A 72089-nucleotide genomic window follows, 5' to 3' on the forward strand; every position below is an offset into this window, starting at 1 on the left:
CGTCAAGGCCGCAGCGGATCGGCTTCGCTCATCCAATCTTGCCGCATATGGCAAGCAATTGCAATAATGACGAAGCCTTATTTCCAAAAATCAGTAAATGACATGCTTTATCCATTCCCACTTCAGTATGACATGTTCCCTAGTCAGCAAATGACAATGGGGCCGGGGGTACCCCAGGCCTCCCACAAGTATCAGATTGTTCACAGTCCCGTGGATTGTTGTAGCGAAGCCAGCAGTTTTTCTCAAAGAAACAAGTTCAGGTGCCGCCAACGAAGCTGTTCGTGCAAAAAGGTGTTCGTGCGCAATTTTTCAGCGGGCGGGCAACTTTAAAAAATTGCCAGTGGGCGGGGATAAAAAATCGACATTTACTGTGGGCGGGGAAAAAAATTCGTGTTTTTCAGTGGGCGGGGAGAAGATTTTTGACAGTGGGTACCGGAAAATACGTAGTGGGAGGGGAATGCTGTGGTTGATAAAACCTGAGGGGAGATTAAGCGCCTTACTTAGAGGGGAGCAATGTTCCGAAGGTAGAAATGATAATTTTTTGCTAGAACAGTCTTGTGTCGATCTTGGTTGCCACATCTGATCGAAAGATAGCGCTGCGTCTTGTGTTTGGACAGCGGTACTCGGACACCTGATAGCTCATGCAATCACGCCCTCAACGGCACAATTATGGAACTGAGGTTTTGCTGGGCTGAGAGAAGTCGCATCGGCAGTGGGACTCCTCTGTCTCTGTCTCTACAACCACTCAGTATATCTTTAGGCGATGTGATGCGAAGAATGTTGGTAAGTAGCTTTTAAAAAAATGTTCAAAATATTTGTCCTAATTACTAATGGAAAGCATTTGTCAGTTAAATCGTCACACAAGTGCATAATAGTAGACCAAGTTGTGGACCAGCCCTAGGAACCGGCGAGAGTATCAGGATTCCGTTTCTACCTCCACGGGCTACTACGCCGCCTCCAAACTGGCGTATGTAGCCAAAGCCGGATATTCTAGTTGTACTCGTAGTCGTAGGGCTTTTTACAAATAGAACATAGTTTCTTTTTCTCAGTCGTTTTCATAGGTCTGCGCAGACGTGCAGTATATCAGATAAGGAGCGTTGAATACATCGCGTATATAATAAGTTTTACCATTGTTTTTAATTTAAAATTTGGTGAAAAGTTCTACCATGGCTTTCAGATATCTGCCTTGTGACGGGCATGTCTGAGAAGGCTGTCAGGGACAAAGTTGTAAATTACAATTTAAACACTCAAATTTCTAATCAGACTGACTAAACACTGTGAAGGATCCAATCACCATTGTGAGAGACGGTTTACTAACGGCGCGAAGTCCAGTGTAGTGAAGTGTCTCTGTTGAAGCCTGAAATGTCTCTCCAGTCCAAGTTCAGAATGTCTTTGAAAATGATTTTTTATTTGAAAATGTGAGGTTCCCCGGGAAAGTTCGTTAAAAGCCGTTGGGCGGGAAAAATCTACGAGTCATGCGAAGGGCACATGATTGATTAAACTCATTGTCGTAGCAGATATAATCTCTGTTTGGTTAAATCACGTAACCGTGGTAAAATAAACATTGATAGGAAGCGGTGCCTTACAGCTGAAATCTTACAAGGAATGTTATCTCAGTGTCCAGTGGCAAAATACACTAACAGTGCCGAGTGAGTGACAAGAAAATTTTCCAATCAGTATTGAGCTACAATTGGGTACAAACTGCAGCAGAAATATTTTGAATTGTTTTAAACACTGACATGGCGGGGAAATGCTTTCGGCGAGAGAGTGAAATCATTCATTTTCCACCACATTTTAAACACGCTCTTCTCAAACTCTATAGCTGATGCATTGTGATGAATGTTTTGATTTGACTACAAAATTAACACCAGACATATTTTGTCCTTTTTGACAAATGTATGTAAACTAGTCAACAAAAACAGGCGATCGACGCAAAGGATGTATTTTTCCCATCGTGAAAGTTATATTAAAAGTTTTTAAATCTACCCTCCAACTTTGTATCAGTTGCATAATAGTGTACATGTATTTTGCTTTCTTGTTTGTACATGTTACGTAAGCCTGTGATGGTGAACAGACAGGTTCTTTGTGTTTCAAGCGGCCTTTCTTCTAAGCTTGTAGTACAGGTATTGGCCACAAGGATTATTCTGCTTATAGTACCATGATATGATAACACAATGTGACATTAATCTGTATTTATGTGTTACATATTCGATGTCTGTTTATACTGTTTCAAATTTCTTTTTAATTTGTTTCAGAATTCAAGTGCATGTGGACATAATCTTATGCAAAAGTTAGGTATACATATATTTGGCTCTGCAGAATTTCCTTGAATTATTACAGCGCTTGTCTTTTTAGTGTGGAGTTTCAGGGTTTGGCACACACGGATTTTTTGTTTGGCACAGCCAAGGTTTACAGTTCGACACAAAGAAATACCAGACGGAAATGCAACATTTTATCCAAGACAGACGACACGTTTTCATTTCTGTCTTCATCTGAGAATGCCGCACAGTGCAGTGTTGTTGCATGCAAATTTAAGCGAGTTGTTTTAACGGACACAACTGTCGGTCTGAACTGAAAAGGGCCCACGTTTGATCGTCGTATCTTCGTATAGCTATCGCCTTGGAGTAATCTATCGAAATAATGCAAAATACACGGGGAAGAACCTACACCCGTGGAAAGGCAACCAGCAGTGATCTCCGGCAATAAGTAGTTCACGAAATAGAGGAGATAGGTGGTGATCAGGCGACTGGTTTTGTACCTCGTGGATCATATGTACAAACAGCGAAGAAATTGCGATTGGCAGCAACGACAGTATTAAAAGAAGATTTGGGTACATTTTTGCAAGACCGGTTCAGTGAATCCCCTAGAAACTATCGCCGTGGTCGACAAAGAGTGTTACTGGACGTAGAAGTTGAGTTCATAGAAGCCATCAAATCTGAGAAGCCCTCCGTTAGGGACCGTTCAGTTTTTACGGCCTTGGGGACCGGCAAAATCTTGTCGCCGGTGTTCAAAAAATATAGACCCCTGCATTTTTCGTGAAAAAAGATGACCCCCCCCTTTGTCAGACGAAAAAATTTGATGACCCCCCCCCCCCCCCCCCCCCGATGAAATAACCAAAACACATATGTTAAATTTACCCGCACGGTTTGGATTTGAACTCCGGTACACGGCGCACTTTATTCGTGTAGCAGAGATGCCAGTGCACAAACTTCTCAGCCACATCCATGCAAACGTCTGTTAATTAGGACTCGTGGTACGAGTCCAAAGGGTTGTGTAAAATTGTCTGCGTTTTCCCCTGTATTGGACTTGGACTTGGTACTGGACTCATGCTTGTTTATTGCAATGAGTTCAATCTGTGCCTGCCTATCTGCGCCGCTGCTCTCAGAGAGCAAAGTTGGCGGAAACAAGTTTTCATGTGCAAGTTTTGATGAACACTGAATACACAGGTGGTTTCCGTTATGGAAGTCAAACCTTCCAGGCTACACTGGGTAAGTGTTACCCTTCAGGGTACAATACAAATAAATTTTTAGTCAATTTCATAACAAATAGTTTCAATTTTTGCATTTATTTTAATATTCCCGGTAAAAATCACGCCCTTTAGTGCAAATCACATCCCTTGATGTTAAATGGAATAGTCTTCCGGTGTGTTTGACCGAGACTGCGAAGGTTTGAACCAATCATACGCCTGTATCGGGAAAGATTACTGTCACTCTTAGGTAAAAGTTCTGCTACAGTGTTATAGCTCCATAACATTCTGCATGATAAGAGAACGTGCGGCAATCGACGCATCCTTTGATGTTATGTGTCGGCGTACAACAACTTGTACGTTACAGTCAAGAAACCCGTGTGTGCCAAACCCTGAAACTCCACACTAAAAAGACAAGCGCTTTAACTCCTTCTCCGTCAGTGCATTTTGACCATGCAAAGTATTCCCAGCAGAAATATCACAACATGAACATAAAAAGTATGTGTAATTCATACAATCATTTAAACATACATAATAAGTATCAATTATTTTTCTTTGTTAAAGGATGCTAATTGAATATATCATATATACTCACTAGAAACTGTAGAATATTGCTGATCAGACACTTATCATGAGACCATCAATGTAGCAAAGACGTTAGTTAAAAATTTGTAATTACGTAAAGAAGTAATTTTCAGCTGGTGTTCAGGACGATCATTAGACCCATTATAACATTAGTATTTTGTATTAAAAAGATAAGCCTATGCATCGGACACTAAAATCTTACAGATAGCTACATTAGCATTCACTTGTAGAATGAAAAATATTAAATGATCAAATTATTGTTTCACATACGCTTGGCCACTAAATTACATGAATGATATGGAACATTGTACCTTCAAGATGCAAGACTACTTTAAGTTTAAAGTGTCGGACACAGCGATCAACCCGATTCAAAACACTAAAGGGGATTCTGATACATGTGGCAACATATTCAAGCTGTATTTTATATGTCACATGTTCAATGTTTGTTTCAACTGTTTCACATTTTTCCCTGTTTCAGAATCCAAGTGCGTACATACGGATATAATGGAATCTTCACTAAAGCATTGCTCTGCACAACTACAACTGATTCTCTGTCAGGGTCAATAGTTTGTTGGCATTGCAAAGCTTTCCCACTCCACTGAGCAAAATTATAACTAGCTTCTGTATCCTTAAATATGCCTGGCAGTATCTTTTGTTTTGGAAAAAGGGGTTGGGGCTGATAAAATATATCAGACGTACTTTATTTATTTCCAACAATGGCCACATGGATCATGCAGTTGACAGCGGCTTGTCTTATATACAGTCACAGTTTACAACTTGTTCAGCATTCCATCTGAGTGTATTTAATATAAAATTTCCTGGTTGATCAGATAAAGATAATGCATCTTATCGTTCCCAGGATTTAGACATATAATTTAGTATAAATTCCTGGTTGATCAGATAAAGATAATGCATCTTATCGATCCCAGGATTTAGAAATATAATTTAGTATAGATTCCTGGTTGATTAGATAAAGATAATGCATCTTATCGAGCCCTGGATTTAGAAATATAATTTAGTATAAATTCCTGGTTGATCAGATAAAGATAATGCATCTTATCGATCCCAAGATTTAGAAATATGATTAAGTATAAAATTTCCTGGTTGATTAGATAAAGATAATCCATCTTATCGATCCCAGGATTTAGAAATATAATTTAGTATAAATTCCTGGTTGATCAGATAAAGATAATGCATCTTATCGATCCCAGGATTTAGAAATATAATTTAGTATAAAATTTCCTGGTTGATTAGATAAAGATAATCAATCTTATCGATCCCACGATTTAGAAATATAATTTAGTATAAATTCCTGGTTTCAGATAAAGATAATACATCTTATCGATCCCAGGTTTTCGAAATATAATTTAGTATAAATTCCTGGTTGATAAGATAAAGATAATGCATCTTATCGATCCTAGGATTTAGAAATATAATTTAGTATAAAATTTACTGGTTGATCAGATAAAGATAATCCATCTTATCGATCCCAGGATTTAGAAATATAATTTAGTATAAAATTTCCTGGTTGATTAGATAAAGATAATCCATCTTATCGATCCCGGGATTTAGAAATATAATTTGGTATAAATTCCTGGTTGATCAGATAAAGATAATGCATCTTATCGATCCAAGGATTTAGAAATATAATTTAGTATAAAATTTCCTGGTTGATTAGATAAAGATAATGCATCTTATCGATCCCAGGATTTAGAAATATAATTTAGTATAAATTCCTGGTTGATCAGATAAAGATAATGCATCTTATCGATCCCAGGATTTAGAAATATAATTTAGTATAAAATTTCCTGGTTGATTAGATAAAGATAATGCATCTTATCGATCCCAGGATTTAGAAATATAATTTAGTATAAATTCCTGGTTGATCAGATAAAGATAATGCATCTTATCGATCCCAGGATTTAGAAATATAATTTAGTATAAATTCCTGGTTGATCAGATAAAGATAATGCATCTTATCGATCCCAGGATTTAGAAATATAATTTAGTATAAATTCCTGGTTGATTAGATAAAGATAATGCATCTTATCGATCCCAGGATTTAGAAATATAATTTAGTATAAATTCCTGGTTGATTAGATAAAGATAATGCATCTTATCGATCCCAGGATTTAGAAATATAATTTAGTATAAATTCCTGTTGCATAATGTACTCAGTAAAACGTTGTCAGGTACATGTAACATGAAAAGTGACTGAGGTCGAATCTATTTTTTACATCCATGGTCGAAGTGACTAAGGCACCAGGATTGATTTGACCACAAACAACAAAAAGAGGGTGTGAATTACTTGGGTCGAAACGGACAGGGGTCGAGGTGACCGCGGCCCCGGCCCCCAGCTGCAGGCCTCGCGGCCTGGCTATGTTTACATAAGGCGTCCACATTTTAGAAAATCGCTAAAAGTAGGCAGAAAGAAAGCCCCCATTACGTGAAAACGCTAGGGGTCGATAGGGGTCAGATGACAGTTTGACACATTTCGTCGAATGATACTACATTGACTGTGTTGACCATATGACTTTCATCAAAAAACGTCTGGGGAAAAGTGAATACATTGGATGTTTGACCAAACTTTACAAAGCATCAATTTTTCGATCAAAAAATTGATGGGTAGAACTAATGAAAATTCGTAAAAAAATACCACTGCCTTGTACATCAGGCAATAAAATGTCGTAGGCGTGAAAATGAGTTCACTAGAAAATACATTGTGGCTCTTAAAATTAGTTTGGAAATTAGTGTCTTTACCGCGGTATCGCTAGATGGCCCTCATTTTTGAAGCGAAGATGAAGTGGTGGATTCTGGGATATCTTCCAGGGCAGTGTGAACTGTATGGCAGTTGTGGCTACTGATTTATAGGCATAGAAGTAAATTTGAGGTCAAAGGTCACCGAGGTCACATGACATTTTGTCAGAAATCTTTGCTCCCATGGATATGCCTGTGTACCAAAAATCAGGCCAGCTCAATTGGCTAGCCTAGAATTAGATATGTGCATAAGTAATGAGGTATGTGACGTAACATCATAAGGTCTACCATCCTACCAAATATGGACTCTATGACCATTGCGACTATTGATTTATAGGCATATAAGTATATTTGAGGTCAAAGGTCATCAAGGTCATGTGACATTTTGTCATAAATCTTTGTTCCCATAGTTATTCCTATGTACCAGAAATCAGACCTCTGTATTGCTCTGTTGGCTCAGCCAGAATTAGATATGTGCATAATTAATGAGGTATAAGATGTGCTGGTCATGTGACATTTTGTTAAAAAACCTCAACACTGATACACATGGAAGACCGGTCACGACATGCGACATGCGACCTGCGACTTCAAAACTGCGACCTGCGTCCCGCGAGTTTGAAACATGCGACCTGCGACTTCGGCATTTAGACCTAGGTGTAACCTGCGACTTCACAACAGCGACCTGCGTGTTTGTCAAACTGCGACCTGCGACTTCACAACTGCGACATGCGACAACAACACGTAACATTTCATGGTGTTTTCCTCAGTATTAGATTGGAGGCGTCTTGCGTGAACTTTAATCCTTTGAGCGCCAAAGTCTATTTTTGTCCCCTTTATATAATAAACCCCTGTCAATTTTTCCTCCAATTTTTGCAAAAAAATTGGGAAAAACCTGTAGCCAATGAAATGTGATGTCGATTTGGTCCAAAATCATCAAAAAATTACAGAAAATTCATACAATGGTAAATTTTGCTCTAAAATTTTGGTTGGAGAAAATACAGCGCTCAAAGGGTAAAACGTGGAAAGGAGATTTAACGTTCAACATCGATCAATTAATAAGCCATTGCTTTCGCTTTGGTAAATCGTTCACCAAGTCTGGCAAAACTCAATTCATGTACACACCAGTTCACTCATTTTCATCTGGAGAGATAATTTTATGACGGAAATGTTGACAGTACGTGTTAATGCATGGAAAATAATATGCTACGTGATCTGGGCATTTATATGTTTATATTATAATTTCAAATTATTTTCGATATTCTTCGTCTGCCTTACCTCGTTTCTTTCCTTATGTTATCGACAAACTTTTTGATTTTTAGAAATCTCTGGTATTTATCCTCATTTCACTGTGGTATACCATCTAGCTGTCTGTTTAATTCATCAGTTGTCCCCCCCCCCCCCCCCCTGTATCATAACTGCGTCAGTGTCATTGCAAACATTCGAATTTTCAGTTATTGTCGTTCATTTTCTAACATTTCCAGTTTTGTTCCAATTCTCCAGTGATTGATCATCGGATGTTGCCATCTTTTCGTCTAATTTCATTTTTACTTTTCGTCAAAAAATCGAATTGATCCAACTTTTGTTCAGTCGGAAAAATAAAAATATTCTTACTGGTTAACTTCGGACTACATTTGTCTACACAAATAACATATGCAAAGTAAAGCAGTTAAAATAATACTGATATTGACAGAAGTGCAAACATATTTGCTAACCATGAATAGCCAGAGACCGACTCAAGTTCTTTATAGATAACGCGAGTTAAAACTGTAAAACAGGACATAATTAAACCCTCCTACAATCCTATTTTCAGTCTTTAAGCCTAATATGTACATACTATAATATGTACATATTATTTTTTTTGTGTATATAATATTTTAAATCATGTAGGCAGAAAAGTTCCAGAAACTATTAAACACTGATGTAGACGTTTAAAACCCTATTGCTATTGCATTATTTCAGATCGGTTTGCCTTTCGTAAGAAGGAAAATAAATTTGTGCTCTTCGTTTGTGGAATTCTCTACCATCACAGCTTCATGCACTTCTATCGCTGGTTGAATTCTTTCGCTGGCCGATTTTTGCGTAGGCCAGCGGTGCGAAAATAATGCTCTGGTCGCGAGAATGCGGTAAACCGGCTGTTTTAATATAGTGCAATGGTGTCCCTCGTGTTTTTCAGGCTCGTGTTCAGAGCAATGGTGCGAACAAATCAAGACTGATATCGCAGTTTGACAAACACGCAGGACGCAGGTCGCTGTTGTGAAGTCGCAGGTTAGGCCTACACCTTGGTCTAAATGCCGAAGTCGCAGGTCGCATGTTTCAAACTCGCAGGACGCAGGTCGCAGTTTTGAAGTCGCAGGTCGCATGTCGCATGTCGTGACCGGTCTTCCATAGCTACATGTCCCTGTGTACCAACAATCAGATGTCTTGGTCTTGTTTGAAGGCCAGAATTAAATATGTGCATACTCAATGAGTATAGAAACATGCCAGGGTCAAAGGTCAAGTTCACCCTCAAAATTTTGATGTGCAACTTGGTCCCCTGATTGTCATATGCATTGTTCAGTAGTCACTAGCGCTCTTGGACTCTTACATAGACCCGAATAAGCCATTGCCATGGCTTAGCTGCACAGGTATAGGAGAGGTGAAAGGTCATTGAAAAATCACAAAAATATTACTTTAAAAATCTTCTTCTCAAAAACGGCATGGTCAATAACCTTCAAATTTGGTATGTAGCATCTAGGTAGTATGGTCTGAAAGTTTCTTAACAGATTTTCGATTTTTCAATTTTTATGCAAATTAGGTGTAATTAAATTTTTTAATAATTAATAAAAGCCAGTTCATGTATCCAATCAAAATATGAAGGGTCAGGTGCACCAGTACTCAGTATGCATAATATGCCCTGCAAATTTGAAAAGGCTGTGCGCAATAGTTTTGGAGATCTAGCTTTGCAAAGAATTTACGGAAGAAGAAGAGGAAAAAGAAGTGATCCTGAGTAAATACAATAGGGGCCAAGCCCCATAGGGCTTTGTCCCCTAACAAATACACTTTTCTGTAACCTGGTTCCAGAAAATGATAATTAATTTCATCATGTAACCCAGTACTTGTACAGTAACAAAAATAATGGATAACAGTTTTGTTTTTGTTCTGACCCGCACAGTTGTCAGCATGACAATGACAACTTTCACCCAATCCATGCTCATCAAAATAATTATGAAGCATACTGACTACATAATTAGCACCATGGCACTTCCTGTTATCAATGTCAATCATTGGTCTGAGAATCATCAAACAAATAATTCATTTGAGACTGAAGACTATCATTACATACACCAAAGCAATTAACACAATAACACAAAGTGGATTAAGAAAATAAAGTGGACTAACTTGACAAGACTGATGAGGTAACAGAAAACTCTGTGCAAAATCAAATGTATAATGAACATTGTGAGCAAGGACTACATGGAGGTTGAACTGTATTAAATGTCTGTAACTTCATTCTGTGCCCTTTTAATGCATGAATTCAGAAATTCTCTTTCCTTTTGTGCCTTCAAAATGTGTCCTGAAAAAGCAATACTAGAGTTGAGTTTGTCTTCTTCTGTTGCGGCAAACTGAATTTCATTTCGAAAGTGTTCACATTTGGTGCATACATCTGTGCGTGGTTCCATTGGCTGGATGTGGGGTACCTACATACACACAACTTCCAGATATTTCTGAAAGTTGTCTCCCCTACAGACTGCTTTGCTGGCTGACAAACCTTGCAGGCATTCACATACTTCTTGTACACATCAGCCTTGGTGTCACAAGGGCTGCGTTCGATTATGATCCTCGGGGAGCCCTAAGTGACGTCATGACGTTACGATGGGGCTCCCCGGGGAAGTGGGAAAATCGAACGTTACCGGGGGAACAAAATGTCAGACGACAACAACAATACAGCCAGAAATCAAATATTTCGCCACAGATTAGCTATTTTTTGCCTGTTTATTTTCAACAGCTTCACAATGTCACGTCAATTGCTTTGATTAACTGTACCAACCAATAGGGCGATTTTTCTCCATGAGCAGTAGTGTTGTCTATTTGTCGTCCGCCATATTTGTATACAGTGCCCAACACTTCCCCGACTCGACGAGCAGGGGTGGTGAAATCTTCCCCGAGGTGCCCGACAATGACGTCACACGATAATCGAACAGAAACTTGGTTGCCCCGGGCCGCCCAAGGGCGCCTCGAGGAAGATAATCGAACGCACCCAAGATGGCAGATAAACTGGAGGCCATCCATCTCTACTATGAGGAGCAGCTGGCATTGGTAGACCATCGTCATCTGCATACCTCAACAGAAATTTAACAGCATGTTGCACTACCTATATGGGAAAAAACAAAACATGGTTTAGTCATTAAAATGAATTAAAATGACCACACGTTAAGCTACCCTTAAGCTACCCGAATCAATAAATGCGTTTTTCACCAAGCTGAAAGGTGGAAAGATTAATTATTTTGTAGCACGTCAGTAGTTTGATATGACTAACGCCTTTCACAATAATACTGGCTATTCCATTGAGCATCGTGCTACAGGTCAAAATCGTATTCCTCAGGTTGATATACAGATGTAGAGATTTTTATAGAAAGTATTCCATAGCTATTTACATTTCTTTATCACTTTTTGCGGTTTTGCGGTTTCCTGTTTTTTGTTAGCCGATTTGCCGGCACACGCCAAAACGACTAGTCTTTGCGGTTTTCTATAATTTTGAGTTGGCACGCGCCAAAACGATTAGTGATGGACCATTAGACCTTGGGAGGGGGGGTGGTCACAATGAAATTGTGAAAAATTTTTGTTTACTATATTTCTGAAATTTTTTTTTTCCAATTGAGATTAGCTGTGCAAATTTTTTTTTTTCAGAGTAAATTTTCAGATTTATAATTTTTTTTTCGTTCGTCGCTGTCTGAAGATAAAGAGGGCAAACATGTGGTGCCAAGCACCACAAGCGGCCACGCAAGCGGTCACTGGGAAGAGGTCAGGAGAGGGGTGTCCCCCTGCTGCTGTTGGAGCTTTTGAAAAATAGAGATTAAAATGGTGTTATTTGGTGGCACTTGGGGAGTATTTTTGCGGGGGGAGGTCAGGAGGGGTGTCCCCCTCCTGCCGTTGGAGCTTTTGAAAAATAGAGATAAAAATGGTGTTATTTGGTGGCACTTGGGGAGTATTTTGGGGGGGGTGGTCAGGAGGGGGGTGTCCCCCTCCTGCCGTTGGAGCTTTTGAAAATAGAGATTAAAATGGTGTTATTTGTGGCACTTGGGGAGTATTTTTGCGGGGGGTGGTCACGAGGGGGTGTCCCCCCTCCTGCCATTGGAGCTTTTGAAAAATAGAGATTAAAATGGTGTTATTTGGTGGCACTTGGGGAGTATTTTTGCGGGGGAGGTCAGGAGGGGGTGTCCCCCTCCTGCTGTTGGAGCTTTTGAAAAATAGAGATAAAAATGGTGTTATTTGGTGGCACTTTGGGAGCATTTTTTTCGGATTACACATCTTCCTCTGAACATGGTCTTCTTGCTGCTCAATAGCTTCGTATAGTTTTGAAAATTGACTATTTTGGTTTCCTGGCTTCCCTTTCTACTGCGTGGTGAAATGCCTACATTCACCCCACCAAACATCATGCATATCTCATGATTTACAATTGATTTTGACAAGCTGAGAAGCTAAAATAAGCTAAATAATATAGTGAAATTTGCATATTTGTGTTTTTAGAGCAATTGTTGCCCTTTTTTGATCAAAACATCTATTTCTCTGTAGCAGCATGTCCAAATTGATTGGATGTGTATAGATGTTTCAATATTTGTTTTTTGGGCCATTCATGGTCAAAAAATATGTATTCTCTGAAAGGGCTTGTCCAATTTCTTTGAAATTTGCAACACAAAAACGATTAACCATGCAGATTTATTCAGTATTTGCTTTCGAGAAACTTTCAAAGTTCAACCCTTTTATGTGTTTTTGTGTTGGGATTTGTTGGATAGATGGCATTCTACGTAATGTTTGGTTGAATGTTAAAACATGTGTTGCTGTTGTTATTTGAGGCTGTTTTTTGAGAAAAAAGAATTGAAAATGCCTTTTTAAAAGCAAAATAATACATAATGACTTGATATGTTGTTTTATCATTATTGACGTGTTTCTACTTGTTCACCCATTCTTGCATTCATCATTGTAATAAAATGCTGTGAAAAAAATGAAACTGATGTGGCCTGCATCTGTTTACCTTGATCTTAAAAGGCAAATACAATTTTCTGTCTTGACAACCATACCATAGTTTCAATGTTTTACCTAGTGTACCTGCTTGGTTTGTACGCAGGAAACAAGTAGAAAACAGGCTCTATAATTTCATAATTTTCAAGTGATCAGAATACAAAAGTCCTGAAAAGATAAGATAATCACAACTTCCAGTATAAGGGATACAGTCACTCTAAATGTATAAATTAAAATTAAAAATGTGCCGGGAGGATGTATTAAAAATACAGAAAGTTGCTTACTGTCGGTAAAATCTAAAAAAAATTCAAAATTTTAAAGACTTTTGCAGATTTTTTTTACGCCTTTGTCTTCTTATTTATTTTTTTTTTATTTTGCAAACTAGTTTGAAGATTTTTTTTTTCCTAACTTTCTGCTCTGAAAATTTTTTTTTCTGTTTTTGACAACCCCCCCTCCCAAGATCTAATGGTCCGTCCCTTAACGTGATATCTTGTAATATTTCCCCCTTGTCTTGGCCTGCTGGGTTTTTAAAAAGTGTTTAAAGGTATACAGGCACCATGTTCAAATTAAGCCGTTGCTACCATGGAAAGGGATCTAGCTAGTCATAGAGTCTATGGGGTCACGCCAGGTCACACTAAAATAATGCACCACTACATGGTCATAATTTTACTATAGTTAAACAATCAGAAATAATTTGTCTTCATTATTCTTCCTGGAATGAGACAAAGAAATCATTAATTGTCAATCCATAAAATAAATAAGTACCAGTGAATCTTGGGTGCTAAGGGGAATTGGGTTCACAAAATTAATTTGAGATACTAGTAGAATTAATTTTATCACATAAAATGAATTTGAAGGCATAAATTTAATTCGATGAATGCGAAGTTAGTAATATACTACATAACACTTATTTGAGATGACTGCATGAAACAAATTTAAAAATGCTTGAAAAAATATTTCTGGTCTATATAAAATTAATTCTAACACACTAAAATTAACGGAAAACATAATTTTGACCAGAATGGCCCCAATATACATTATCTTTATTATTATACACCTGCGTCTGCAATCTTTGGAGTTTTCTTCGTACAGTAAATTTCGGTATCAGAGGACGCAGAGTCCAATAACTTTGCCGCGGAGTACAATAACTTTTGGTGATATTGGACGCTATTTGACCTTTGACCTCAAAACACCATTACGTCAATGCGGGGAAATACTTCTAAACATTGGGTACTTCACAATGTTAGTAGTGGTGAATCAAAATCCTGTGAATTCGGGTGAAATTATGCTGCCGGCCTACAATTTCTCACACGTACACTGCGCTGCGCGGGTTTGAAATTTCGTTCTGTGCACTTAGCGGATGCGCTTAACGCGTTCTCAGTTTGCTCGCGATCGCTCAGTGCAGTGCGGGACGGTCATCCCCCAAAAAGCTTAAATTTTGATTTTTTCGAGGTAAAATTGGATTAAAAAAGGTGTATAATAATGAGGTCATTCCCAAAATACCGGGATTTATGTCCGAGTACATTTTTAATAGAAATACGGGAAAAGGAACATTTTCAATGCCAAAATAGTTACCATGGCAACTTGAAACATTAAAATAAGTCTGGTTTTTGTGTTCTCTGACCCGAATTCCCCCACCAGATAATTTTCATATCAATCAAAGTAACTTTTCATGGGATATTAGAAAAATTGATATTTTCAACCCCTAAAATGGTTACCATGGAAACATGGGGCAGTGAAATCGATATCATATTCGATCTTTTCGACCCAAAATACCCTAATTGTGAAATTTTCACGGAAATTGAACCTATTATTATTCGCGTTATTATTTCTATATAATACTTATATTAATTATTATTATTATGACAGTAGTGATAATGACAAACTAACTGCATTAGTGAGAGTGACATAGAATGTAGTAATACCATTACTAACAAGAGTGACATAGGTGCTAAAATGATCATGTTAACAATGCAGATGTTACAGATAAGTTTTAATTACACGGTCAGGTGTAGTTTGCACAACATGGAAATTAATGCGGTCCGTATTGAACAGTAAGTATGATCTTATACAGCACTTATACGGCTTTATGATAATTACATGCTATTTGTCAGTCACTTGGCAATGGTATATATATGTGTATGGTAATCATACATATGTCTAACCAAACAGTGGCAGGGAGGATCAAGTTTCAGAACATTTGACAGAAGTGTGGGTAGGAGTAGGATAGGGGTCACAAGTGACCTGAAATTGCCGGTCCACGCACGATGTTGTTATAACCGAAGGCTTCCTAACAACAGTACGTGGCAGAGGGCATCTATTAAAGGTTTGTTAGTGAGAAGATGCTCTGTTATCGGACAAGAAAATATCACAAAAACAGTAAATTTTGTACCACTTCTTTTCAGAATTTGATCAAATTTGACAGGTCATCATGCAAATTTTCAATCAACTTATTACATCAAAACAATGCAGGTAAACTCGTAAAGACAACGTTAAAAACAGCTAGCGTAGATATGTTGATATTTTAATCTCGTCGCGCTTTGCTAATGCGGCTAAAAAAACCAAAAAACTAGTAAAGTTCCAATTACATTCTAGGTTTGTCGAAATATGTTTTGATATTGTACATTTTTTGCCTTTGGATTTTCGTCTTGCAGTTGTTCAAAACAGCAGACGCAAAGAGCTTGCGATTCCCCCACCATCATATGTTCGTCCATGGTTCGACAGACTACACCAAGGAGACAGAAAAACACAAAGGACTGTACAGTCTATGCCTGCCCGAACATCCCTAATAATTAAAATATTCTGCTATATGATAGTTTTTTGGGGAGACTTGAAAAATTTTGATCATACACATACACACACGTGGCGGGATTGAGTTATTTTATGGTACTGAGGGGGTCTGAAAACGAAATTCAATCGCGATTCCCCACTCCCCTTCCCCAACATTATTTGTGAACGCAGCTACCTTATGGGGCAATTCCAGGACACCATGAAAAAGGAAGAAATATTTACAAAACCATTGCTACGACCAAGACACCCAAGGTTGTTAGTATAAATCTTTATTAGGAATATGATAGTCAAAATTATTTGACACAAATTCCATATAAGGAATAACATCGAGAAACTCGTGCTGGGACCGAGACAACCGCCCCTCACCAAACTCAGGGCGCGGACCTGTTTGCCACAAAAAAGAATATCGTGACTTCGACGCTCGTGGCGCACTTCATGCAAGATTGAGACATTAGCGCCATTATTATTGTCCAAGTCACCATGGATGTAGATTCATGGATCCATGAAGTCACCACCACCGTTGTATGACGCTGAACTATATTCCGCGGTTTTCCGAATACTTGTGCCGTGTACTTTCTGGACATTACTGCTTTGTAATTTCTGACTTGCATATACCCCTAAATAAAGCAATTTTGTGATGTGGATGGATACTACACGCCTTTTGTCCGGCGCTACCAACCTGTAGAAGATCCGACAACAATCATCTATGCCCGGGGAGCTTTGATCTCTACAGCCTACAGGATTCCTTCAGGAAGTGTCTCGGTAAGTTTTGTACCCAACTTTCAGTTTTGATAACACCGTACACCTGTGTTTCCGGCGTTATACAGCCTTCCGTAACGCCAGGAACACAGCATCGTACGCATCCCAATAGCTTCTATTAACTGTACCGGTAGTCTATAGTAGCTAAAAATATCCATTCACTCGCAAACTATCGGCGAGTACGATCACAGGCGCTCCTTAGCTGGGTCGTCTGCTAAGTAGATCGATTTTCGGATCGATTTATCGATCCCGTAGTCGATATGCCCGCCACTACAGCCGCGACGGCAGCTAACTTGAAACCGCCGCCATTTTGACATCTCCGTACAGCTTACAAGGGAGAGTGCCTTTGTCCAATACACAGGCGCTTGGCACATTGCTGGGATAATAATCGTATTTAATATGTAGATTATGTCTATATTAAACCTGATTATTCAATAAAAGAATCACCCTACGCGATATTAGTGTAGGCCTATAGGCCTACATGTTGACTGGCATTGTACCTAAGCTTATGGCTGCCTGGCTCGGGCCCGGCAAACGCACTGCATAATCATCAATGTGTAGAATGTCTACATGACTTGATTATTTATTAAAGAATAACGGTGCGTGATATTACTGTACATGTCAGCTAGCTTAACCGAGGGGCTGTAGAGCTCTGCATGGCTTGGGCCCGTGTACTCTCGCTTACCCTAACAATTGACGGTGCCCCCGCGCGAGAAATTATAATAAAGGCAAATATAAACAAACACAATCGCATTTAATGAGGTACATTTTGGTAAGTTTCTTGCGGATTATTCTGACATTCACCTGATTTAATTTGTTTGCTTAAATTATCTCCGTGTTTGCGATTAATAATTATAATATTCCGTCTCCGGTGGGGGGCTTGCGACCGACTTTTTGTTTGTAAGTGCGCCCGACCGCTATACGTGACCCCGTCGCTTACCCTATGTTCTAACGGAACAAATTCAGCACAAACGAAAACCGCTAATTTCAAGTATCTCTACGCGTATAATGTCCCGAAATATGTTAATTTACTCCAGCCATACCTTCATTTACTCGTCCCGTCTTTAAAATTGTGAATGGGTTTGATTTAATGTGAATTAGCGACATCAAACGAACACTCCGGACAAGCCGCGGATTAGCACCCCCCGACCATGTTTTGCCTGTGCAAACAAACATGAACCTGTGACCGAAACGGTATACCCTCGTAAAAGAGGCGTAGATTTAGACCAATAGATAGGAATATTATAGGAGCCATGGAGCTTTTAAAAATTATAACATTCAAACAACATGAACTATTCAAAACTTCCAATTTTTAAAAGATATTTCGATTTCGCGCGCGTCGCCCAGTCGGTCGCCCAGACGTACGATGAAAACATATATATGTGCATATCGCGCAAAGTGAGGAGTTTGTGAAAGGATGTTTGGATAATAATGTCAGAAAGATAAAGTTTTACAATGAGTAGGGATGTAGTGTTTTTCTTTTCAAGTATTGCTGTCAAATTGCCGTGATTAAACACATCCAGTCCGGCCGGGGCTGACACCGGGATGGAGTGGCGGAGGTCGATCATCACACGAAAGGACGTGGAAATGTTCTGATGCGACGTAGTCCGTCCCTTGGTTTATTCTCAGTGCATGGAGCCTAAGCTTATTATTTACGCGATTGGAAATTTGTGATTTACAAAATATCCGCAAAAAGTAATGCGAGATAGTAGTAAGAAAACTTTACATGGTATGATCTATCACGCCAACGCCGGTCCCTGGGTAAATATTGTCGAGGCCGGGTGATCGTACTCAAACATCCCCGGCCCCGGGCTCTCGCTTTGTTCAAAGTTGCGACTTGGCGTCAATGAATGACTTTCCTTCAGGATGTCTATAAAATAAATCCAAACTATCATTGGATGATATTTTAAAAATAAAGCCCTCCCATATCCGTCGGGTTGATCGTCTTCTCTAAAACTTGCGCAATGATTGGTCCTTTCCGAATATTGTCTCAATTTTATACCACATGGGGGGAAGTTCATCAACAACAAGGTCTGTGAGTGGTTCACAAATTGCAACTTTCATCTCACAAAATTGTCAATCAAACAGTGTGGCGTCCCACAACGTTTTGTCTCCACACTCCAGGGTGAAAAAGAATCACTTTGCGAGCAGACAACGAACATTTTAATGAATTGATCATTTTTCAACATTAAAAGTTATATAAATGACAACTTAAACTCACAAAAAATAACATGATGATGAGACAAAAATTGAATGAGGGAAAGTCCTGACACATTTCCATGAAATCCAGGATAACTATTTGTACTGTTGTTTGTTGATAGTTATAATTTTCAACACGTCTGTATCTTTTCAGGTCATAAATACAACACTTTACTCGTTCCTTTAGCAATGACTCATACTTTAACATCTGCATAATTTATTCTTCAACACGCAAGTCACTTTTCTTTGGCTATGGTATCTCCACTCTCTCTCGAAAGAAATTATGACATCTTCAATATCATGAAAACAGTGTAGCACATAGGGTTGTTTATTTCAAATACTACATGAATATGCAGGCAAACATCAGTAGATGAAATTTTGTTCAATGCTATACATGTATATCATTGATATAGAAAATATACCAGTGTATCCAGAAATACCAAGTGTACAAATATAGCGTGAAATAAATTTGGCATCTACTTGAATTTTTAGGGTTGCCCAGAAATAAATATTAAATAAACATTATTTATTGCTTGGTATGCTTTTCACAAAACTGATGCAGAATGAATGAATGAGAGTCAAGGTGACATTTTAGTATGATTACGTGTAGCTGTGAATACCATGTTATAGGCTACAGTTTGAAAAAAGATAACCAAGGTGAAAATCAGCAAGCTGTAGATCTATTATTGACCCTATTTGAAACTGTCCCTCAGCTACAACATCATGAATTCACCTGGAGATTCAAGAATCTCACCCACCTAAATCTAACGGTACCCTTCTAAACACAAGTTGCCTGAGCTCCACCAATGACCGAAGAGACACAATGAACACAAGATGCTGGAGAATCATAATTTTATTTATTTGATCATTTCTTCCCGACCTTCCTTATTTTCATATTTCGGACAAATGATACTATAATATGGAAGGGATTGAAATATATCAATCCCCAACTCTTTCTGTATATAACAAAATAACTAATAACTGAAAAAAACAAGGAGAGGCTTAATCACGTCATGGTCTCCAAACCTATTCTGTAAAATAGTTTACCCTAATTGCCTTTTTGGGAATGTGCAACTTTGTAATCAACTTGCTGTGTGTATTTCAGGTGAGATAAACACTTGCGAGTGTAAAATTGGCGTCATCCTCATACTCACTTCAGCTTCACAGGGCAGGTAATGGATTTTGAGTGTGAGATGCCGCGGTGTCATTTTTTTCACTAGACTGACGACGGTCAGATCGGACTATTCCCGACAGTACAAGCATCATATCATGCATTTCCAGTTATCTCTTTCACAAACATTCATTCAGTAGGGTTTTGCGAAGCATCTTGTGAGCATAGACAAATATTTCCTTATAGTATAAGATTGCTGATTGGCTAAGACCGGAAGATTCCATTTAGTTAGGAGGGATAACTTTCGATTGATCATGCATAACTGAGTTCGCTGTGAGAGTTCCGTGTACCCTGTAGAAAAACTTTGTTGTGCAGCAGCAAATTGCGTCTATATTAACACCTTCGAAGTTCAAATCCTTTGAAATTGCATTACAGTAGACTTTGCGGAGTTCCCCAGCATGCCGGTAGCAGAACAGGACTGCATTAGCAATGATTTTTTGGATACACGTGTTCGATCAGATCAGTACTTTGACAAACTCCGCTTCAAAAAAAAAAGGTGTGAAACGATTTCCATTTGCCATGACTAAGTGTCACCGTCAAGATTACGAAGTGTGAATGACCTACCATTTGTATTGTACATTTTAATCACAGCAAGTACGCAAGTTGCTCGCTAACAATCGCCAACTGCGAGCTTCGTTTCCATAAAAAACAAAGGGGCGGCGTTTCCAATTGCAGGGGCGGCACATTAGCTAGAGGGGCGGTCACCAAAAACAGAGGGGCGGGCCGCCCCTCAAACACACACACCCCCCCCCCCCCCCCCCCCCCCCCCCCGTGGAGAACCCTGATCAGTACCCACAGAAATGGGTCATTCATTGAACATTCCACAAATAACATTAGTTTACAAATCATAAGCCTCATGCAATTTGTATCAAGGTCATTCCACAGCAACCAAGACACCAAAGATTATAACCAAGCAGACAAGCGGGGACTGTGTCATCAACGATGACTTGTTATGTACATAAAATTTTGTATGATGTGATCTCCACTCTTATGACTCTGGTAATTTGCTGTTAATGCAGTGAGTTTGTTTGTAATGGTATGGAAACAGTTGTACTGATAATCACATGGAAGGCACCTGCAAATATATGGAGCCTCTTTGCAATGACAAAGTTTTTGTGTCAAAGTTGGTGTGAAGACATGAACCTATGTTCAACCTTTGCAAATAGGTTGGTTTGTCAGGACAACCCTGTGGTTTAAAAGTGGCCATTTTTTATCAATATTTTCATGCCAAGAGCTGTAACTAAGAGATTTCTATACAGAGCTCATAATTCAAAGCTGCTATGGGACTATGACATCACATGTGTGTACACGATCTTACATGACTGATGATTGGCCATTTGGTTACAATTTTTCATTCCACTATATGGATGTGTTTAAACCAATGCATTTCAAATTTTGTACTATTAAGTATTGTTCTATCATTATTTAGATTGGATACTACATTTGATACATGTAATGATGTGGCTGGAAAGTTAAAGCAATTTTAATTTCTATTTTTACTCTTCAAGTCATTATGCAAACTCTCTTGAATTAATCCCATTCAAAGTTGGTGTAGAGACTCTATGATAACTTACATCTGCATTTACTTTTTGTCAGTTCAATCACGTACAGCTGCTGCATGGCATCTTTGTTAGTCCCCACGGACACCGTCCGGGGGGACTTATAGGTTTGGTCATGTCCGTGCGTGCGTGCGTGCGTGCGTGTGTGCGTCCGTCCGTCCGTTCACGCAGATATCTCAGAGATGCAAGAAGCGATTTCATTCAAACTTGGTACAAGGATTACTACATATGTCATACAGATGCACGTCGATTCGTTTTGTGATACAATCCAATATGGCCGCCAGGCGGCCATTTTATTACGATTTTTTCATGTACAGAGCCATAACTCAGACATGTTTCAACCGATTTTATTCAACGTTGGTACAAGGACATTGACCAATGTCATAGATATGCACGTCAATTTGTTTTGTGATACGATCCAATATGGCCTCCAGGCGGCCATTTTATTACGATTTTTTCATGTATAGAGCCATAACTCAGACATGTTTCAACCGATTTTATTCAAAGTTGGTACAAGGACATTGACTAATGTCATAGATATGCACGTCAATTTGTTTTGTGATACAATCCAATATGGCCGCCAGGCGGCCATTTTATTATGATTTTTTCATGTACAGAGCCATAACTCAGACATGTTTCAACCGATTTTATTCAAACTTGCTACAAGGACATTGACCAATGTCATAGATATGCACGTCAATTTGTTTTGTGATACGATCCAATATGGCCTCCAGGCGGCCATTTTATTACGATTTTTTCATGTACAGAGCCATAACTCAGACATGTTTCAGCCGATTTTATTCAAAGTTGGTACAAGGACAATGACCAATGTCATAGATATGCACGTCAATTTGTTTTGTGATACGATCCAATATGGCCGCCAGACGGCCATTTTATTACAATTTTTTCATATGCAGAGCCATAATTCAGACATGTTTTAACCGATTTTATTCAAAGTTGGTACAAGGACATTGACCAATGTCATAGATATGCACGACAATTTGTTTTGTGATACGATCCAATATGGCTGCTGTGTGGCCATTTTATTACAATTTGTTCATATACAGAGCCATAACTCAGACATGTTTCAACCGATTTTATTCAAAGTTGGTACAAGGACATTGACTAATGTCATAGATATGCACGTCAATTTGTTTTGTGATACAATCCAATATGGCCGCCAGGCGGCCATTTTATTATGATTTTTTCATGTACAGAGCCATAACTCAGACATGTTTCAACCGATTTTATTCAACTTGGTACAAGGACATTGACCAATGTCATAGATATGCACGTCAATTTGTTTTGTGATACGATCCAATATGGCCTCCAGGCGGCCATTTTATTACGATTTTTTCATGTACAGAGCCATAACTCAGACATGTTTCAGCCGATTTTATTCAAAGTTGGTACAAGGACAATGACCAATGTCATAGATATGCACGTCAATTTGTTTTGTGATACGATCCAATATGGCCGCCAGACGGCCATTTTATTACAATTTTTTCATATACAGAGCCATAATTCAGACATGTTTCAACCGATTTTATTCAAAGTTGGTACAAGGACATTGACCAATGTCATAGATATGCACGACAATTTGTTTTGTGATACGATCCAATATGGCTGCTGTGTGGCCATTTTATTACAATTTGTTCATAACAGAGCCATAGCTCAGACATGTTTCAACCGATTTTATTCAAAGTTGGTACAAGGACATGACCTATGTCATAGATATATACGTCAATTTGTTATGTGATACGATCCAATATGGCCGCTAGGCAGCCATTTTATTACGATGTTTTCATGTACAGAGCCATAACTCAGATATGTTCCAACCGATTTATTCAAAGTTGGTACAAGGAGATTGACTAATGTCATACATATGTATGTCAATTTGTTATGTGATACGATCCAATATGGCTGCCTTGCGGCCATTTGTTACGATTTTTCATGAACAGAGCCATAATACTCTCAGGCATATGTCAACCGATTTTATTCAAGTTGGTACAAGGACATTAACCTATGTCATACATATGTATGTCAATTTGTTTCATGATATGATCCAATATGGCTGCATGGCAGCCATTTTGTTACAATTTTTTCCTGTCCTTAGCCAAAACTTGGCATGTCTCAAATATGGTACCAGTGATAATCTGTCAAGTGTTAGAATTGTATGCAAAAATGTTTTGCAACATCCTGTTGATTAATTCCTAGTTGACTCATTTTCTGAACTTTAGGATGGTGGCCTACATTGGTTTTATGTTTTCATCACCATGGAACTCATTCTTGGCCATTGAGCGCCATCTGTATCAAAGTATTTTTATTACAGACCTAATTAATGAAGAGGACTCTATCCTCTCTGAGGACATGTAATCAAAGTACCATTAACAAGTGGGGACTGTGTCATCAACGATGACTTGTTACAATTTTTTATTGGCTCCCATATTGCCATAGATATTTGTGCCAATGAAAGCCTTAGTATTTGGTGTACAGGTGCACTAAGGGATGGAGATGTGAATTTGATTAAGTGAACATGTCAGTGTTAAAAATATGTAATGGGGGGGGGGGGGAAAGGAAAATCCTGCAAATTGCTAAAACTCTGTAATAAGATTGGGTTGAAACTTGGTATGCACGTTCCTTAAGGTATTCAAAATTAGCTGTGTACAAATTTTGGTGAAAATTTACAAGTTAGTATTTTTTTATGGTTTCAAGACCATGGGTCCAAAACCCTCTAGTAATCGTTCTGTTTTTTATTAGGGTTTCGAGAGCATGGGTCCGAAACCCTCTCGTAATTGTTTTAATTTATTATTATTATTATTCTTTTTCCTCTTCTTCCGTCCTCTAAATGCAACTGTCATGCCAACACCGTTGCACCTAAAGAGTTCAAATTTAGCACTTAGGTAAAACTCACTAGTAATTTTTGATCACATGACCACAACAATGGGTCATGTGACCTGAAGACCATATTGAAATTAAACTTTAACTTTATTTGCATAAAAATTAATCAATCAAAATTCTGTCCTCATTTTTTGAAGACCATAGGGATAGGCTTCTTCATGCCATATATGAAAGTATTGTTTTTCACATTTTTCAGTGACCTTTGACCATCCCTGTAGCTATGCAGCTAAGCTATGGCAATTAACTTATCTGACCTGTGTAAGAGTCCGAGAATGTTGGACACTTGCAGTTTGGGACCAAATTGCACACCTCAATTTTTTTGTGTTGGAGTCTGCAGATTTGTTTCTACCTCGGTGACTTAATCTATTTTCAAGGTAAATAAGACAACTTGTCATCATTGTCCATGAAATACAACGATTGTGTGATCACATAGAGAACGTACCGGTACATATGTATACAATGTATACAGTATACTATGTATACAGTGCAGTTGTGTGTCATGTCAGTCCAGTTGAGTTTGTGTCCCGTTTTTTAGCCAGGCGTACATCAGATAGTCCGAATTACTGTAATAAGTGAATTGCTTATCCCAACTACAAGAGTAATGGTGTATCATGTTTTTGGATTACTCGCATAATTTTCAATTAGTCAGTAAAAGAAAACCATAAACGTGTTCCGGTGATAACACAAACAAGTTGGGTCCCTGCGTCCAGATTTATGATGATTTGTTGCGTTTCTGTCAGTTGCATTTATTTTATTATTTACCAGTGGTATCAGTATTGATTGTGTAGATTTTGCAAGGCTTTGGAAAAATTGTGATTATGCTTTAATCTACACCTTGCCATTTGTGTATAATGCGTATGTCGTCATAACAGCTATCGTGTGTCGGTGATTTTGTGTACAGGTTTTATCAGCGGATTCAAGTTGGATGTTTGCATATTTTGTTGTACATGTGTATTTAATGTATTGCAGGTGTACTAGTCATGCATTCTGATCTGAATTTCATTGGAAAATTTAGTCAGTCCTGCAGAAAAATATGTAAACAATCACATTGGAGAGAGCAAGCGTCCGAACCGGAAGTGCAGGACAGAATGACCATGGTGGTGAAAAACCTCAGTGGAATGACTGACGCGAGTTTCATCTTTGTATATTAGCTCCCAAGTGTGCAGAAATGCATGTATTTAATAGAATATCAATTAATACTCAGTGAAGAAACACTATGCAGAACCACTCTTCTTTGCTATGAAAAAGTTGTGTTTAGGACACACTGAATTTAAGGCCTCCAAGCATGTTTTACTAGATAGTGCAACTAGTTCATTCAGCTTCCCATCCTCTTAATCGACTGTCTATGCCATAACTCAGTAACCATAAGTGCTACAGCCTTCATATTTATTATGAGGGTGGACTATGGCGCGTAATCCATGCCAAAATTAATACCTTACATTTTGAGCCAAACTTCATTCAACTCTCGCTCAGTGCGACCCAACTGTGGCCACCTTCATTCGGCTCTCGCTCAATGCGATTCAACTCTCGCTCAGTGCGACCCAACTGTGGCCACCTTCATTCGGCTCTCGCTCAATGCGATTCAACTCTCGCTCAGTGCGATTCAACTCTCGCTCAGTGCGACCCAACTGTGGCCACCTTCATTCGGCTCTCGCTCAGTGCGACCCAACTGTGGCCACCTTCATTCGGCTCTCGCTCAGTGCGACCCAACTGTGGCCACCTTCATTCGGCTCTCGCTCAGTGCGACCCAATTGTGGCCGACTTCATTCGGCTCTCGCTCAGTGCGACCCAACTGTGGCCAACTTCATTTAACTATTGCCCAAGTCCACCCAATATTGTCGCCAACCTATCCAACTTTCACGAAACTCAATGCGACTCGTGTAATGCATTCGCTTTCCGCCGCGACTCGTTTGAATCATGCTCCCTAGATTACCTTTGAAGCTCAAGTCATTTGATGACTCTGCATTCGTCTTGCTTTTTGAGCTGAACGCATTCGTGTTGGGGGATATTCCGTGTTTGGGGGGCTTGGTTGGGGCGAACCATTTTTGAAATGGGCGCCACAGCATGCGATTCAAATGAAGACACTTTTGAGTTGAAACAAATCACACGTGATTTAGAGTCCATTGCATTTACTTTACTTATGTGAAGGTGATTCTGTTATGTTATCGACTCTGATTTTACTTCAAATTGACCGTGCCAGAATGTGGTTCATGGCAGCCAACCCATCATTAAAGTGACCAACTTTGCCATACTACACGAGACGTCACAGGGCATCATAGTGACGTCACATGACGTCATTAATATATTCATATGTTTTCTGTCATTGTCCTGGGGGATCCAAATATTCAACCCAAAAGTCTGTTGCGGAAGTCCAGATTTACAGTTCCAACAAAGTTCTTGTTATCACGTCGTCTAGCTATATAAATAATTCTGTTGTCTTCAATGGATTAGGAGTTTGTTCGCGCAAATATTGTTTCCAATAGCAATACATTAAACCAAGCGACTAGATCCCTTTTAGAAAAAATTTAACTTATTTTTGTATTACATTTTTATTACCACAAATGTGATGTAAATTCTCCATTTACAAGCAAACAAAATTATTATTATTATTATTATTATTATTATTATTATTATTATTGTTATTGTTATTATTATTATTATTATTACAAGTTAAAGGGGCTATAAGTATTATATAGAAATCTAATAATAGTTCATTGATGCTGTGTGGGAATTCTGATAAAGAGGTGTTGTATATTTTAATTTTGTCAATAGGGGTGACTTCCCCAGTACTGTCACGCGCACGCACTCTCAATTGCGCATGCTCTGGGAATCGCGTCGCGCCTCTTAAGGGCGCGCGCGCGCGTGTTCCAACAGAGAAGAACGCGAATCGCACGGTCTCTGCCAGACCACAGAATATCGTAACGTTGCTTGGATAGTTGTAAGAGGCGGGCGGCCGCAGGTCGCCGTTTACTTGGTAAAAAAGACCCAAGTAAACACGACCTGCGGCCGCCCTCCTCGAACGACTATCCAAGCAACGTTACGATAACCTGTGTGCCAGACTACACTGGTTAGATTTATATAATGAACTTTTAATAATACCCCTAATGTATGGAAAATATTCGTCCGGTGGTCGCAGCATAGCAATTTCACTACACAGAGAGAGAGAGAGAGAGAGAGAGAGAGAGAGAGTTAATTTATATTGGAAATCTTTTTCATAGTCGTGACTTTTGTGGAAGAAAACTGCGCTGCACGTACATCTATGGGAAAGTAGAATGTCTCTCGTGCTATCGTGTCGTTAGCTTTAAAAATGATGGAATGTCAACAGAAACTGGAATTACTGCAGAGAATACTTTTCAGGATATCAGATGTGAGTGTCTAGGTACCAAGTAGGACGTTTAGGAAATCCTTTCAGAAACTTCACGCCGCCTGTGGCCATTTTGTGGAGTACTATGAGCTTATAGGCTTACGTAACTGCAGCGTAAACAGTATTTCTACTGTACATACTGCCGGAACATATGCGATGGAAATGTTTGTGTTTCACGTCGTTCAATTATTCAGATGGAAATGCCGCCCTCTACTCCAAACTTTGAAAAAAACAGGGTGACAGACTTTGGAATGCTAACTCTTGTATAACAATGACGTAATTTAATGGAAGACATTTGTATTCGAGCACGGCTACAGTACAGTTTTTGATTCGAGAACTCTCACCATGTCGGATTCACTGAAACAGTCATGCTCAACAATCCAGAGGGTGAGTCGAACTTTTTCCTATGTCCATGTAGAACTTGTGCAAAAATAAGCGAATCCACAGGCCTTTGGCGAATCAATAAATGCGTTTTTCACCGAGCTGAAAGGTGGAAAGATTAATTATTTTGTAGCACGTCAGTAGTTTGATATGACTAACGCCTTTCACAATAATACTGGCTATTCTATTGAGCATCGTGCTACAGGTCAAAATCTTATTCCTCAGGTTGATATACATATGTAGAGATTTTTATAGAAACTATTCCATAGCTATTTACATTTCTTTATCACTTTTTGCGGTTTTGCGGTTTCCTGTTTTTTGTTAGCCGATTAGCCGGCACACGCCAAAACGACTAGTCTTTGCGGTTTTCTATAATTTTGAGTTGGCACGCGCCAAAACGATTAGTCTATTGCGCTAGTATTTCTGGGCACGTTTAGTCTCACTGTTTACCTCCGGTTGGTTAGCAACCGCAGTTTAATTGACAGCCGATTCTTTATATTTAGGGTAAATTGTTGCAATAAGTGTTTCCTACGACGTTCGCACAAGTGAGAGCCCGATACTATGTCAAGTAGGGAAGTATTAAACGTGATATCTTGTAATATTCCCCCCTTGTCTTGGCCTGCTGGGTTTTTAAAAAGTGTTTAAAGGTATACAGGCACCATGTTCAAATTAAGCCGTTGCAACCATGGAAAGGGATCTAGCTAGTCATACAGTTTATGGGGTCACGCCAGGTCACACTAAAATACTGCACCACTACATGGTCATACTTTTACTATACTTAAACAATCAGAAATAATTTGTCTTCACTTCATTATTCTTCCTGGAATGAGACAAAGAAATCATTAATTGTCAATCCATAAAATAAATAAGTACCAGTGAATCTTGGATGCTAAGGGGAATTGGGTTCACAAAATTAATTTGAGATACTAGTAGAATTAATTTTATCACATAAAATTAATTTGAAGGCATAAACTCTGTGTTTCCTCTGGCTTCTGAAATTTTTTAGTAAATTTACGAATTGGGTATTGAAACTTTTCGTAAATTTTGAAATTCATAAGTAAACTTAACCGTTTCAATACAGAATATTATTGAATCAAATTCAAATTAAGTACCACATGCGCTTAGGCAGAACTATTTTAAGGTTTGGGGGCCTTGAGCTCTCAATCAACTAGCAGCTGCCTTGCATTCGTATATTTACGAATCAACAATGAAAAAAATTAGTAAATCATCTAAAAAATTAGTAATTTTACGAATTTGAGAGTGGCAGAGGAAATACAGAAACTTATTTCGATGAATGCGAACTTAGTAATATACTACATAGCACTTATTTGAGATGACTGCATGGAACAAAATTAAAAATGCTTGAAAAATTATTTCTGGTCTATATAAAATTAATTCTAACACACTAAAATTAACGGAAAACATAATTTTGACCAGAATGGCCCCAATATACATTATCTTTATTACACCTGCGTCTGCAATCTTTGGAGTTTTCTCCGTACAGTAAATTTCGGTATCAGGGGACGCAGAGTCCAATAACTGTGAAGCGGAGTACAATAACCAGTGTTTGATCTAGGACTTCAAAAATAGGGGCCATCGTGGGCCCACTCCCTTGAAAAAAAGGGGCCATTGGCAAAAAAAGGGGGCCATGCTGGGCCCCTTGCAATTTTTAAAGAGGGCCCTTGTTGATCCCAACCAGCGGATAAAAAGTGGTCCCTCTGAATTATTAATCAAATTAAAATTGCAATTAATTGTTTTTAAAAGGCTTATAATGGACAGATTGGGTTGCCAGGCAACATTTGCCAAGACAGATTCCACTGTGTGCTGAAGGAATTGACAAAAAGTTGCAGTAGCTGTAACTGTTGATATTTTTCTTTCTGTGTGTCATCCAACAACGGCAGTTTTCTATTGAGCTTGAAGTTATTTGACTAGCATTCAGTTTGTCAATTACGTTTTAGTTATTCACGTTTTAGTTGTAAAGTAAACCCTTATTCTAGTTATTGTTCACAATTTAATTTAGATTTAATTGTCAACAATACCACTGCTAGAAATAGAGTGGATACACAGACCTTGTTGACAAACTTGATTTTTTAAGAATTACAAAAACCATTTTGATACTCAGAATAAAAACACTGAAAGCAGCCTATTAAAAGTGACAGCTACTGTCCCTTTAATCAAATAATATGAAGTTACTGCAGTGACTGGCAGTTCACCCGCAAGAAGGATCTCTACAAAAACGTCAGACGTACAGGTAAGTCAACATTTAATAACACACTTTTATTCGTTTTTTTTCAAATTTTGACCATTTTCTCAACTCAATACTGATGATTATGCATATGTTTTATTGCAGACATGTACCATCAGCTACCATTCATCATGTCCATAGTACAGCCAGTGCCATTGTGACAGCCACTTCACCTGAGAGAAGAAAATATGATTTTTTTATTGAGCTGTAAACACTGAAATGCCAAATCTGATTTTAATAAAAAAATCACCCTGACATGTACCATTTCTGAATCAATTTTAAGTAAGAGTAAAGGAATAAAATAAAAAGAAGGGGGTAAATAAATTAAAAAAATAAACTATTAAAAATGTTAAATACTAGATTTTGGTATCCAGAGAAATAATAAACTTAGATTTGAGAGTGTGTCCTTTATCTTATAAGCTTATTTCTTCAAAATTTCAAGTTTAGAGTAAAGGACTAAAATAAAATTTGGGGGTTCACGTAAATAAGTGGAAAAAAATAAATTATCAAACCTGTAAAATACTAGATTTACGTATACTAGAGAAAAATTAAACTGAGACAAAAACACTCACTCTCTTCTCTATTTGTTTGATGACAGAAATATGAAATATCTAAACCGTTTTTGTACGACTGGAAACCCAACGTGGCTACCACGCTGGTATGCGAATCACTGCCAAACGAATAAATAAACAAGTGACTTGTCCTTGGAAACTCGCAGCCAGTTTACAAACATAACCATTCCCTACCACTCGGATATTTTGATCACCCCAAGAAATGTCAGAAATTAGCGTCCACAACACCATGCACTGAATACCAGTCCCGGCCACTCCATCATGTAAAATAGTAGCACTGCTTGCTACTTGATCATAACGTACTACAGTCTAAGCTTACATATGGTAGCCTTACATATCGAAGTCAACGGTAAAATTCCCAAATTGTATTCACCTGCGGGGTGCGGTTGTGTTGCCAACCGGTAGCATCAGTCTGCGTGTCAGTTTCTGACACTTCCATCGATGTACCTCCTTCATCGTAGGGCGTGGGTGAGGAGACAACCCGACGGCTTTACAGATATAGCCACGGCATAGTAACCATCGTACCGCTGGCATCGTACCGCTAGCATAGCTACGCATGGCCTTCTGCGCACGTCCCGTCAAAAACGTCATCCCAACTTACGTCATTGTCGCAAAATGTCGTGATTGAACATATACCACGTTACGGTAAATCCTCGTGTTGTCGTAGAGCATGGGCGTAAAACATAGTGGCCTGGCAGAAACAAACTACCAGGCGCCGGTCTTGAAATATTGCACCCGAAATGGCGCCATGGCCCGTGAAAATAGCGCCATAGCTGATTTTTTTGCGCAAAATGCGCAATGGCGCACTCTAGATCAAACACTGAATAACTTTTGGTGTTATTGGACGCTATTTGACCTTTGACCTCAAAACACCATTACGTCAATGCGGGGAAATACTTCTAAACATTGGGTACTTCACAACGTTGGTAGTGGTGAATCAAAAGTCTGTGAATTCGGGTGAAATTATGCTGCCGGCCTACAATTTCTCACACGTACACTGTGCTGCGCGGGTTTGAAATTTCGTTCTGTGCGCTTAGCGGATGCGCTTAACGCGTTCTCAGTTTGCTCGCGATCGCTCAGTGCAGTGCGGGACGGTCATCCCCAAAAAAGCTTTAATTTTGATTTTTTCGAGGTAAAATTGGATTAAAAAAGGTGTATAATAATGACTTTATTCCCAAAATACCGGGATTTATGTCCGAGTACATGAATAGAAATAAGGGGAAAAGGAACATTTTCAATGCCAAAATAGTTACCATGGCAACTTGAAACATTAAAATAAGTCTGGTTTTTGTGTTCTCTGACCCGAATTCCCCCACTAGGTAATTTTCATATCAATCAAAGTAACTTTTCATGGGATATTAGAAAAATTGATATTTTCAACCCCTAAAATGGTTACTATGGAAACATGGGGCAGTGAAATCGATATCATATTTGGTCTTTTCGACCCAAAATACCCTAGCTGTGAAATTTTCACGGAAATTGAACCTATTATTATTCGCGTTATTATTTCTATATAATACTTATATTAATTATTTTATGCTCTCGCTATCACTCATGCATATGTCGTGAATTGGTCAAAATCTCGATGTATACCGTTGCTGGGTGTGCTTTATTGCTTAAATATTTAATACCGATTATTAGTCTAAGAATAAAATGATGTCATTCTTCCCATACCCTTTGTATTTAACAGAGTTTCTAATTCTGTTTTGATTTTTTTGATTTTTCTCCCTTTACAGTAATTTTATTCTCAATGTACTATTTCCCTAACCAACTGTAGGCCTACTGTGTAAGTCTTCTCATTCAAAATGTCCTTAAACTTCATAATATTAGATGACCCATTTTTTTAATGATATGAATATTGTCTGTTAATTATAATAGAATCATAGTACCAAAGATATTGCTTTGAAAGCTGTTTCCGAAGTTACGAGTCGCATTGAGTTTCGTGAAAGTTGGATAGGTTGGCGACAATATTGGATGGAATTGGGCGATAGTTAAATGAAGTTGGCCACAGTTGGGTCGCACTGAGCGAGAGCCGAATGAAGTCGGCCACAGTTGGGTCGCACTGAGCGAGAGCCGAATGAAGGTGGCCACAGTTGGGTCGCATTGAGCGAGAGCCGAATGAAGGTGGCCACAGTTGGGTCGCACTGAGCGAGAGCCGAATGAAGGTGGCCACAGTCGGGTCGCACTGAGCGAGAGCCGAATGAAGGTGGCCACAGTTGGGTCGCACTGAGCGAGAGCCGAATGAAGGTGGCCACAGTTGGGTCGCACTGAGCGAGAGCCGAATGAAGGTGGCCACAGTCGGGTCGCACTGAGCGAGAGCCGAATGAAGGTGGCCACAGTTGGGTCGCACTGAGCGAGAGCCGAATGAAGGTGGCCACAGTTGGGTCGCACTGAGCGAGAGCCGAATGAAGGTGGCCACAGTTGGGTCGCACTGAGCGAGAGTTGAATGAAGTATGGCTCAAAATGTAAGGTATTAATTTTGGCATGGATTACGCGCCATAGGTGGACCTTATGACTCTACATCCTGCACCTTATTTGTAATGCACATATCTAATTCTTGGCAAGCCAATAGAGCTAGAGGTCTGATTTTTGGTATATGCAGTACCATGGGAAACAATTTTTTGACATAATGTCAAGTGACCTTGATGACCTTTGACCTAGATTACACAAATATACCCATAGTCTTTCATCTTTTTGCATATCTATTTCTCTTGTTGACCCTGTGCATCGAAATGTCTCGAAACCCAGTCATTTCTGCATTGCATCTATATTGGGGTAGTTTTTAGTTTTTAGTCAAATGTCTTCTCTGAAATGGATTGTCAAATTGCTTTGAAAGTTTGTATCCATATGCCTTAGGATGATCTCAGTCACGTTTGTACAAATCGTAGGGAAGTTTTCATATTTGTAATTTTGGAGAATTTTCCAAATTGGTCAGAATTTTTTTCTCCAAAAACTATTCAGAAGGGGTGATGTATTCAAATTCTGATGAAATCTGCAATTTTTTGCTCATGTGTTCACACACGTGAGCATATGTCACAGCGATGTCTGTGTGTCTGTCTGTCTGTTGGTCCGATATCTCAAAAACCGCTGATCAGATCAGAATCAAATCTGGTACATAGATTCAGTTAGCAAATGGCAAGAACTGATTAGTTTTTGGTGGGTGTGGCTTGCATTTATATACTTTTTGCTAATTTGCAATTAATGATTTTAGAAAAAATGGATATACATTAAAAACAACTGCACACAATTTGATGAGATGTGCTACAAATGTTGATCACACCAAGATATATCAGCAGTGGGAACCATTAAGGGGTGACATGAAAGATAGTTGCTAATTTGCAAATTTAATGAACTTTCCTAATTAGGGATATATATCTGATTTGACCCGATCAAAATTGACCAAACTTGCTACATGTATTGAAGATACTATGATACAATATTATTGAAAGTCATTTAGCATTTTCTTTTCAGCCAATTCCTAATTTGCAAATTTAATGAACTTTCCTAATTAGGGATATTTATCTGAATTGACTTGACCAAAGTTGACAAAACTTGCTACATGTATTGAAGATATTATAATACAACATTATTGAAAATCATTAAGCATTTTTACTTCAGCCAATTCCTAATTTACATACTTGATGAACTTTGCTAATTAGGGATATATATCTGAAGTGACTGGACGAAAATTTTTGAAACTTGCTATATACATTAAAGACACTATGATACAACATTATTGAAAGTCATTTAACAGTTTTATTTCAGCCAATTCAGAATTAGCATATTTAATGAACTTTCCTAATGAGGGATATATATCTGAATTAACTTTATTGTAGAGGTTGAAACTTGCTGTATACATCAAAGATACTGTGATATAACATTATTGAAAGTCAAAAGACAATTTTACTTCGGCCAATTCCTAATTTACATATTAAATGAATTTTCATAATTAGGGACATATATCTGAATTGACTTGATCAAAATTGATGAAACTTGCTATGTACATTAAAGACACTATAATACAATATTAGCCAATTCCTAATTTGCATATTTAATGAACTTTCCTAATTAGGGATACATATCTGAATTGACTTGACCAAAGTTGACAAAACTTGCTACATATATTGGATATACCGTACTATGATACAACATTATTGAAAATCATTAAGCATTTTTCCCTCAGCCAATTCCTAATTTACATATTTAATGAACTTTGCTAATTAGGGATATATATCTGAATTGACTGGACCAAAATTGATGAAACCTGCTATATACACTAAAGATACTATGATACAACATTATTGAAAGTCATTAAGCATTTTTCCTTCAGCCAATTCCTAATTTGCATTTTCAATAATCTTTTTAGTGCCCACAGACACAATCCGGGGGGACTTATACGTTTGGTCATGTCCGACCGTCCGTCCGTCCGTCCGTCCGTCCGTTCACGCAGATATCTCAGACATGCCCAGGTCAACTTCTTTCAAACTTTGCACAAGGATAGTACCCTACCCCATACAGATGCACGTGGATTTGTTTCACAATGCGATCAAATTTGGCTGTGTTAGAGGACTTTTTAGTTTTCACCTCCATAGACTCCCATGTATAAGGCAGTCTCCATAGACTCCCATGTATAAGGCAGTCCATAGACTCCAGTGTACCGGTATAAGGCAGTCCATAGACTCCCATGTATAAGGCCAAGAAAAATAAAAATTTAGTTTCTCATCGTATTCATATTGCAAATAGGATGCAGTGACACAGTTTTTAGTCCCCACAGATAAAGTCCAGGGGGCTTATAGATTGGGTCATGTCCGTCCGTGAGTCCATCCGTTCACGCAGATATCTCAGATATTTTGACAAAATGTCATGTGACCCCGGTGACCTTCGACCTCAAATATATATATTTGTCCATAACTCAGTAACCACAAGTGCTACACCCTTCATGTATGGTATGATGGGACAGCTTATGACGCCACATATTGTACCTCATTAATTATGCACATATCTAATTTTGAGCAAGTCAATAGAGCTAGAGGTCTGATTTTTGGTATATAGGGATAACTTAGCAATACAATTTTTTTGACAAAATGTCACGTGACCTCGGTGACCTTTGACCTCAAATATACATATTTGTCCATAACTCAGTAACCACAAGTGCTACACCCTTCATATATGGTATGATGGGACAGCTTATGACGCCACATATTGAACCTCATTAATTATGAGCATATCTAATTTTGAGCGAGTCAATAGAGCTAGAGGTCTGATTTTTGGTATATAGGGATAACTTAGCAATACAATTTTTTTGACAAAATGTCATGTGACCTTGGTGACCTTTGACCTCACAGATATATATTTGTCAATAACTCAGTAACCACAAGTGCTACACCCTTCATATATGGTATGATGGGACAGCTTATGACGCCAAATATTGTACCTCATTAATTATGTGCATATCTAATTTTTAGCGAGTCAATAGAGCTAGAGGTCTGATTTGTGTTATATAGATAGGGATAACTTAGCAATACAATTTTTTTGACAAAATGTCACATGACCTCAGTGACATTTGACCTGAAATATACATATTTGTCCATAACTCAGTAACCACAAGTGGTACATCGTTCATATTTGGTAGGATGGGAGACCTTATGACAACACACGCTTTACCTCATTAATTATGCACATATCTAATTCTGAGCAAGTGAATAGAGCTAGAGGTCTGATTTTTGGCATATAGGGATTAATTAGCAATACAATTTTTTTTTTAAATGTCAGGTGACCTTGATGACCTTTGACCTTGATTATACCTATATATGCATAACTCATTAACCACAAGTTCTATACCCTTCAATTTTGATAGGATATTAGACCTTAAGATGTCACATCTTGTACCTCATTTATTATGTGCATATGTATTTCTTGGCTGGCCAATACAGCTAGAGGTCTGATCTTTTTTGCATTCAGCATAGAGTCATCTTTTAGACATGCCTTATGTGTTTCAAATTGGGAACAACGACATAGACCTATGTGTCCATAGATCTCAACATATACACTCCAGTGATACTTCTTAAAGACCACATTTCCCTGCCCCATCAAGACTAATACTCCTATTACAAGTGGGGACTATGTCATTGTCAATGACTTGTTGGTCAAATTTCTATTTCTCAAATATTACTTGTTAGATAGCTTTGACTTTTAGCTCATATTTAATATTGTATATAAATACCAATAAGAGCTTATATGGTGAGTCGATGGCGGGCGTCTGTATGTCTGTATGTCTGCATCTGGGTATGTATGTGCAGATGTATGTCTGTCACACGCAAAGGCTCCCATACCGCCAAAGCTACCAACCATCTCAGTATTTGGTGTACAGGTAGATGCAGGGGTTGAGATGTGACGTTGTTCAAATGAACATGTCAGTGTCAAAAATATGCAAATGAGGTAAGAAAAAGGGGAAATCCTGCAAATGTGCAGGAGTGGTGGCAGTAACTGAAACAGCCCACACATCTGAGTAAGAGGTTTTTGACCTTTAACCTACTTGTATGCAGGGTACCTATTATGTGTGGGAGTGGTGGCTGTAACTGAAACAGCTTGATAGTCATTTCCTGTCATTGTTTATGAACAGTGACATATATACAGACCTGCTCAAACCATGGATGTCCATTTTTGTACATCCATGGTTAAAACATTCTCTGCTATATGCATGCTGCTTAAGTTGACCTTCAGTACCTAAAGTTTCAGACCTTATTTACTTTTGTCATTCTTGTTTTTCTGTTTACATATTTGTTGTTGTTTTTCTGGTTGTACTGTGCAGAAATCATTGTCATAACATCAACGTAGAATTTTCCTGCACTGAACAGATAGAAACAACACTTATCGTTGATCTTTGGTATGTACCAATTCTGAGCAAATTTGAGCGACACCGTATAATTGCGGTATTTTTTTGTTATGCGGGTTTCTAGGGTTTATCTTAATACGGTATATTACAATAAGGATGGAATCTGCAACTTTGAATTTTTTGGGTAATTTTTGCCATTTTTTGTCAAAAAATTTGTTTCTCAAAAAGTGCTAGTCTGATTGCTTTGATATTAAGTAGACATGTTCCTATGGATTATCTTAATTAAATTTATTCAATTTATGATGAAATCTTCAATTATTATTTTTGCAGCTATTTTTGCATTTTGGTCAGGTCAACTCAAGTTGGCTATCAAAGATTTGTTCATTCATCAACAAATGTGTCATATAAAGAGTTATTTATTTAATACATAACACAAATGAGCTCTATCGGCTGTTAGGTTGCTTGTTATAAATTTTCAGAGAAATGTCTGCAATTATGTATTTTCTGTGATTTTTTTCCTATTTTTTGAAAGAAAAAATGTCTATGACCATGTTGGTTACATGTTATGTATTTCAGTTTGTGTCATCCATTGTTTATGAAAAATCATGAAAAGTTTGTTTTGTGCCTGTAAAATCGTATTTGTCAGCATGTTTGCTACCTTGCAAGTTGTCTTACACATTATTGCATAAGTAGAAACAGGACAAGAAACTAATCAAATTGATGTGTCATATTCACCCTGAGTGCCTGTATATTTAACTATTTTATCGATACATCCAGCTGTTAATTGTATCTTTATCACTCTCCATGCATATGGGCCAAGGCACACTTAGAGGACCAATATCATCACTCTGCCAGTCTGTGTTTGCCAATCTATCTATAAAAAATTTGTCCCATCTATCAGCTAGTCTTTCTGTAGACCAAGTTTGTTCAAATGCATCTGACTGTGAATATCATGAGTTAAGGTACATGGAAGCTATTAAATATCGTGTGCACACTGACTTTGGCTTTCCAAATGCAATCAAATGTGGGCAAAGTGTCATTGATGCTATGTTTCATGCATACATTCAACTAATTCAACCAACTTACTGTGTCTTTTTGTCTGGGGATGTTGCACAGATATGTGTGAGTGGCTCATGTTGAAAGATGGTATAGGGGCAATGAATTGAGATGCATGTTACTTTTTGTTGGAATACAATCGAATGCGGCTGCAGGCCAGAAATATTTTGTTGGAATTTTTTCATGTTCAGAAGTATTAATAGGTGTCTAAATCAATTCATTCAAACTTTTGTGCATGGACATCAACTTTAGATGTATGCAACAAGCTTGCCGCCGAGTAGGCATTATTTTTAATGATGTACATTTACATGTTAATTATAAAAGACCAAAATAATCTATCATTTACATGTTAATTATAAAAAAGGCTAAAATAATCTATCTGAAACAAATATCACTTTGATTGTCAGTTATTGAAGCTGGTTAAAGGTTTGTTAACAATCATTACCTAAAACAGTAAGCATCAAAGTCGCCAACTTGAAGTAATGTTAATTCTATTGTTTCTTCCAGGGCCAAGACACTACTATGCACCAACATCTGCAAGGTCATTGGAGGTGTAGCGTCGTGCATGTATGTGGATGTAAGGTTAGTGTTGTGTGTGAGTTGTTACGAATGTTTGGCAAGGGATCCGCGACAACATGGAACGTAAGATCCGCGATGCAAATGCCTGACAACACAGAACCTCAACACGCAAAGGAATTGCCCAGACATAAGATCCGCAGAGCAAATCCGGGAAACACGAAACGTAAGGACCACAATGTAATTCTTAGGTAACATGAAACATAAGGACCCCAATGGAACGGCACTGCGACGCAAATCCCCAACAACACAGAACATCGGGACCGCTATGGAATTCCCCGGAATGTAAGATCACCAGAGCAAATCACCAGAAACATGAAACGTAAGAACCAAGGTATGATTCCCTGGCAATAGGAAACATAAGGACCACGATGCAAATGCTGTACAACAATGAATGTAACATCTGCGCTAACATGGAACGTAAGATCCGCGACGCAAATCCTGACAACACGGAATGTCAGGGCCGCGATGGAATTTCCCACAACATACATGCATACACAGTGTTCTCACCAGGCCGCGATTCCGCGACATTCTCGCGTATATTTTGATTTTGTCTCGGATTTCCGAATCTTGTGCGCCAATGTGGGCGCGCCCTTGTATTAAGAAACCCTTCGGGAGCAAGCTGTCAGCCGTAATGTATTTTTCACAAATACAAAATAATTTCCACGATCGCCAAATGATGGCGCACTGATCTACCTCAATTGTAGCTAGAGGGTGGGTCCCGAAATCACCAATTGTCCCAGTATGAGGACCATGTAGCACGTGTTGACTATTGGCGTGGTCATGTGAATCACGGTCGATATGGCCGCACCAGAGCGTGCGGCCAAACGTCAAAGGACTCTTCTTAGTTTTGGAGTCTGTCCAAAGAGTCACCCGAGAGTGGCTGTATCAACAGAGCAAGGTTGTTCTGAAGCTGCAGCAACGGGTGGACTCACAGATTCTACACAAGTTCAACCAGCATCAAGTACGACTAGTACTGCCAGTGCAGATGCAGCGGATTTGACGCCAGTGCAACACGATCCGAAGGTAGGGCAAGCCCGACTCCCGGCAAAGCGCCGTTTTCAAACTTCTTGGACTTCGACATATCCATGGCTTGAGTACGACAGTAATGAGGGACTCATGTACTGTAAACTGTGTAGAGAAGCTAGAAAAGCAAACAAGCTGGCGATCGGAACTAACAACTTCAAAACAACTACCATGGTGAGACATTTAGAACATAAAGACCATAGGAACGTACAAGCAGCCCAGATTATGCAATCAAACACTGTTACGGTTGCGGTGCAACGTGAGATGACAAAGCGAGAAAAAAGTGTAATTACAGCGATGAAAAGTGTGTACTGGATGTCCAAGGAAGGACTTCCCACAAAAAAGTACGGGAGTCTGTTGAGGTTCCTTTAGGATGTGAACTGCCCAAACATTTCTGATATACGATGTGGCGAGAATGCCATGTACCACACTGATACTATCGCATGTGAATTCCAGGACTCGATCGCCCATGTAATTAAAACCGAACTGCACAAGGCCGTTTGCAATTCTATCACATACCGGTACAGTCTCATTACAGACGAAAGTACTGACATCACAGTCTCAAAGAAACTTGTCATCTACTGCAGGCTGCTGAATTCAGCCTTTCTTCCTGAAACACATTTCCTCAGCAACATTAAGGTTGAGGACGGCACAGCTGCTGTTATCACCCAGGAACTTATCAAAGTTTTAGAAGGTATTGGTGCTCAACCAAGTCGACTGACAGGATTCGGAAGTTATGGCGCATCCGTGATGACAGGCCGGAAGTCCGGTGTTGCTGCTAGACTTAAATCATCGGTAAATGAAAAACTGATAAGCATTCACTGTCTTGCTCACAAGTTAGCATTGTGTTCATCCCAAGCAGCCAAGCAAGTTGAATACATAAACAACTATCAGGAAACCATAACTGGCATTTTTTATTTTTTCAAAAGGTCAGCTGTACGAGTTTCCAAAATTGAAAAAATCCAGTTGTTATTAGATGAGCCATCACTGCGTTACAAAGAGGTGCATGCAGTTCACTGGCTGTCTTTCTACAAAGCCCTGGAGACTGTTTATCGCACATGGGATTCCCTTGTAACATTCTTTGGTCAGGACAAAGATCCAAAGTCAAAGGGGTTTGCCAAGAAACTCACTGAGTACGAGTTTGTTGCCACAACCCACCTAATGATGGATGCTATGGCTGCTGTGACAGAGGTGTCTCTGGTTTTCCAGAAAAAAGACTTGGACCTGTGCATCATAGGCCCAACCATTGATAACTTAGTACAGCGATTGCAGGGGTTACAGTCAGACCAGTGTCCAACCATCAGAGCATACTTACCTTGGAAGTCTGCAGAAAGAACTTCAAGAAAAAGATGGTAGAGTGTTGTACAAGGGCCATGCTCTCACAGCTGGGAGTCAGAAGCTGAAACACTTTGCCAATGTGAAGAAGCAGTTTCTGGAAGTCTTGGTGGACAATATTTGTGCCAGATTCCCTCAGGTAACCAAGTTTATGACTTTTCATTTTCAAATAAATTTTTATGTGACGTCTTGTATGGAAGTTTATTATGAAAATACAAAATTCTACAAGTTGGACATTTTTAAAAAACATGGTATAGTCGTAGGCAATCAGTCAACAACTTTCTTTCAAATCTTGAATTTGTTTTGCTAAATGTTTAATTGTTTTGCTAAATGTGTAATAATTTGAAATGTTATTGAATATCACAAATTTCTGAAAGTCAGAATTTTTCACATAATCTTAGCAAATCAGTCAACAGCTTGCTTCCAAATCTTGAGTTGTCTTGCTATAAATTAAATGTTATAATAAGGAATATTTTATAAAAATATTGAAATATTGGAAATGTTAATGCTGTAAACATTAATTTTGTTAAATCAGCTTTCTGATCAGGTTATCTTCTTGTGCATTTTTTCTCCAGGAAAGTAAAGACCTGGTGCATGCTTTCAGTGTCCTTGGAATGAGGCCACTGTCTTTCCTGAACTCAGAGGAGCTTTCATGTTGGGGCAATGAGCAGATAGATCAGCTGGTGGACCACTATGGATGTACCAAACATGATGATCCTTGTTGTGGTGATTGTGAGGACCAGTGCAATGATGATGTCAACATTGTGAATGCCAAAAATATTAGATCAGAGTGGAACCAGATAAAGCAGCTAGTGTTGAGTCAGCAATATCCAAGAGACAGTTTTGCTAAATTGTGGTCTATTATTTACACATATCATAGGGATATGTTCCCAAATCTTATTAAGATAGCTGCCATCGCACTAACTTTGCCAGTCCATTCTGCTGACTGCGAAAGGGGATTTAGTGTGCAAAACAACATAAAAACTTATGACAGAAATCGGCTTGGTGCCGAACGGCTGAACACTCTAGCGACAATTATGGTAGAGGGCCCTGATATGGAAAAGTTTGACTTTGTCAGCACACTATCGTTCTGGAAAACACAAAAGTCCCATAGAATTTTTAAAAAAACTGACTAATATGCAACATCAGTACATGCAAGTGGATGTGTTTACCATGTGAAAATAAAACACTTGTTATAAATGCATGGTTCTTGTCCTTTCTTTTTACTATGTATAGAATAGTTCCATCTATAAAATATTTTTGTCCCGCAAAAATTATCTGTTGTCCCACATTTTTTTGGTCAGCGGGACAGTATGTCTCGGAATAATTTTTTTCTGGTGAGAACACTGCATACATACATACATACATACATACATACATACATACATACATACATACATACACACATACTTAGATACACACATACATACATACAGACATACATACATACATACATACACACATACATACAATCATGGATGGATATATAGATACATACATACATACATATATGCATACATACATACCTTTCATACATACATACATACATACGTACATACATACATACATACATACATACATACATACATACATACATGCATACATGCATGCATACATACATACATACATACATTATACATACATACATTTTTACATACATACATACATACATACATACACATATATGCAACATTGTACTCTTCAATATTTGATTTTACTTTTCTAATACATTTCCCAATTGTACCATCTTAAAACACCATCATCTTGAAATGGTATATTGAACAAATTTGGCTGTTTCTCACAAAATTTCCCATACATTTGAGTGCAATTCTAATTTGATGCCTATAACTATTGATGGTTAATATGTAGCAAAATGCTGTGAAAATAACTTTTAGATCTTAATTATTGTTACTACTCTCTGGCCACAAACAAAAATGAACAGCATGTTTGATTCCTGAATGTACAACTATTTGCAATTGGTGATTAAATTTTGGTATGAAATTAAAAAATGCCTCATGATGCCTTTGGGGTTTTCATTTTACAAATTTAATATTTCTACAATTTGTACTTTTGAAAAAAAAGGCAAATTTCCCTGTGCATGTGACTTAAACTAATCCCTAAAATATTGATAATGGGTGGATGCATGGCGATAGCTATTGTGTATTTGGTATGACTGTACAGGATACCGGAGATGATGTGATGGCTCAGGATGGATTTGTCAGTCAAGCATAATATTGAGACTGTAACTGTGTTAGTGAAAGCTTGTCAGCCTACATTGTTTCAACAATGTAAAGTAATCAATAACGATGTTTACAGTCTCTTTTGATCATGTTGATGTGCTTTTACGCTAAAATTAAAACTTGTTAAGTTTGTGGGGTGAAAATTGAAACCTGTAAAGATGACGGACAATTGCACCCTGGGATATCCCTTCCTTTCCCACTTCCTGTGCATGTGATACCATTTTTACAAAGCGATTAGCATACATCCAATCATTATTAACATTATATAATTCAATTGGCATTCCTACTATTTTTGGGCATGTTTCCTGTGTTTAATTATGTAATCCAATTTTTCACATGCACATTGATCAAATTTTCGGAAAATTAATACATATTACATACATACATACATAAATACATACATACACACATAGATACACATACATACCGACATACATACATACACATACAAACATACATACATACATGCAAACATACATTACATACATACAAGTATACATACATACATACATAGATACCTGAGGGCGCTGCCAAACCATGTGGTTGTTCATGTAATTCGCTCTCTAACGCATGCACGGAAAAACCGGTTGGTAACTACGGAATATCCACTATATTGCACCTTTTGACAGCAAGATACGTCATAGAATTACGGAACCTGATGGCTGAAGAAAAAAGAGCAAGGAAAGAGCTGCGAAACCCAGACTTCATTTACGAAGACAGTGGTGACTCGAAAATGGGTTCTAAGATGGCCACAGCAGAACAAAGGAAACAAAAGACAAAGGCAAAGAAAGGCAAAACGAACTTCAAGTTCTATGCGGTAGCAATTGGCCGGTCAACTGGGATATTCAACAACTGGGAAGAATGCCACAAGAGTGTAGTAAAATACTCAAAAGCATTGTATAAAGGCTTCGATAACCTAGAAGAAGCTGAACAGTTTTTGACCAATTCCCATGTGACCTGCCCCCAGACAACATGTGCAGCCGTCGATACCAGCGAAATAGACTGTGAGTATAAAACACCACGAAATAAAGACCTTGACTCTGATTCAGCCTCAGAAGACGAAACTGAAGTCAAATTCATAGAACAAATTGAGTCGTGTCGAGACGTTGCCTCAAATATTTTGACCCAAGGTTCGAACAAGAAGGAGCAATTTGGCCGTACATTACAGGCAACTTTGGATACAACTCCTTCAAAACAGATTTCGAGCGTACAAGGTGTAGTGGCCGATCACTTCGGTAGAATACAGAAACTGACAAACCAATTTGACCACAGTATCAAACTACTGGAAACAAAATTCGCTGAATTTACTGACGCAGCTAATAGTGATAAAAGATTGACCTTCGAGGAATTGGCATTCCTCCGGAAAACTGTGGAAAACAGCCAAGCTGACAAGGATAACATCATAAAAGAAGTGAACCAGATGAAAGAATCAATTACATCTCTGTTTGAACTTGTTGAGATTAAGTCACTAGCCACACAAACTGCAAGCGAAATCCAAATGAAAGATAACCTCTCAAAGTTAGAGGCTTCAATGTCTGCAAAAATGTCCCAGATGGAACAAAATCTACGTGATGACTTTCACCAGAAGCTATTAACCACAGAATCTAGCTTTGTGACATCTCTTCAGGACTCAAAAAATACTTGTGAACAAACCTTTGCAACAATTCAAAATCAGGTGAAAATACTGCAAGACAATATGATTGCAACACCAGGCTACGTTAACCAAGCTCCACAGGATTTTGAAACGCCAAAGAAAACCGTAAAGAGCTCTACCTCAATGCAGAAAATTATTGATGCAGACGTACTCCCTTTGTCAACCAAATTTCCAGTTGATTTTGCCAATATAGACAAAAGTTCATCATCAACAAATGATGCCCATTTGATTCATCAAGAACCCATCCTTCTCGATAAGGAACCAGAACTTGAATCAACGCATCATCTTCCTACTAATACTAATGATACTGGTGTTAGAGCAAAAACTTTCGAATACACAACTGAAGCACGTAAAATCTTTATGGGAGACTCAATAACTCGTGGAGTGAATATCAAGAGGATGTTCCCTCGTACCTTAGCAAGTCATCGCCAAGTGTCAACGTTAAAGGAAGCCTGCAGACAAATGATAGAGATCACAAGAACCAATATGCCCAACGCTCGTATTGTTTTCTCTGAGGTGTTGACCCGATATAAGGATGATACTACCAGCAGAAGTACACAGGAATTCAATCGTCTCCTGGAGCACCAAGTGAGACAGCAAGGATCTGATGTAGTGTTGGTTAAACACCAAGAGTTATCCTATGCTCGAGGATTCTACGATGAAGATGGAGTGCATATCAACCAACGAGGAACAGCAAAGTTTGTTCAAGACATCAAAAATGCCCTGCGACAAAGTCACAGCCAAGGTCAACAATCGGGTGCAAAGAACCAGAACCACTATACACACAATTTCCAAATGCAAGAATGTCTCATCAGCGTGGATTTAAGAGTCAATATCGTGGTAGACCACACCAAAGTGCCAATAACACTAGAAATTACAGATTCAGTGATTATAAAAATAAAACCGTATACCATCATGATGGGGTTCAGCAACAATCATACCACTGATTATAACGCACTAGAGATGTTCTCTAAATTCTTGAAATTTTCTTCACTATTCAGTAATCTGTAAACTGGTCCGTAGATATTTCCATTGTTGATCTTGCTCGTTTTTCTCTCTGATCGCAGTATGTACACAACTAAAGAAAGACAGCAGTATGTGAAAGAAAGAATGAAAAAAAAAACTATATCGAAAAACATCTACTTATTGTCACAGTCCGAAAAAGTCACTGTGTTTAAGAATTTTGGATTTTATTCTCTTTTTACCAACTGTGTTTTCTGTATGCTCGCTTGGTTACTCAGTAATTCCTTTTCTGATGGACAACCGAAACTCACACGTGCCTGCCCTAAAGGTGGGAAGTTGGAACATTAACGGTCTGGCAAAAAAATTGTCTGATCCAGTTTTTATTAATTTTGTGAAGACTTTTGATTTTATTTGTATTCAAGAGACTTGGCTTAACTGTAATAGTATCATTAATCTTCCCACTGCTTTAGCTGATTTTGAAATCACCCGTTTAGATAGAGCTATTAATAATCATAGGAGTTCTCGTGGGGGGGGGGGTCGCTGTCTTGTACAAGTCCATTTTTAAAAAATTTATTTCAAAAATTCCTGGTTACTCATCACATTTTCTATGGTTGAAACTAGACAAAAGTCTGGTATCAAACACTAATGACCTGTTTATAGGATGTATTTATATACCCCCAGAAAACTCAAAAATTTACAGTAAAACAAATCAAAATATCTTCGATATTTTAGAAAAAGACATAATTACATTTTCAGCTGAGGGAAACATTTTACTTTTAGGGGACTTTAATGCCAGAATAGGGAATTTGAATGACACAATTTGTGATGATGGTAGTCAGTATCTGCCTCTCCCAGCAAATTATTCGATAGATAATTTCATAAAAAGATCAAACATGGACATTAACTCAAGTCACAGTGTAAACAAATTTGGAAGACAATTAACACAAATGTGTATTGATTGTAATTTGGTGATAGCAAATGGTAGAACAGTGGGTGACTCAGTTGGACAATATACTTTCCACTCCCCAAACGGTAGCAGTGCCATAGACTTTGTAATAAGTTCAAAGAACATTTATAAATCCATTCAGTATTTCAGAGTTCACGGCCTGACAGAACTTTCAGATCACTGTCCCATATCCATTTCTATGAACATAGTTAAAAACGTAAACTACATACATCATATACAGATAAACAATAATTGGAGCCCTTCCGAATAAGTATATTTGGAATGGCTCTGCAAAATTAAACTATAAACACATGTTAACACAAATAAAGGATTCTGAAATAAACTCATTTATTGCTCGAGATTATGATAATCCAGATAAAGCAATTGCAGATTTCCAGACATTACTAATTAATATTGCCGATCAAACAGCAACTAAAATAATTCCAAAGAAAAGAACTAAAAGAAGTAATTTAAAACAAAAGAGATGGTTTAATCAAAGTTGTTTTTCTTTAAGAAAGGAAGTGAATAAATTAGCAAAATTAATAGTCAGATTCCCTAACTGTTCTCATATTAGAATATCATATTTTACCTTAAGAAAACAATATAAAAAACTAATTAAAAACAAAAAGAAGGAATTTAAAGCTAGACAGCTGCATGAAATTGAACAATTGAAAGGTGACACCTCCCAGTTTTGGAAAAAAATAAAAGAACTTGATAACGATTCAGTTTCACAATCTACAGAAGAATTAATATCTGCCAATGAATGGGTTGAACATTTTCATGGGCTACTAAACCAGAATAAAGATGATAATACTAATAATGGTGACTTTAAACTTGAAGAATTTGAAAGAATATATTCCCAAACTAGTTCATTGAACCTTGAACTAAATGGTCCAATCCAAGCCAGTGAAATTAAAAAAGCGGTGATGCTTCTGAAAAATCGTAAATCCTCATCTGAGGATCTGATCTGTAATGAAATGTTGAAATGTGGAGATAGCATTATCGTACCTGCTTTAGAAAAACTTTTCAACTTAGTCTTTAATAATGGTAAATTCCCAACTTCATGGAACACCGGCTTAATTGTACCAATTCATAAATCAGGTTCAAAATCTAATCCTGCTAACTATAGAGGAATTGCAATTTCAAGTTGTCTTGGAAAATTATTCAATAGCATTTTGAATCAAAGATTAATTTCATATTTAGAAAGAAATAAAATATTGAACGACGAACAATTCGGGTTTAGAAGAGGTAGCCGTACAACCGACAACCTATTTATACTAAAATCCATTATCAATAATTATCTGTACAGTAAAACTGACTCTAAATCTGAAAACAAAAAACATCAACCTAAAATTTATGCTTGTTTTATTGACCTAAAAAAAGCGTTTGATAAAGTTTGGCACGATGGCCTATTCGGTAAATTGTTAAAAAGTGGAGTCAATGGTAAAATGTATAAAATCATAAAGAATATGTATATGAATGTTAACTATAAAATAAAAACTAAGACCGGACTTACACAATGTTTCAACTCTACTGTAGGGGTTAAACAGGGGTGCAACTTAAGCCCAACCCTATTTAATATATTTATAAATGATTTGCCCACCATTTTTAATAACCAATCATGTAATCCGCCTTATATTAATAATGTGCCAGTGAAATGTCTCCTTTATGCAGATGATATTGTTGTTTTATCTACTTCCAAGACTGGCCTTCAAAACAGCCTTGATAGTTTTTATGAATATTCAAAAAAATGGCAATTAACTGCCAACACTGAGAAAACTAAAGTTATGATTTTTAATAAAAGTAATAGATTACTTGATAAAAATACCTTCTATATTGGAGGAAAAGAAATTGAAACTACTAATAGATTTAATTATCTTGGATTAGTATTATGCCCTAATGGCAAATTTAAAGAAGCCATGAAAAACCTCAAATTAAAGGGACAAAAGGCAATGTTTTCTCTGAAAGGAAAATTAGCATCTAATTCAAATCTTAGTATACCATTGATGCTGTCTTTATTTGATAAATTAATAAAACCCATTTTGACGTATGGCTGTGAGGTTTGGGGAGATGAATGCAATACCAACTCGCCCATTGAGGATGTACATCTGAGCTTCTGCCGCTATATTTTAGGTGTTCCTAGATCAACTCCCAAATTGGGTATATACGGAGAACTGGGCCGCTACCCACTGGACACATGTGTAAAAAATCAATTACCTAAATATTATAACCATTTAGTAGAATCACACAACAATTTGTTAAGTAAATCATGTTTATTTAATTCAAGTGTAAAAAGTAACTGGTATCAAACAACTGAGTCACTTGTCAAACTGTCTGGTATGGACATTCTAGATTCTCCTTCCACTAAATTATCAGCATCTATATTGAACAAGATACATTGTAACCTAAAAGACTCATTTATAACACAGTGGAAAAGTGACCTTAATAATGATAACAGATCAAATACTAAATCAAAAAATAAATTAAGGACATACAGATTATACAAACAAAAGTTTGGCCTGGAAGAATACTTAATAAAATTACAAAACTATGAATTAAGAAATATAATGAGCAAATTTAGACTTGGTTCACACAATTTAAAAATAGAGACAGGCAGACATTCTAAAATACCTGTGGAAAAAAGAATTTGTCCCACTTGTATAGATCAGTTAGATGATGAAAAACACTTTATTATGTACTGTAAATTACACCAAAAAGACAGAGAGTGTCTATTCTATCATATCTCATCTAATATTCTGAGTTTCTCCTCATTAGATGATGATACAAAATTCATAGAAATTATGAGCAACAATATATGCACAATCAAACTTGCACAGTACATAAAAATTGGTCTTTTGACAAGACAGAAACCCCCCTAACTTGATTTTTCTCTTTTTTTTTTTCTTTTTCAAGTAACATTTCCTTTTTTTCTTCCTTGTTGTATGTTTTGATCTGTAACCTTTTTTAATTCCTCAGGGAATTATTACGTGTTAATAAAGAATGAATGAGTGAATAGATACACATACATGTATACAATATACATACATACATAATACATTGGTACATACATGCACGGAACGAGAGATCCGCGATGCAAACCATCGGAAACAGAACATATTACAGAACATAATATCCAACACGGAATGAGAGATCCGCGATGCAAACACACAGAAAACACAGAACAACAAAGAACATAAAACAGAATGTAAGATCTGCGATAACATGAAAAGATAGATCCGCGATGCAAATCACTGGAACAACACGGAATGTATAACCAAAAGTAAGATTCGCGAAAACAAAGAAAGAAAGATCCGCGATGCAAATACAGAAAACACAGAACAACACAGAACATAAAATGGAATGTAAGATCCGCGATAACATGGAACGATAGACCCGCGATGCAAATCACTGGAACAACACCGAATGTATAACGGAAAATAAGATTCGCGATAAGAAAGAAAGATCTGCGATGCAAAAACACAGAAAACACGGAACAACAAAGAACATAAAACAGAATGTAAGATCCACGATAACATGGAACGATAGATTTGTGATGCAAATCACTGGAACAACACGGAATGTATAACGGAAAGTAAGATTCGTGAAAACAAAGAAAGAAAGATCTGCGATGCAAAAACATAGAAAACACGGAACAACACAGAACATAAAACGGAATGTAAGATCCACGATAACATGGAACGATAGATACGAGATGCAAATCAACAGAAACACAGAACGTATTACTGAACGTAATATCCACGATAACACGGAATTAGTTAAATCCCCGATACAAATCACCGGAAACATGGAACAACACGGATTGTATTACAGAACATAAGATCCACGATAACACGGAATGAAAGATCAGCGATGCAAAAACACAGAACAACACAGAACATAAAACGGAATGTTAGATCCGCGATTACATGGAATAATTGATCCGCAATGCACACGGAACATATTACGGAACATAAATATGCGATAACACGGAATGAGAGATCCGCTATGCAAATCACCGGAAACACGGAACAACACGGGTTATATTACGGAACATAAGATCAGCGATAACACGGAATGAAACATCCGCGGAGCAAATCACTGGAACAACACGGAATGTGTAACGGAAAGTAAGATTCGTGATAACACGGAACGATAGATAAGCGCGATGCTCACGGAACATATAACGAAACATAAATATGCGATAACACGGAATGAAAGGTCCGCGATGCAAATCACTGGAAAAACACAGAATGTATAACAGAAAGTAAGATTTGTGATAACATGGAACAATAGATACTCAATACACACGAAACATATTACGGAACATAAATCTGCGATAACACGGATTGAGAGATCCGCTATGCAAATCACTGGAAACACGGAACAACACGGGTTGTATTACGGAACATAAAATCGGCGATAACACGGAATGAAAGATCCGCGATGCAAATCACTGGAACAACACGGAATGTATAACAGAAAGTAAGATTCGTGATAACATGGAACGATAGATACGTGATACACACGGAACATATTACGGAACATAATCTGCGATAACATGGAATGAGAGATCCGCTATGCAAATCACCGGAAACACAAAACAACACGGGTTGTATTACGGAACATAAAATGGGCGATAACACAGAATGAAAGATCCGCGGTGCAAATCACAGGAAACACAAAAGGTATTACAGGAAGTAAGATCCGCGATAACACAGAATGAAAGATCGGCGATGCACACGGAATGTATTACGGAACATAAATCTGCGATAACATGGAATGAGTGACTTGAGATGCAAATCACCGGAAACACAGAACAACACAGAATTTATTATGGAACATTATTAAAGATCCGCGATAACACGGAATGAAAGATCCGCGGTGCAAATCACAGGAAACACGGAATGTATTACAGGACGTAAGATCTGCGATAACACAGAATGAAAGATCGGCGATGCAGACAGAATATATTATGGAACATAAATCTGCGATAACACGGAATGAGTGATCTGAGATGCAAATGACCGGAAATATGGAACAACACAGAATTTATTACGGAAAATAAGATCCGCAATAACACGGAATGAAAGATCCGCGATGCAAATCACTGGAACAACACGGAATGTATAACGGAAAGTAAGATTCGTGATAACATGGACCAATAGATACGCGATGCACACGGAATGTATTACGGAACATAATATATGTGATAACACGGAATGAGAGATCCGCTATGCAAATCACCGGAAACAACGAACAACACGGGTTGTATTACGGAACATAAAATCGGCCATAACACGGAATGAAAGATCCACGGTGCAAATCACTAGAAACACGGAATGTATTACAGGACGTAAGATCCGCGATAACACGGAACGACAGATCGGCGATGCACACACAACGTATTAGGGAACATAAATCTGCGATTACATGGAATGAGTGATCTGAGATGCAAATCACCGGAAACACTGAACAACACAGGATTTATTACAGAAGATAACATGCGCGATAAAACGGAAATACGGAATAACACAGGTTGTATCACAGAACATAAAATCGGCGATAACACGGAATGAGTGATCTGAGATGCAAATCACTGAAACATGGAACAACACAGAATTTATTATGGAACATAAGATCCGCGATAACACAGAATGAAAGATCCGCGATGGAAATCTCTGGAACAACACGGAATGTAAAACGGAAAGTAAGATTCGTGATAACACGGAACAATACATACGCGATATACATGGAACGTATTATGGAACATAAATATGAGATAACACAGAATGAGAGATCGGCTATGCAAATCATCGGAAACACGGAACAACACGGGTTGTATTACGGAACATAAGATCGGCGATAACACGGAATGAAAGATCCGCAGTGCAAATCACAGGAAACACGGAATGTATTACAGGACGTAAGATCCACGATAAAAACGGAAATACGGAACAACACGGGTTGTATCATGGAAGATAAAATCGGCGATAACATGGAATGAAAGATCCACGATGCAAATCACTGGAACAACACGGAATGTATAACGGAAAGTAAGATTATTGATAACATGGACCGATAGATACGCCATGCACACGGAACATATTACGGAACATAAAGATCCGCGATAACACGGAATGAGAAATCGGCTATGCAAATCACCGGAAACACGGAACAACACAGGTTGTATTACGGAACATGAAATCGGCGATAACACAGAATGAAAGATCCGCGGTGCAAATCACAGGAAACACGGAATGTATTACAGGACGTAAGATCCGCGATAACACGGAATGAAAGATCGGCGATGCACACAGAACTTATTACGGAAAATAAATCTGCGATAACACGGAATGAGTGATCTGAGATGCAAATCACCAGAAACACAGAACAACACGGGTTGTACCACGGAACATAAAATCGGCGATAACACGAAAAGATAGATCCGCGATGCAAATCACTGGAACAACACGGAATGTATAACCAAAAGTAAGATTCGTGATAACATGGACCGATAGATACACGATGCACACGGAACATATTACGGAACATAAATATGCGATAACATGGAATGAGAGATTGGCTATGCAAATCACCGGAAACACGGAACAACACGGGTTGTATTACGGAACATAAGATCAGCTATAACACGGAATAAAAGATCCGCGGTGTAAATCACAGGAAACACAGAATGTATTACAGGACGTAAGATCCGCGATAAAAACGGAAATACAGAACAACAGGGGTTGTATCACGGAACATAAAATCGGCGATAACACGGAATGAAAGATCCACGATGCAAATCACTGGAACAACACGGAATGTATAACGGAAAGTAAGATTCGTGATAACAATTGGACTGATAGATACGCGATGCACACGGAACATATTACGGAACATAAATATGCGATAACACGGAATGAGAGATTGGCTATGCAAATCACCGGAAACACGGAACAACACGGGTTGTATTACGGAACATAAGATCAGCTATAACACGGAATGAAAGATCCGCGGTACAAATCACCAGAAACACGGAATGTATTACAGGACGTAAGATCCGCGATAACACGGAATGAAAGATCTGCGATGCAAATCTCTGGAACAACACGGAATGTGTAACGGAAAGTAAGATTTGTGATAACACGCAACATTAGATAGGCGATATACAGGGAATGTATTATTGAACATAAATACCGTATGCGTTAACACGGAAGGAGAGATCCGCTATGCAAATCACCGGAAACACGGAACAACACGGGCTGTATTACGGAACATAAGATCGGCGATAACACGGAATGAAAGATCCGCGGTGCAAATCACAGGAAACATGGAATAACACAGAATTTATTACGGAACATAAGATCCGCGATAAACACGGAAATACTGAACAACACGGGTTGTATCACGAAACATAAAATTCATGATAACACGCAACATTAGATACGCGATGTACACGGAATGTATAATGGAACATAAAGATCCGCGATAACACGGAAGGAGAGATCCGCTATGCAAATCACCGGAAACACGGAACAACACGGGCTGTATTACGGAACATAAGATCGGCGATAACACAGAATGAAAGATCCGCGGTGCAAATCACAGGAAACACGGAACAACACAGAATTTATTACGGAACGTAAGATCCGCGATAAACACGGAAATACGGAACAACACGGGTTGTATCACGAAACATAAAATTGGCGATAACACAGAATGAAAGATCGGCGGTGCAAATCACTGGAACAACACGGAATGTATAACGGAAAGTAAGATTCGTGATAACAGGGACCGATAGATACGCGATGCACACGGAACATATTACGGAACATAAATATGCGATAACACGGAATGAGAGATCGGCTATGCAAATCACCGGAAACACGGAACAACACGGGTTGTATTACGTAACATAAGATCAGCTATAACATGGAATGAAAGATCCGCGTTTCAAATCACAGGAAACACGGAATGTATTACAGGACGTAAGATCCGCGATAACACGGAATGAAAGATCCGCGATGCAAATCTCTGGAACAACACGGAATGTGTAACGGAAAGTAAGATTCATGATAACACGCAACATTAGATACGCGATGTACACGAAATGTATTATGGAACATAAATATGCGTTAACACGGAAGGAGAGATCTGCTATGCAAATTACCGGAAACACGGAACAACACAGGCTGTATTACGGAACATAAGATCGGCGATAACACGGAATGAAAGATCTGCGGTGCAAATCACAGGAAACACGGAATAACACAGAATTTATTACGGAACATAAGATCCGCGATAAACACGGAAATACGGAACAACACGGGTTGTATCACGAAACATAAAATTCGTGATAACACGCAACATTAGATACGCGATGTACATGGAATGTATTATGGAACATAAATATGCGTTAACACGGAAGGAGAGATCCGCTATGCAAATCACCAGAAACACGGAACAACACGGGCTGTATTATGGAACATAAGATCGGCGATAAAACGGAATGAAAGATCCGCGGTGCAAATCACAGGAAACACGGAATAACACAGAATTTATTACGGAACATAAGATCCGCGATAAACACGGAAATACGGAACAACACGGGTTGTATAACGAAACATAAAATTGGCCATAACACGAAATGAAAGATCCGCGGTGCAAATCACTGGAACAACACGGAATGTATAACGGAAAGTAAGATTCGTGATAACAGGGACCGATAGATACGCGATGCACAAGGAACATATTACGGAACATAAATATGCGATAACATGGAATGAGAGATCCGCTATGCAAATCACCGGAAACACGGAACAACACAGGTTGTATTACGTAACATAAGATCAGCTATAAGATGGAATGAAAGATCCGCGGTGCAAATCACAGGAAACACGGAATGTATTACAGGACATAAGATCCGCGATGCAAATCTCTGGAACAACACAGAATGTACGGTATAACGGAAAGTAAGATTCGTGATAACACGGAACGATAGATACGCGATGTACACGGAATGTATTATGGAACATAAATAAGCGTTAACACGGAAGGAGAGATCCGCTATGCAAATAACCGGAAATACGGAACAACATGGGCTGTATTATGGAACATAAGATTGGCGATAACACAGAATGAAAGATCCGCGGGGCAAATCACAGGAAACATGGAATGTATTACAGGACGTAAGATTCGCGATAACACGGAATGAAAGATCGGCGATGCACACGGAACGTATTACGGAACATAAATCTGCGATAACAAGGAATGAGTGATCTGAGATGCAAATCACCGGAAACACAGAACAACACAGAATTTATTACGGAACATAAGATCCGCGATAAACACGGAAATACGGAACAACACGGGTTGTATTACGGAAAATAAGATCGGCGATAACACGGAATGAAAGATCCGCGATGCAAATCACTGGAACAACACGGAATGTATAACGGAAAGTAAGATTCGTGATAACAGGGACTGATAGATACGCGATGCACACGGAACATATTACGGAACATAAATCTGCGATAACACGGAATGAGAGATCCGCAATGCAAATCACCGGAAACACGGAACAACACGGGTTTTATTACGGAACATAAAATCGGCGATAACACGGAATGAAAGATCCGTGGTGCAAATCACAGGAAACACGGAATGTATTACAGGACGTAAGATCCGCGATAAAAACAGAAATACGGAACAACACGGGTTGTATCACGGAACATAAAATCGGCAATAACACGGAATGAAAGATCCGCGATGAAAATCACTGGAACAACACGGAATGTATAACGGTAAGTAAGATTCATGATAACATGGACCGATAGATACGCGATTCACACGGAACATATTACGGAACATAAATGTGCGATAACACGGAATGAGAGATCGGCTATGCAAATCACCGGAAACACGGAATAACACGGGCTGTATTACGGAACATAAAATCGGCGATAACACGTAATGAAAGATCCGCGGTGCAAATCACAGGAAACACGGAATGTATTACAGGACGTAAGATCCACGATAACACGGAATGAAAGATCGTCGATGCACACAAAACGTATTACGGAACATAAATCTGCGATAACACGGAATAAGTGATCTGAGATGCAAATCACCGGAAACACCGAACAACACAGAATTTATTACGGAACATAAGATCCGCGATAAACACGGAATGAAAGATCCGCGGTGAAATCACAGGAAACACAGATTGTATCATGGAACATAAAATCGGCGATAACACGGAATGAAAGATCCGTGATGCAAATCACTGGAACAACACGGAATGTATAACGGAAAGTAAGATTCGTGATAACATGGACCGATAGATACGCGATGTACACGAAACATATTACGGAACATAAAGATCCACGATAACACGGAATGAGAAATCGGCCATGCAAATCACCGGAAACACGGAACAACACAGGTTGTATTACAGAACATAAGATCAGTGATAACACGGAATGAAAGATCCGCGGTGCAAATCACAGGAAACACGGAATGTATTATAGGACATAAGATCCACGATAAAAACGGAAATACGGAACAACACGGGTTGTATCATGGAACATAAAAGCGGCGATAACACAGAATGAAAGATCCTCGATGCAAATCACTGGAACAACACGGAATGTATAACGGAAAGTAAGATTCGTGATAACATGGACCGATAGATACGCGATGCACACGGAACATATTACGGAACATAAATGTGCGATAACACGGAATGAGAGATCGGCTATGGAAATCACCGGAAACACGGAACAACACGGGCTGTATTACAGAACATAAAGATCCGCGATAACACGGAATGAAAGATCCGCGATGCAAATCACTGGAACAACACGGAATGTATAACGGAAAGTAAGATTCGTGATAACATAGACCGATAGATACGCGATGAAAACGGAACATATTACGGAACATAAAGATCCGCGATAACACGGAATGAGAGATCGGCTATGCAAATCACCGGAAACACGGAACAACACGGGTTGTATTACGGAACATAAGTTCAGCGATAACACGGAATGAAAGATCCGCGGTGCAAATCACAGGAAACACAAAATGTATTACAGGACGTAAGATCCGCGATAACACGGAATGAAAGATCCGCGATGCAAATCTCTGGAACAATACGGAATGTATAACGGAAAGTAAGATTCGAGATAACAGGGACCGATAGATACGTGATGCACACGGAACATATTACGGAACATAAATATGCGATAACACGGAATGAGAGATCCGCAATGCAAATCACCAGAAACACGGAACAACACGGGTTGTATTTCGGAACATAAAATTGGCGATAACACGGAATGAAACATCCGCGATGCAAATCACTAGAACAACACGGAATGTATAATGGAAAGTAAGATTCGTGATAACATGGACCGATAGATACACGATGCACACGGAACATATTACGGAACATAAATATGCGATAACATGGAATGAGAGATTGGCTATGCAAATCACCGGAAACACGGAACAACACGGGTTGTATTACGGAACATAAGATCAGCTATAACACGGAATAAAAGATCCGCGGTGTAAATCACAGGAAACACAGAATGTATTACAGGACGTAAGATCCGCGATAAAAACGGAAATACAGAACAACAGGGGTTGTATCACGGAACATAAAATCGGCGATAACACGGAATGAAAGATCCACGATGCAAATCACTGGAACAACACGGAATGTATAACGGAAAGTAAGATTCGTGATAACAATTGGACTGATAGATACGCGATGCACACGGAACATATTACGGAACATAAATATGCGATAACACGGAATGAGAGATTGGCTATGCAAATCACCGGAAACACGGAACAACACGGGTTGTATTACGGAACATAAGATCAGCTATAACACGGAATTAAAGATGCGTGGTACAAATCACCAGAAACACGGAATGTATTACAGGACGTAAGATCCGCGATAACACGGAATGAAAGATCCGTGATGCAAATCTCTGGAACAACACGGAATGTGTAACGGAAAATAAGATTCGTGATAACACGCAACATTAGATACGCGATGTACACGAAATGTATTATGGAACATAAATATGCGTTAACACGGAAGGAGAGATCCGCTATGCAAATCACCGGAAACACGGAACAACACGGGCTGTATTACGGAACATAAGATCGGCGATAACACGGAATGAAAGATCCGCGGTGCAAATCACAGGAAACACGGAATAACACAGAATTTATTACGAAACATAAGATCCGCGATAAACACGGAAATACTGAACAACACGGGTTGTATCACGAAACATAAAATTCATGATAACACGCAACATTAGATACGCGATGTACACGGAATGTATTATGGAACATAAAGATCCGCGATAACACGGAAGGAGAGATCCGCTATGCAAATCACCGGAAACACGGAACAACACGGGCTGTATTTCGGAACATAAGATCGGCGATAACACAGAATGAAACATCCGCGATGCAAATCACTAGAACAACACGGAATGTATAATGGAAAGTAAGATTCGTGATAACATGGACCGATAGATACGCGATGCAAACGGAACATATTACGGAACATAAAGATCCGCGATAACACGGAATGAGAGATCGGCTATGCAAATCACCGGAAACACGGAACAACACGGGTTGTATTACGGAACATAAGTTCAGCGATAACACGGAATGAAAGATCCGCGGTGTAAATCACAGGAAACACAGAATGTATTACAGGACGAATGAAAGATCCGCGATGCAAATTTCTGGAACAATACGGAATGTATAGTGGAAAGTAAGATTCGTGATAACAGGGACCGATAGATACGCGATGCACACGCAACATATTACGGAACATAAATCTGCGATAACACGGAATGAGAGATCCGCAATGCAAATCACCGGAAACACGGAACAACACGGGTTGTATTACGGAACATAAGATCGGCGATAACACGGAATGAAAGATCCGCGGTGCAAATCACAGGAAACACGGAATGTATTACAGGACGTAAGATCCGCGATAAAAACGGAAATACGGAACAACACGGGTTGTATCACGGAACATAAAATCGGCGATAACACGGAATGAAAGATCCGCGATGCAAATCACTGGAACAACACGGAATGTATAACGGAAAGTAAGATTCATGATAACATGGACCGATAGATACGCGATGCACAAGGAACATATTACGGAACATGAAGATCCGCGATAACACGGAATGAGAGATCGGCTATGCAAATCACCGGAAACACGGAACAACACGGGTTGTATTACGGAACATAAGATCAGCGATAACACGGAATGAAAGATCCGCGGTGCAAATCACAGGAAACACGAAATGTATTACAGGACGTAAGATCCGCGATAACACGGAATGAAAGATCCGCGATGCAAATCTCTGGAACAATACGGAATGTATAACGGAAAGTAAGATTCGAGATAACAGGGACCGATAGATACGTGATGCACACGGAACATATTACGGAACATAAATATGCGATAACACGGAATGAGAGATCCGCAATGCAAATCACCAGAAACACGGAACAACACGGGTTGTATTTCGGAACATAAAATTGGCGATAACACAGAATGAAACATCCGCGATGCAAATCACTAGAACAACACGGAATGTATAACGGAAAGTAAGATTCGTGATAACAGGGACCGATAGATACGCGATGCACACGGAACATATTATGGAACATAAATATGCGATAACACGGAATGAGAGATCCGCTATGCAAATGACCGGAAACACGGAACAACACGGGTTGTATTACGTAACATAAGATCAGCGATAACACGGAATGAAAGATCCGCGGTGTAAATCACAGGAAACACAGAATGTATTACAGGACGAATGAAAGATCCGCGATGCAAATTTCTGGAACAATACGGAATGTATAGTGGAAAGTAAGATTCGTGATAACAGGGACCGATAGATACGCGATGCACACGCAACATATTACGGAACATAAATCTGCGATAACACGGAATGAGAGATCCGCAATGCAAATCACCGGAAACACGGAACAACACGGGTTGTATTACGGAACATAAGATCGGCGATAACACGGAATGAAAGATCCGCGGTGCAAATCACAGGAAACACGGAATGTATTACAGGACGTAAGATCCGCGATAAAAACGGAAATACGGAACAACACGGGTTGTATCACGGAACATAAAATCGGCGATAACACGGAATGAAAGATCCGCGATGCAAATCACTGGAACAACACGGAATGTATAACGGAAAGTAAGATTCATGATAACATGGACCGATAGATACGCGATGCACAAGGAACATATTACGGAACATGAAGATCCGCGATAACACGGAATGAGAGATCGGCTATGCAAATCACCGGAAACACGGAACAACACGGGTTGTATTACGGAACATAAGATCAGCGATAACACGGAATGAAAGATCCGCGGTGCAAATCACAGGAAACACGAAATGTATTACAGGACGTTAGATCCGCGATAACACGGAATGAAAGATCCGCGATGCAAATCTCTGGAACAATACGGAATGTATAACGGAAAGTAAGATTCGAGATAACAGGGACCGATAGATACGTGATGCACACGGAACATATTACGGAACATAAATATGCGATAACACGGAATGAGAGATCCGCAATGCAAATCACCAGAAACACGGAACAACACGGGTTGTATTTCGGAACATAAAATTGGCGATAACACAGAATGAAACATCCGCGATGCAAATCACTAGAACAACACGGAATGTATAACGGAAAGTAAGATTCGTGATAACAGGGACCGATAGATACGCGATGCACACGGAACATATTACGGAACATAAATATGCGATAACACGGAATGAGAGATCCGCTATGCAAATGACCGGAAACACGGAACAACACGGGTTGTATTACGTAACATAAGATCAGCGATAACACGGAATGAAAGATCCGCGGTGCAAATCTCAGGAACAAAACGGAATGTATAACGGAAAGTAAGATTCGTGATAACATGGACCGATAGATACGCGTTGCACACGGAATATATTACGGAACATAAATATGCGATAACACGGAATGAGAGATCCGCTATGCAAATCACCGGAAACAAGGAACAACACGGTTTGTATTACGGAGCATAAAATGGGCGATAACACAGAATGAAAGATCCGCGACGCAAATCACTGGAACAGCACGGAATGTATAACGGAAAGTAAGATTCGTGATAACATGGAACGATAGATACGCGATGCACACGGAACGTATTATGGAACATAAATATGCGATAACACGGAATGAGAGATCCGTTATGGAAATGACCGGAAACACGGAACAACACGGGTTGTATTACGGAACATAAGATCGGCGATAACACGGAATGAAAGATCCGCGGTGCAAATCACAGGAAACACGGAATGTATTACAGGACATAAGATCCGCGATAACACGGAATGAAAGATCGGTGATGCACACGGAACCTATTACGGAACATAAATCTGCGATAACACTGAAAGAGTGATCTGAGATGCAAATCACCGGAAAGACGGAACAACACAGAATTTATTATGGAACATAAGATCTGCGATAACACGGAATGAAAGATCCGCGCTGCAAATCGCTGGAACAACACGGAATGTATAACGAAAAGTAGACCGCGTTGAAAATCTTTCTCTTTCTTTCTTAGGAGCTCCTGCCTCTCTTGATTTTTTCAGATCTTTTCTCCTTCATCTCTTGTTTTCCTGTCTCCTTTCTGGGAAGTTCCCATCTTCTTTTGTAGAATATTTGGCTATTGTTGAGGTAAATTTCAAAATAAAAGATAGGGATACCAAAAAGGGATGCAGGAAACAAAAGTACGTTCTTCTGACACCCTCATAGCAAATTAGCATTTTTTCCAGGATTTTTTTCCTCTAAAAAAGGTTTTTTGTCCTGGATTTAAGCTTGACAGCTAATATGCATTTTTAGTTGGACTTTCTTAAATATGTAGCCGTTTGAAACATTCAGGCCCCAAAACAATGATAAAATTACACCAAAAACGTCACACACTATGTCACAGACTCCATTGTATTGGTACTCAAAGGAACAGTGAATGCTATGGTTAATGCATGAACGATCATTGCACAGTAATGGCGCGCCACTACACAATATTTAGTTGCACTCAGGTAATTATCACACACTCATAGTCCTAGGCACTAAGATTGCTTTCACCATTCTTATTGAGTCTGATATTTGCAAAGTCTGCCTGACAATAGTGTACATTTGGCCAACATTACATGAGGTCAAGCTGCATTTGGGCACCAAATTTAATCTGTTTGGCATATTAACATTTTTATTCAATGATGCATGTTGTCAGCTTGATAGGGGAAGACCGGAAAGATGTTTGTTTACATCTGAGAGGGTTCAAGTCCCTTGCTTCCCATTGTTTTTGACACCATGTCAATCATTGGAAATGTTGATATCTGATGTCACCATGGCCACAATTGAAGGCACAGTATTGATCAAATTATGCCATGCATTCTGACAGGAAACTGCCCATATCTTGGCTATACTAAATAATTTTGAGATTTTTCAAACTGTAATTGAAAGATTCAAGGAACGTCCAAGCCTTCCTATCTCTCCAGTATGCCTTCTCTGGCATCCTGGGTCTTGTTTCCTTTGTAATCTCTAGACAAACTTTGATATTATGTCTTGTAATCTGCTATAATATCCAAACCTATGGCCCCTATTATTGCTGACATATATGAGATAAAGTCAAAGGTCAACGGAGATCATCAAAAAATCCCCAAACATCTAGCTCTTGTAGTTTCTGAGATACTTAAAAGTGAGCCAAAGGTTCTCCAGTTTTAAAGGAAAAAGTATGGTCCATATTGGTCAACATTAAAGAATAACTAATGCCTAACTGTAGGAGTTTGTAAGACATATAAAAGTAGGTCAAAGGCTAGGCCATCCTATTTTTCATTCAGAAAATATGGGTGCTATATTGGTCAATGTGCAAAAAAAAACAATCTTCTAGCCCAGTTTCTGATAGATTAAATTTGTAAAAGGTCGACTAAGGTCATTGAAAAAATTTGGAAATATGTTGTTTCAATACTTTTCAAAATGAAAAACAAAGCAATTTCAAGCCCTGACAGTAAGAAACATCAAGGTAGGTCAAAGGTCATCTCAAACTTTGGAGAAGATAATTTGTCTCATACTGGTCATTATTCTATAGCCCTTGTTTTTTGCTTATGAGGCAATGTTATTCTGAAACTTCAATTACCTGTGAATTCAACACCGTCAAAATCAGTCAAACGGCAACTAACTATTTGGAAAACTTTTGCAGTGATTGCTAGTAGTTGGTGTATAAGCAAAAAAGAACATAGTTGTAATTTGTTTTATCTTTTCAAAAGAATGAAAGTTTTATATGATGTTACGCATGTTGAATACAAACTGTAGATGCAGGATACCATAAAAATGAAAAAGAATTCAAAAAGACTTGAAATTGAAAGTCTTGCGTCAGGCATTATTTAAAGTTTATGTGCTTATTATTTTAGTCACAGCAGCCAAATATGGCCACCAGGCACCATTATAGGGCCGTTCACAGTTTACGTCACTGTTCTCTCATTAATATGCAAAAATAAATTATTTATCCGCATTTTTAGATTACGCTTTTGAAAATTACGCATGCAAGAACGACGAAAATATATGTCAGTGGGCGACTGCTAGTGTAACAGTGAATACTAAAAAACATATTAACGACTCAGAGTACAAGCTGCAAAAATTGCCATGCATGCAACATTGATAAAATTTGTCCGCATTTCAAGCTGCGTGTCCGATGTCGCGCGCGTACAGCTATATTTAGTAACAAACCTGTAACCGTGAACAGTGCTATTAAGACATGCCTGGACTGCTTTGTTTTAGAATTGGCCGAAAGGGGGCGCTCTTCGACGTGGTAGAGTGTAGACACACATTTTCTATCGGCATTTTTCCCTGAGTTTTTCCCTTCCCAGGTAACGCATCCTCCCAAAGGGTGTCACAGAAGATATCATCGTTCTTCGGCAGACTTGAGTCACCAGATAACTCTGCTTTGGAGTCGCTGGCCAAACGGAATAGGGAAAAATCATCTACTTCACACCACGTTTCACGACATTGATGATGACATTAAACAATACGATCAGATACTCAGCGACATCGAGACAACAGAAACATCTGAACAATGTTCACACTCCTGCATTCATGGATAATGGATGCATGCACATTATCAACAAGGAACTGGACCAACTGCTGCTAGTGGAAAGCAAAGTTGGGAAGATTGAACTTCAATGTGTGTACATTGCTAAAAGCCAACAATTTTATGGAGGAGAAGTTAAAGACCTGAAGAAACTACGAAAACAAGAACAAGAAATAAAAGAACTCAAGGTGAGCTAGAACAGCAAAAGAGACAGAACACTGAATTGAAACATCGATCTATAGACCTGGAATTAAGAAGTAGGGAGACAATCTAACATTTTATAACATACAAGATAATCCACAAGAAACAGATAGCGAATGGGAACGTAAACTGTAAGATTTTATGGTGAAATTAAGAGCTGAAGTTGCCAAAGGAACAGGTTCAAACATTAAAACTGGACAGAGAACAATGATTGTATAAGCACAAAAACTCGGCACATCCGCATGGACACGCTATGCTATAAAGATCGAGAAGCAGTGAGAACGTTGGCGCGAAATCTGCGGGGAAGCCATTTCGGGATATCAGAGGACTTTCCAGATGAGATCCATCAGGTGCGGAAAAGTCTCTACCCAGTCATGAAAGCCACAAAAAAAGACAATAAATGCGTGAGGATGGTAGTTGATAGACTGTACATAGAGAACAGATTATATACAGGCCCAGAAGCAAGGAGAATTAAGTTACTGGACAACGATGGAAAAGAGACAAGTAGAGCCACAAATGCACGGTATGTGTAACATTCTAAGACAGTAAAATTTATGCAAATACATGTGGAATCAGAGATTTCCTCAAACAGAAAAAATTTTTAATTGGGTAAAAAAGCAAAATTCACAGTTTTATTTCCTACAGGAAACGTACAGTAAAATATTGGATGAATTGTTTTGGTAGCAAAAGTGGGGTGAGGGGAGAATTTTCTTTTCTCACGGTTCAGTACACAGCAAGGGTACTCTGTTTTCAAAAAGTATTGATATCAGTGTAAAAAACATGATCTGTGACGATGATGGTCGTTATATTATTCTGGATGTAATGATTGAAGGTTATGAGAAAAACTCACTACGTCTGGGCTGCCTGTGTGCAATATCGGTGTGCATTCTCTGCTCTGCCCTCTAAAGTACTATTTACTTATGGAGGGCAGAGCAGCGATTAATGTCATCCATTGATCAAGCAGCCAATTGGTCAAGTAGATTACCAGTTCACATGCTTTGGTTTCTTGGGCATATGTTTGAAGTTGATCAATTTCTCGCATTGGACTTGCATCATTCTGTATACAGCAGCCAGATGGCCGTGCTTACAGTAGTTTCCATTTCTTCATTAATATCAATCGCATAGCATAATGTACAGCTATAATGAAACAAGAAGAATGAACACAGATTTATTTCATTGTGTCAAAATAGAGACATTTATCCTCCAGTAATTATCCAGCAAAACATAAACTGTACAGTTTTTTATTAGCTACTATAGACTATAGTCTATAGAAGCTATTGGGATGGGTATCCGTCCGGCATCCGGCGTCAGTCTGTATGTATGTATGTATGTATGTATGTATGTATGTCCGTTTGTGAGGCGTCCGTCCACTCAAATATCTTGAGAACCGCAGTACTTACTGATTTGATATTTGTTGTGTAGATGAAAAATATGATTTTGAGAAACTATTTTTTTTAATTTTTTGATATTGTTGAAAATAGGCAAATTAATGCCAAAAAAGGTGTTTTTGGTAAAAAATCTTCTTCTTCATAACCGCTGGTCAGACAGCTTTGTTATTTGGTATACAGGTCCCTAGGGATAACCCAACTTAGATTTGTTCAAATTGTGATGAAATATGCAAATGTGTATTTTTAAGGATTTTTTTTGTCATTTTTGGTCAAAATTTGACTTACATTGTATGTAATTCTTGTACTGTATAAACCCTATCAATTCACCCAGAAAAAAATAATTAATATGATTTTAAATATTGAATTAATTAGGAAATCATCAAAGCCAAAATAATTTTAGTGTGGAATTATCAGAAAGTTCAACTTTTTTGACAGTTCATAGTGAAATGCTTAACATCTTGGAGGATTAAAACATGTAAAGGCAACTTTCCTGAATCCCAACTTTGATATATTCTGAACCACCATTTATGTTATCTATTAGAAATTGCTCATAATAGTTTGTCATGATAGGGTGGTCAAATAAATAGAGATAGAGAAAGTTCTAATTTCCATTTATGGTTGACTTGGTAAGGATAAAATAAGATTACTTTTTGAGGAAAAAAATAGAGTGGTCAATTAAAAGAGTGGTCAAAGTGATAGGGTTTTTATGGTAAATCTGAGCTGTAGGATTCCTCGTGCTATTTATAGCAATTATGCAATCTGTGTAAACAGTGCAATGAAAGTGTAACATGATTCCTTATAATGCTTTTGATGACCTTGAACTTCTTAAGTTACAAACATTTGTCTCTTCAGTGTGCTTTCTCTGAGTACGTACTGTCTCAACTTATTCAACAGAACTTACTTACAATGTTAATTTGAAAGTTAAAATATGCTTGGTTAATAGGATGAAAATACTGATATTAAAAGATAACCTGCTCAAGATTCTTTATAACCTGACAGATAGCTGTTTTTTATGACGTAAATCTTGATTTAAGCAAGTCTTGTTTACTTTAATTAGAATGTAATTAACTCGTTTTATTTGCTATTATAGACTAATATAGTCTGATGAAATATGCAAATATGTATTTTTACGGAATTTTTTTCCCTTTTTGGTCAGGCCATGCTGAAATGAGCTATCAAAGATATCCACCTTCTTCATCAATACATGTGTCACAAAAGGTTATTCTCTACATAACACAGCAGAGCTCTGTCAACTGTTGAGTCGCTTGTTTTTTTCAAAACCGCTGGTCAGACCGCTTTAATATTTGGTTTACATGTCCCTAGGATGACCTTAGTGAGATCATTTCATACAGTCAGGAAATACTTAATTTTGTATCCATGTCTATAGTAGCTTCAGGGACTTTGGCCCTATGTTTTGTAGTACAGGGGGAGGGTTGCAAAAGTCTACATTTCTGGCCACATACTTATGTCCATATAATCAGCATTTACTTCAAAGTGATAGATTAGGTTAAGGAAATGTCACTGTCAATACTTTGTAACAATGAACGTAACAAAAGTTTATACAGACAATGCAGATAAAAATTGCAAAGTCTGTGGACCATCATTATTTTTGCTCATTACAATCCCCTTTTTTTGTAAATTTGTTCCCACCTTGATGTTGCTGTACATTTACTATCAGAATCCGCTTCAGCAAATCTCTGTAAAGAGAAGGAACATGTTGGAGTTGGTTTTTAATGCTGGATCAGATCAGCTCAATCAAATTCTATGTGTATATGCAGCTAAGTTTTTCAAAATTTTGAAATTTGAAATGACACTTGTCAACCTTTTGCAGTCTTGCAGATTCATCAAAAGTGAGGACTATAGATCCTTAATTGATAAAATACACCCCCCCCCCCAAAAAAAAATCACCCTTGTTACACTGATGAAGCTTCAAAGCTATGAAATGGAAAAAAGATTATGATCAGAGTAGGAAAGGCAACTGTAAATTTGGAAAGGAAGGAAGGCTTAGTGCCTAGTGGTATGGTCAAAAGCATACGTATGTTTTTTTTTAGAATGTACCGTAGTCAGAGCGAGTAAGGCAACCCTGACAGCCAAAATGTTTGTGGTGTATTTCTGCAAACAAGAAAATATCTGTACTGACAGTTTGGGTTGGAAACTTGTGTGAATTGGCTTCCTTACAGATAAATTTGCGAGAATTATAAGTGTATTGTGATGTGACGTTGTCAAAAGACTTTCAGAGAAGGCACTTGCTCGTTAACGTCCGAGTCAGCATACTTCTGCATTCATATCGTGCAAATACGCAACTCTTGTTGCGATATTTGAACATTTAACTTGATCGTCAGTGAAACAGAAAGTTGTTTCTCCATATCAAAAGGGTATACTTGGTATGTTATGGTTCCGTATACATAATAGACGTGAACATTTGGATTTATGATCCATGATTCCCATGATGCTTGGCATGATTCTAGCTGGCTGTGAATATGTACTAACATCTTTGGCGATGACCCCTGACCTGAGTGCCATCGACACGTCACACTGTCTAAGCATCCCTAACTAAATTCAACCATAAATCCAGGGCTGTCAATTATAGCCGGTCACCGGCGGCAAATCACCGTCTGACACAGGTCTTGCCGCCGCCTGTTTTCCCTATTCAAGGCCTGCAATAATGATCTTTACACACGTTATGAATTCTTTCCTGTCCAAATTCTACCGTTGGCTGCGCTGTGCTACAGAGGCGCAGCCCCTGAGGCTCGTTGGTAGCCGATTTCTGATTGGTTTTAATCGGTACTGTCAAAAAGCTTTACGTGTTCTGATTGGTTTTCGGACGTACACGATCGATATGGCTACGAAAGTCGACAGCCTCGTTGGATTTATGGGTCCAAAAAAAGACCCCCGAGAGGCTCACACTAGCTCTGGATATAAAAGTAATGTCAATATTTGTAAATCATTTTATTTTCCTGAGGAATTTCAGTGATCGGGGTTTCAATCCATCATGGTATAGCATGCAATGCAGATTTCACGCCGCGTCTGAGCAAAATGCCATAGCATTACGTGTATTTAGCGACTGGAATTTTTGATTTGTTTTCCCGTTTGCAGATCGTGAACGCTCTTTACAATGAGTAAGAATCGTTTACTCAACGCAAAACAAACTTTGTGGGGATTGACATAATTTATAGTGAGTTTTGACTACCACTGAATTTGTTTACACCGAGCCGCCGTTCTATGAAATGTATTCATACGGTAGTACATGCTGTGTACTGTGATTGTTTCGAAGACCCGAGTATTGAAGTTTGATAAATATTTTCCGATATCCGAAATCTTTCCTCAAAAGCATATATCGGTATTCCGATCCTTCAAAATCATTTACCAAGACCAACATTTTTTAATGTTTAGGGCAATCACAAAATTTAGCTAGGCTTGACTATATACTTTCGCGGTATCTTGCACGTACGTGCGGCGCGGCGGTAAACCATGTTTTGGATATGGATATAACTAGCCCTGCGTACAATGCTGTGTGTTCCGCTACAGCTAATAGCCCCGCTCACCACAGCCCTGCAAAGACCCGTACGTAGAGTTGGTGACTTCAAATCCATTTTTGGACTTGACGTAAAAAGCCAAATTACTGCCGAAATTCATCCATGGCCAGAAGTCGGGATTTTTTCATTTTAGACATTTTTACATTTTAGTAGTGCATGTTTGACATGTTAGGTCGGAACTAACGTGACCAAAAAAGCCAATCGTGCAAACCTATCGTGTATCGTGCACGCCTAACGTGTACGGACCTAACGTGTCTAAAATGTCTAACGTGCATGTCATTTTAGGTTTTCATCATGAGTCAAAATCTATCATGCCAATCGTGCAAACCTATCGTGTATGGTGCAAACCTAACGTGTACGGACCTAACGTGTCTAAAATGTCTAACGTGTATATCATGACTGTACCATTCAACTTATCTGGAGACCCTAAAATGACATACACATTAGACATTTTAGACACGTTAGATCCGTACTCGTTAGGTATATGTACGATACACGATAAGTTTGCACGATTGGCATGATAGACTTTGACTCGTGGACAACCTAAAATGACATACACATTAGACATTTTAGACACGTTTGCTCCGTAAATCTTAGGTCAGCACGTTATACGATATGTCTCTAACTCTATCATGCCAATCGTGCAAACCTATCTTGTATCGTGCAGACCTAACCTGTACGGACCTAACGTGTCTAAAATTTCTAATGTGTAGGCCTATGTCATTTTAGGTTTTCATCATGAGTCACAATCTATCATGCCAATCGTGCAAACCTATCGTGTATTGTGCAAACCTAACGTGTACGGACCTAACGTGTCTAAAATGTCTAACGTGTATGTCATTTTAGGTTTTCATCATGAGTCAAAATCTATCATGCCAATCGTGCAAACCTATCGTGTATCGTGCAAACCTAACGTGCACGGACCTAACGTGTCTAAAATTTCTAACGTGTATAGGCCTATGTCATTTTACGTTTTCATCATGAGTCAAAATCTATCATGCCAATCGTGCAAACTTATCGTGTATCGTGCAAACCTAACGTGTACGGACCTAACGTGTCTAAAATGTCTAACGTGCATGTCATTTTAGGTTTTCGTCATGAGTCAAAATCTATCATGCCAATTGTGCAAACCTATCATGTATCGT

At 38.5% G+C, this 72089-nt stretch overlaps 1 protein-coding gene and 1 long non-coding RNA gene across 2 annotated transcripts; one reads left to right on the top strand and one right to left on the bottom strand.

Annotated features, from left to right (window-relative positions):
- Positions 1-30290: 30290 nt before the first annotated feature.
- Positions 30291-31527, bottom strand: LOC139122429 (uncharacterized). Its single transcript, XR_011549460.1, has 2 exons — positions 31342-31527; positions 30291-30569 (listed from the first exon to the last, which is right to left on the bottom strand). It is a non-coding gene; the product is annotated as an uncharacterized lncRNA (long non-coding RNA).
- Positions 31528-40236: 8709 nt separating this feature from the next.
- Positions 40237-42998, top strand: LOC139123310 (zinc finger protein 862-like). Its single transcript, XM_070689465.1, has 4 exons — positions 40237-40461; positions 40918-41661; positions 41720-41935; positions 42372-42998. Exons 1-4 carry the CDS (start codon positions 40237-40239, stop codon positions 42930-42932), a joined length of 1746 nt encoding a protein of 581 aa, XP_070545566.1. The 3' UTR covers positions 42933-42998.
- Positions 42999-72089: the final 29091 nt, after the last annotated feature.

This window comes from Ptychodera flava, chromosome 22 (genome assembly GCF_041260155.1).
Source record: "Ptychodera flava strain L36383 chromosome 22, AS_Pfla_20210202, whole genome shotgun sequence".
NCBI lineage: Eukaryota > Metazoa > Hemichordata > Enteropneusta > Ptychoderidae > Ptychodera > Ptychodera flava.

What these genes read in the sequence shown, in the direction of transcription:
- LOC139123310 (XM_070689465.1), top strand. Translation starts at nt 40,237, where the DNA reads ATGGCCGCACCAGAGCGTGCGGCCAAACGTCAAAGGACTCTTCTTAGT. An exon ending in CTGTGACAGAGGTGTCTCTG is followed by an intron (nt 41,662 to 41,719) that starts GTTTTCCAGAAA and finishes TTGATAACTTAG; the next exon opens with TACAGCGATTGCAGGGGTTA. An exon ending in TTTGTGCCAGATTCCCTCAG is followed by an intron (nt 41,936 to 42,371) that starts GTAACCAAGTTT and finishes TTTTTTCTCCAG; the next exon opens with GAAAGTAAAGACCTGGTGCA.